Source organism: Channa argus, chromosome 15, assembly GCF_033026475.1.
Source record: "Channa argus isolate prfri chromosome 15, Channa argus male v1.0, whole genome shotgun sequence".
Classification (NCBI taxonomy): domain Eukaryota; kingdom Metazoa; phylum Chordata; class Actinopteri; order Anabantiformes; family Channidae; genus Channa; species Channa argus.
Window position 1 is genome coordinate 3,467,670 of NC_090211.1, and position 72,089 is coordinate 3,539,758.

General features: G+C 39.2%; 1 protein-coding gene across 1 annotated transcript; it reads right to left on the reverse strand.

Annotated features, from left to right (window-relative positions):
* Positions 1 to 4,432: 4,432 nt before the first annotated feature.
* stx1b (syntaxin 1B) lies at positions 4,433 to 56,732 on the reverse strand. The gene is made up of 10 exons (XM_067476125.1): positions 56,229 to 56,732; positions 27,873 to 27,947; positions 23,714 to 23,813; positions 17,226 to 17,300; positions 12,691 to 12,764; positions 11,167 to 11,275; positions 9,769 to 9,842; positions 7,982 to 8,119; positions 7,772 to 7,882; positions 4,433 to 6,912 (listed from the first exon to the last, which is right to left on the reverse strand). The coding sequence occupies exons 1-10, from the start codon at positions 56,256 to 56,258 to the stop codon at positions 6,832 to 6,834; spliced, it is 867 nt and encodes a 288-aa protein (XP_067332226.1). The 5' UTR covers positions 56,259 to 56,732; the 3' UTR covers positions 4,433 to 6,831.
* Between the last annotated feature and the right edge of the window lie 15,357 nt (positions 56,733 to 72,089).

Below are 72,089 nucleotides of genomic sequence, written 5' to 3' on the forward strand. Positions count from 1 at the left end.
CCGACCCCTCCCGCTCCTCCCACTAGGGAAAAAAACACTGATACAAACCAAATACTGTCTCGTATGATGAGATAGTAAAAAGACATACGGGAGCATCAAATAAATCATCATCAGAAACAACAATGAATTAGTCGCAGCTGCTACTGCTGACAAGAGCAGAACAAAGCCACAAAAAAGAAATGTTTTCATTTTATCATCATCCAGAGCAGGACACTGAACAGGTTTTGGTTTTTGAAAATTGTTTCAGGAAGACAAAAATCATCGTAGAGAAGAGTTTAACTGTTCGACAAGGGAGGAACAAAACAAAAAAAAAACCACGACTAACCTGAATCCTTACAAACCCTCGATGTCTGTTGAGTTCAAACTTGGAAGACAGACACCTGTCGGCAGACATTGTGCTGCTGTAAATTTCATTTGCAGAAATAACTTCAATATGCCTTGTGCCCACACACACTTTGTGTGTTAAAAACTACAATAGAATTTTCAATATGTGTGTGAAACAACACGCCAAGTTAACTCCCACACACAGGGTAATTGCTATCAATAAGTCAATCTTTGGACTCTTGGTGTCGCACCCAAACTCTCTCCAGATGATTTTTTCCTGCTTTCTATACCCCGCTCTGACAAAAATTGTACACAGCCAACAGAAGCAGTAATGGCCACAGAGCCACATACAGTTATAGAAATGCAGTATGTTGGTGTAAGATTTATATATATATATGTGTGTATATATGTGTGTGTGTGTGTGTGTCTGTATATATACACACACACACACACACACACACATATATACATATACATATATATATATATATATATATATATATATATATATATATATATATATACATATTTTGCTTATATATATGACTTCAGTTGAGAAGGCCGCAGTCCTTTCTCACACACAGGAAAATGTTCACTGTAGGTCTGTGAGAGCTAGCTAGCTATCTAACGGGGTGATATCACTCCTCAATTTCTTCATTTGTAGTAACAATATCCATTATCTCTGCTACATGCACATATACGTATACATTCACAACCATAATTTGGAAGCCATTTTATGTATCTGTATATAGGTGGTACAAATTACGTAGGGTAGTCCAATTTGGAGACTTAGTAAAATAATTGAAAATATATGTTTGTGCATGCAGTAGAGGTAATGAGTCAAGAAGCATTCAAAAACGAGCAGTGACATTGTGGTAATAATAATCAGGATTAACATCAAAGTAAAAAATCTATATGGGGCTGTGGAGAAGAGTTACAAAAATGAGGCTATGGTTGGTTGGCCGTGTGCCATCAGCCATGAAACAAGATACAAGATTACCAAGATTTATAAGTGTCTAGCTAGCAAACCTTCAAACCTGCAGAGAATCATCGATGCTGTGGTGTGAACACGGAGACTGTTAAACAAGAAATAAGAATAACAGCAAATAATAAATAGGATAAAAAAAAAAAACACCACCATTGTCTCCATATTATGCCTCAAGTGGAGGAGAAAAGTACATATGGTAATTTTTTTACAGATGATTATGTGTCATATTTCTTTTTTTTTTTTACTAATCAGACCACAAACTAACATCTACGGTCGGAAGGACAAGAAAAGTGGGGGTGGAGGCAGACGTGTGGGATGTTCATTTGATTGGTGAACAGACCAACATGCAGTGAGGGCTGGTGGTGGGCAGGGGGGGGGGGCTGGGCTTGTAATTTTATAGTTATGGTAGCGTTGGCTAATTTTTTAAACGTATACTCTTATTTGCGACAGATATCTTTGTGTAAACTTGACTTGTGTTGTGCTATTTGATATTTGCTGCAAACATTTCGAGAACACAAGGGCTTGAGCAAAAAACGCTTTGGTTTGAATTTCAATAAATATAAAAACAATAACAGTGATTATGGTGTCTATAAATATGTCGGACACATTAATCTCAGCCCATATTCAGAAAACAAAGTAACAAAGAATTCACCGAACGGCTGCAACCCGTGGTCCTGCGATTGGATGCACATCAAAACAAACTTGTGCTGCTCTTACACAAACACACTCACATACACACACACACACTTGAGCATTTATGCACTAATCTTGTTTCACCGAAGAGGAAGGGCGGCATGCTGCACACACACAAGGCCGGGTGGAGGAGGCAAGCCCAGAGGTCAATGTTTTCAGATTTTAACAATAATTTAAGTCACTGTGGACATTTCTGCCACAACAACACAACAGAAATACCACCGTGGAAGCAACACCCAGAGATCAGTGGAAACCAGTGGTTTATGACCGAGCGGGAGGTTTGAAGGTCCACATCAGGGGTTGGGGAAGCAGGATGGCTCAAGTGGATGGCAGCATATTTAAAAAGTTTTGCCTTTCACAGGTTCACATTAAAAGATCAACCTTGGCCCAAAATGTCTTAAAAAACCCAGTTACTGTTCCAACAAAATGTTACCAACAAGGCAAATATTGACAAGTAATGCCAACATGTGTTTAACATTTAACTAATTCAAAAAACAATGCAGATTATGTAGGAATGCTAAGAGTAGTTAGCTAACATGCTAACCAGGTCCAGTGAGCGGTAAAGTGCATGACAAGGAGGGCAGGTTGGGATTGGGATACAAAAAACACCATCATGCAACTCCACAACACTTTTGCATGCCTTTTTAAAAATGTACTATCATTATTACACGCAACCGGATGGACGGCTAGAGAAGGGAAGGGGCACAACCCCGATTTCCAATGTCATCATTTTGTAAAAATCAAACAACGCAAAAAGAGAAAGGAAAAGGCAAAGAGATGGGACAGAATGCTCAGGCAAACTTCCAAACCTTTGCAGAGTTGTTCAATTAACCAAAACCTTAATTCCCTTATGGTTTTGTGATGTTTGTCGGTGTTTTCTTTCCCAGGAGGAAGGTGGCGAGGCCTGATGGATGGCTGCCAGACAAGAACAGGAATGTTACAGAAACACACACACACACACACACACGCACACACACAAATGCCAAAGTAATGTCAGTGTCAACAAGATGGCTGGTGCTAAAACTGCATCCTCACATCACTGATATGACTTATATTCACCATAATCACCACCCACCGCCTAACCATTACAAGACTACCGTAGCGACCACGACGTCACTTTGACAACAATTCAACAACCGAGAACATGTAACTGAATTCAATATGCCTGACTTTATGAAGCAACTGGCAGGTAATGGAAAAAGCACTGTGATTGGTGGAGGTATAGAGTTTAAAAATAGCTAGCTTTTAAATTTCATAAATACATGTCTGAAAATTTCTAAAATGAAGCAGAGCGCTAGACTTTCAAATTAAAAGTGTAACTCAATGGTGGAAAGATCCAGGGTTACAGTCTCCAAACAGAAACCAATTACTCTTAAACTACTAATAATAACAGACTGAAGCCATAATAACACAACAACAGCAGAAAAAGTGCAAAACTACTGATCTAAATCTACACATCTAAATAATTCATCGGAACAAACATCTATTGGATTTTTGCTGCTTGGAGGAGTTGGGGACATTTAGTTAACTTTGGTGAATACATTAGTTAAGTTTTGGTTCTGGGAAGTTGAGGAATAAAATAAAAGTGACCAACCCCCTTTAAACATGGAGCTAAAAATGCCCCGTTATTTCATCTAGTGACTACGTAAGCGTGACAGACACCTACAGCTAACACTGCTAACTAGTACAGTTTCCAAGAAAACAACATAGAACGAAGCAATGACTACTTCATCATGCCTACACATTGCTCTTACCAGAAGCAGCTAGTATGATCTTAAAGATTGTTAGCCACGGCATGGCTAATGATAACGCTCAAACACAACATCACATTGGCTTCTTGTCTTCCAAATAAAATAGAATTGAAAAGTGGAAAAAAAAACAAAACATTAACACCAGTAGTAAGAAGAGTTTTGTATCCACTGAAGCCACGGAGGCCTCCAACTAGGAGAATGTAACAGAAATGTACTGTATAGATGCGTATGAAACAAGTCTGCCCACTTGGCAAGTCTACAGCTCTTGAACTGGAGGCAGAATCGCGACACGGCCAGCTAACACAGTTTCTTTCAAATGAAACTGCAGTGTAACCCACTAACTTTATTGCTCTGAGTGTAGTGATTGCGATGTGATGGGACAGGATCGTCCAGCGAAGGCTTTAGCAGAAGTATAGGAACCCCTGTGTCAGACGGCCTTGGCCCAGATTATTTTAAAACACTCCTGAAAGGCTGAATAACAATACTGTTGTGTTTTCCACTAAAATGGCTCCAGTTTGGGGCAACACACACACACACACACACACACGTTTATGTTACTTGGCAACACAGACCACATCAACAGCCATCAAATAAAAACATGCTTTTAAACAATAGCATCTGGTAACAAATGTTGTCCCATTCTGGAGCAAAGCTGATGAAAGCACAATTTTCCATTTTGCTGTGGTAACAAATTTCTTTTACTAATGAGTTTATTTGACATTAGCGTTTTTAATTCTGTATAGTTTTATCTGTGTAGAACGAAGTAGCTAACTGCTAATGCTAACGCAATCTGTACACAGTAAAAACATTTGCTGTTTTTTATTTTATTTTTTTTTACTTCCTGTGGCCTATATTGCAGTGTCCAGTGGAAAAGCAAAATGCTTTGGTGCTGTTAAAATCTAACCAGTTTGACAAAAATCACCTACCTACCCACTTACTAGCCTCTCCTTACATTTTCAGCCATCATAAGAGCTTTTCAATTGCAAAATAAGCCAAACAGTTAGCGTTAAACCCCAGGAAAAAGCTAGTAAGATTATTTTGTCAAACAATTACAATCTAAACATACAAGCTAACACTACAGCATGCTAAGCGCCAAAGTCTAACACTAACACTGGCATGATGTAACACAGGGTAGTTAACAATGAATGTGCTAACGGAATAATCCAGTCTCTGTTTTAATGTGGATATGACTTTTTCATGCATGTGCTATGTCGTGAATGTAAGTGATTGTGTGTCACATGTTTTACAGGCTTCAATGGAGGAAATCCACCAATAGGAAAAGCCTCTTCTGTTCAATAGCACCTGTGCAACTCAGTTGTTCAAATTGTGTGAGAGTAATGTAAATTCTCGATACCCACAATCCCTCACCCCCACACATTCCCCCCCCCCCCCCCCCCCCCCCGCGCACACATATTATCACTCAGGCAGGAGATGGAGGGATGGAGGGAGGTAACGGACAAATGCGTCAAATCATACAGGCTAAATGATCTCAGGCCGTTACATCACAGGACACATCACGCACGCACTAAAACAGCAGCATCACGGAACAAGCAAGCGTTCCCCATAAAAAAAAAAGAAAAAAGAAATGGCAAAATTGTTACAGCAACACTCAGGTTAACAGGGCGCGCCAACATCTTCAGGTTTTTCTGCATTTTCTATCCATCTCATTTGTTGTCTAGCTTGTTTGTTAGTTTTACTTTCTTTTTCTTCTTGACTTTTTAATGTGTTCTCTTCATTTTTTTAGAATCTTTAGGAAGAACAGCCGTGACAGCCTGGAGATGACACCCAGCCTTGACTACAATGTTTCTACAGCGAGGTGGGACAAGTCGACTTCCTCTTAACTAAACTGCATAGATTGACCGTCTGTCTCCTCCCACCCTCCTTTAAACTCTTCCCACCCCCTCATTCTAACCTACCTATTACCTGTCAGTCAAATTTCAAATTTTCTGCAGCCGGCCAAATCGTATTCAGCTGGAAAACCAGGCTCCTTTCCCGCCTGCTCTTTGGTTGGGTAGGTGTGACAAAAAGGGGAGGCTGTTGTCGTGGAAACCTGCCACGTTGCTATGGCACACATACACAAACCCACATGGTGTTTTCCCAATCAGTTGGCTGGCTGTGAAAACATCCCAGTGGGCGGTATGTCACGCTCGCTCCTTGCTGGTTTTCAAGTGACATGTGGCAGGTTGACTTTTGCCAGTCTAAGTTAATTTAATAGACCGAGGTAAATGACAGGAGAGTGCAACCAGTAAGAGGTGGTCTAAAGATGTTGCTGAGTCAACGGCGAGGTCAGTCCCTCCCCCCCAGAAACAAGGGGACAATGTTGGTTCTACCAAAGCCAAAGGGTGCTCGTCCTGCAGGACAGCTCTGGATCCTTCAGTTCCAGAGCGCAACACAGAGTTCTAGAGCTCCAGAGAGTTCTTTCTCTGAGGTGAACGTCCTGTAGCAGGACAACATGTAATTGGAAAGCCGAGCACATTTTCTTAAGAACGTGTTCTGTGACGTTCTACAAAGCACTCAATCCCAGAGACTCTACTAGGAAATAAATGTATTAAACTAATGTACAAATAAAGTTTGGTTCTGGAATGCTCCTCCTGCAGAACTCCCACCCAGTAGCGGTCACCATCACTGTCCTTGGAGACTCCCGAAAAATGAAAGAAACTTGTAAAAATTAAGAAAAAAGGCAAAACAAACAAACAAACAAGTTAATGTCTTATTATAGGTCATATTTTTACAGGTAGCTAACCCATGTGTTGCTTCATTTGCATGTACATCTGTAATAAATAGTAGGCTTATTTGTACCCTCTTTTTGTATATGTTGTGTATTTAAGTCAGCTATAATGTGATGGCATTTTTATTGTGTTTTTTTGTCTTTGTTTTTTTTTAACCCCACCCAACCCCGTGGTGTTTCCTCTTATCTGTGATTGGATCGTTATCTCTTCCTAGCTGATTGGTTATCTGTCTTGCATTTGTGTTTCAAGTTTTTGTTGTTGTTGTCATTGTTGGTGTTTCTTTTCTCTGCTGGCTGTCGGACGGTCGTCCTGTGTTGGTTGTCACAGCGGCAGTTGGTGGAGCATCTTAGAAGCCCAGCGTGCCGCCGATGGTCGACGCCAGGACCACGCCAAGGATGACACAGCAGATGATGATCATGATCTTCTTCTGCAGGGGGGGATGGGAGAGACACACACGTTGGATTAATCAGGAAGGAACGCAAGAGTGAGGGTGCTCTCGTCAATTTGAAGGTTGTACTTTATACAGTCCACTGTCTTGAGTTTGTACTCTGCAGCTGAGTGGGTTGCTGTGTACACAGATGTGCTTTCAGCTGCAGCTAAAAAAGAAGAAGCTAAGTACAAGCTGTGGTCAGCAGAAATATTTATTCTGTGCATCAGAGCGTATTGGTTCTGATGCACAGTTGCTCTTGGAAGGCTGCATACTCTTTAGAATTTTCTGAATCTCTACATAAATATGACCTAATACTAATTTTTATATTGGTCTTAAAACTAGATTAAGAAAGCCTAACTAAACAAACGATCCATGAAATTGTGTGGCAGAAGAATGTGAATCCCAAAGGTTTTTCGATTTATTCGCTGCGGACCATAGACCATGTTTCATTCACTGGGGTGACAATCGGGTGTGAGCCTCAGAGGCCTTGCGTTGATTAAAGAAGAGAAATCTTTCTCTTTACAATCAGAGTTTGATCTCAGTGGAAAGTGTGTCATCTGTCAAACAAATGAGATTTGTGAAGATCTTAGAGGAGCAATTGTTCATGCAACGTAGAAGCCACTACTCTCCAAAATGAGCACTGCTAACCATCCACAGTTTGCTCACATAAGGCTGCTGGAGAAATATTTAATGAGGCCAAAGTAGAGTTTTTTTCCCAAAGGAGAAGCATTATGTTTGGTGAACTCTGTATTCCATCGTTCGATCCAATTTGTGAAACGTGGTGGCAGCACAAATTGACCTTATTTTGCCATACAAAAATATTTGAGATTGAATCCTTTTCCACAGATAAAATTACCTTGCGAGCCTGGCTCTGATATTTGACGGCCTTCTTGGTGTCGGATACGGCTCGTTCCACATAGTCGACGGAGTGTTCCACGTTGTATTCGATTCTGTCAATCATCTCTCCCTAAAATTACACATAAACCACAAAGTTTAACAGGCAGTTGGCTAAAATGATCAATTTACCTTTAGTCCCACTTTAATTTGCTTATGACATGGCTCGTACCTGGCTTTCAACAAGCATGGCCATGTCGACGAACATGTCGTGCAACTCGCGGATACTGTTTTCGAGCTTGATGATCTCGGTGTGTCGGGTCTCGATCTCGTTTAGGGCCTGCTTGGTCATCTGAGAGTCCATTTTGATCTGCGGGAGAATTGAATTGTGTGTGTTAAATAATTTAATTATTTAATTGTGAAGAAAATCCAACCAAACCAAAACCAACGAACCAACGTAGATCCTTTTCATCCTATCATTACTTTATTTATTATATTTCCAATTGCTTCTACACTGTGCTCTTTGTTTTAATAATGAAACCCTTTCTACAAACCTTTCAAAATAAAAGCCTTGTAGAAACGGAAAGGATTACGCGCTTTGAGCCTTTGAGCTGAGGAATTTAATGTGAAAAAACTGTACATTAAGAGTTTAATTGATAATACCTTAACAACCCAAGAAAAATATGGAAGTGCTGAAAAACTATTTGTAAATTAGAACATCTGTGTGTACGTCTTCTCTCACATGTCTGCCAATGACCAGTCTTGAAAAAGATTTTGGAAATAAATAAATATTAATTTCCAAAGCTTATGAGATGGTAGGTGGAATTAGTTATGTTAAGGATATTACTGGGATCATTTCAAAAACTATGACAAAACATTTTTTTGAGAAAAGTCTTAAAACTGTAACCTTTCATCAGTGAAACAATTTTAGCCTCAGTCCAAAAATACTATATCTCTGCTTTAAAAGCTGATTTAGCTGCTACACCTCCGTTAATAACAAGCAACTTACATTCAGTCACATTTGTATCTTTGTCACCTGATGCTACCATTTAACATAGGTAATGCAGTTTAATAAAGAAATCTGTTGGTAATCATGTTTTCTCACACTGAACCCAGTGAGCCACATTTAAGACAGATATAGGTGAACCAGTTTTTGAATCGCAATTTAGAGAAATGAACCACGTGAACAAATACTTGTGATATACAAGAATGTCATCCGTAACCGTGGTAACTGTACGTAACATACCGACAGCTGTTGCTGTAAAAAGCACAGGATCAAAATGGCTTTAAACAGATCACAGATGAAAACTAGACTAAATTTGTTTTAGTTTTGTTGGCCAAAACTAGTGTAAAAAAAAATCTAATTACTAAAATTTGATTAAAACTATTACACATTTTCATCAGAAGACTAAAAACTCAATCAGAATTAGTTGCCAAACTTAAATTAATTTTAATACATAAACGTAACTGGAGTCAGACTTACTTACCTGCTTTCAGAGTAAAAAAACAACAACTGTGAACCTTATTTTTATTGGCCTCCACTATTTGAAGTGACAGAGTACTGTCAATACACTGGGACATCATAGGTGGGTGTGGTTCAACCACAAGAGCTCAGTGAAATGTTTTGATCTTTAGCTGGGTGTTCAGTTGCAGCATCCATCTGCAGTACTGACCACTGACCACCACATCAGGTCACATGACACTCCAGTCACCAGACCTTAGTTTAGGCCAGTGGCAGTCCTCTTCTCAAATAAGTGAGCTTTTAATTTGGAGGGGCAAATGATCCTGTGCAGTTACACCTTCAAAATAAAAGCTCGGTGGTGCTGTAACTGGCCGCTCACCCATGATCCCATCATTCCCCCCCTGCAATCATGTGACAAAGGCCGTATTCACTTGATGTCTCAGCGCACCTCATGGCCATTTTGCGTTCCCTATAGCCAATGATAATCATTAAGGGATGCAGAATGGCTCACGTCAAAGTGACCCATAGCTATAGCTGGGCTCAGGTGCGGTGCTTACATCATCAGTGAAGATGGCCAGCTTGCCACTCTCCAACATGTCCTCTAGTTCCTCGTTGGTGGTGGTTCTCCCAGCTGCAGACAGAACACACACAGTGAGACAGAGTTTAGAGCTGAGAACACCTGAATATTCACCTAAGTCACATGGTACGTACTATAACTATAAACTAATAATAAATATGGAATAAAATAGTCATATAACACTGACAGGATCCTTTTTCTTATGAAACTCTTGCGTACATTTTGCTGATAATACTAGTATTTAGAGACTTTGTAGTGTGGTATTGCTACTTTAGGATAAGTAAATGATAAACATACTTCTACCACAGCTACTTGTATGTGCTGATGTAGATATTTCTTGTTGTGCTGGACTCTTTTAGATTCTAAGACTACTGTGGAAATAAGTCTTAGACTTTGCTGTGTCAGAAGTATTAGAGATGTGTTTACGTATTCATGTGTGTGTGTGTGTGTCGGTGGGTGTTTGAAGGTCAGGACCAGACTGCAGACAATAAAATATCTGCAGTCTGTGTGCGGGTCAGTTTGTCTGCATCATCTTCATGTACTACTGTTTATATGTGTGTGTGTGTTTGTACATGCAGTGCTTTCATATCCACTCTTTCCTCGTGTGTGTGTGTTTGTACATGCAGTGCTTTCATATCCACTCTTTCCTTGTGTGTGTGTGTGTGTGTGTGTGTGTGTGTGTATGTGTGTGTTTGTGCATGCAGTGGTTTCATATCCACTCTTTCCTCGTGTGTGTGTGTGTGTGTTTGTACATGCAGTGGTTTCATATCCACTCTTTCCTCGTGTGTCTGTGTTTGTGTGTATGTGTGTATGTTTTCCTCCGTGTGTGTGATGTGTGTATTGTCCTATAATGTTATCTGCACACTGAGTCCAGCTCCTTTATTATTCATGAGTGTTGACGAGTTTAAACTGGAATCACTGTTTTGACTTCAGTGTTTTTTTTTCTACCTGACCACCAGTAAATAACAAGGAAAAATACAATGATTTGTTACTTTGTTTGTAGTTCCAGACCTAAATGAGATTCAGTGGGATGTTCTTCAGACAACAACTGTAAAATTCTGTTGGAGACATTAAAAAAGAAAGCAACTTCGACTGTCAGTAGGAGAGGGGACGTAAACAGAGGCCTCTTCTATCAAAGTCAAACAGTTTGTGCATTAAATTAAATCAATAAAAACAAGGCAAATGTCACTAAAACATAATTTTATATTCCTCCTCCAGGTTGTGAAGACTTTCTTTAACCCCATATGCAGTTTTAATACAGTTAATATTGTTTGTTGTTTGGTGTTGTTTTCATGTTGGATGCTGTTGGTTGTTAGAATTGTGCTCGGGATTGATAGGATTGATCTGCTGTATGGTTTTAGTATGTTTCGGTACTCACTAATCTCCAGCTGTCTCTGGATGCGGTCCTTGCAGCGGTCACGGTACTTGGACTGTGTGGTGTTGTACTCAGTCATCACCTCCACAAACTTGCGTGACAGCGTTGAGTGCTGCACAACGACAACAGAGAAGGAAAAGAGAAATAATCACGAATTCTTTTGTGCGGGTTAATTAATACTAATGACACATGTTTTAACAGCGGATCATTGTCCAGATGTTGATTTGGCACAGTTTTTACGCTGGATGCTTCAATTTCTACCGGGCTTGGACCGGCACTGCACAGCTGGGGAGGGGAATGGGCTGTTAGGGGTTCAGTGTCTTTCCCAGAGACACTTCGACATATAGCTGGGGCTGGGGATCAAACCACTGACCCTGTGTTCCGTGGACAGCTGCCTTTACCAACTGAGCAACAGCCACCCCGGCCAAGAAGCATTTTAATGTTGTCAAAGTGGAGCTAATTTTAAATTAAACAACTGCACATAACCAGGGTGTGTGTGATTATTATTCTGTGACCTTACTATTACGATGTTATTCATATGTCAATGTGTGATGAGTTGAGGAGGAGATATGCAGTGGCACTGCATAGGTATAAAGATATTTACCAATGTATTTGGATATATAAAAGCTAAAAATATAAAAGCTTCCTGATAAAACTTTTTATCAGGAAAAAGGCTCTCCATGAATTCAGTGTTTGTGATTCTGTGGAGGTGTGTGTAGTTGTGTAACGTGGCGTTGATGCTGCAGTTGTCTGAGCAACTGCAGCTCTGTTCTCCACCAGCAGGAGGCGGCAAGGAGCAGTGTGAAGGGAGGAAGGGGGTTGTGTTGAGGGGCAACGAGGTGGGATGGAGGTTGGGGGCAGCAGCCAATGACAGAGCAGAATACTGCAGGGTCAAATCAGACAAATCAAAATGCAGAGCCAAGAGAAGAACACAAACTGCTGCACGTCTGTGTGTTTGTGATGACAGATCACTAAATCAGCTGTTTTTTCATTTCATATATATATATATATATATATATATATATATATATATATATATATATATATATATATATATATATATATATATATATGTAAAAACAATTAAAGGTAAAAGAAAAGTACGTACCATTGGACATGACTCAAAATGGGCCTAACTGTATTAAACCTTAGATTTTCTTTTTCTAAATTTTATATATATATTTTTTCTATATATAAAAATATATCTTTGTAAATAACTCAGGAACACAAGGGAAAATATGGGGAGAAAGAAAGGGGGTATATCATTTATCGGATGCCAGATGGTACAGAACTGGTGTGCAGATGGTTCCCTGTTTACATAGATGAGATTTTGCTTGAAATGTCTAAAAGTATAATTTAACCTTCGATGGTTTGTCATTGTTGAGACACTGACTGACAACCAGATGGCAGCCCCCCCCCCAAAAAAAGAGCCCCAAGATTCACAGACCCAAGTGCAGCCACTATTAATGTAGCTTCCATCTTCTGTCACTGTCTCCTTCATATGTAAAAGCATGAGCCTCGACTCACCTGTGTCTTGCGGATCCTGAGGTCAGCTGATGATCTGTTGAGACCCTCCTCCTGCTCGATGCTCTGCTCGATTGCTACAGAAAGACACAAATTCACACAGACAAATACATTGTGGTCAAACAGTAGAAAACACTCTCAATTTCAGCATCTTTTTAGCTAGTGCTCTTATTTTGAAGGCTTTGGCCACCACAATACAACAACTTCCTTTACCATCAGCATGTACATTTGTATACTTAAGTATATGTAGACTTAACTATTGCAATTTCAAAACACTTTACTTCACTACAGTTCTGATTGTCTGATTCTGATTGACTCACACACAAGGCTGTTAGGGTATAGTCGTTTTTGAAACCTGAATGACGTACACCCTGTTCTGTCCCTGAACAACTCATAAACTGAGGTTAAAACTTATGACTGACCTACATGTACGTATAATATACTTACTTTTCATTTAACATTTTTAGCCCAGTTTTGTGGAGCGTATACTGTTACTTAAAGTAAATGAGTACTGCTTCCAACTCTTGCAGTGTATTAAGTAGAAGTCTACTATATTTTCTTGATTTTTCGTGATTTTTCTTCTTAAAAATGTTTGTTTATTCATATTATGCAGATGAAACTGTTTCACAACATGTAAACATTAGCCAAATCGTCTAGTAGCAGAGGACTGACCTGTTGAAAGCAGGACACGTGCGTGTTGTGTGCGACGGAGGAAAATAAAGTACAATGCTGAGGTGTATTAGAACAGAGGTTCCTGAATTTTACCAACCCAATGATCCAAAGTGTAGGAGCTGCAGGTACAAAACCTGATTGCCCCTCATACACAGCTAAGATTACCAGAGGTACTAAATCCATAATCAATGAACAATAACACCCTTCTATTTAATAATATACAAATGTTGAAAGCTGTAAGTCTGGATACAAGCCTATATAATAAATATATACATAGTAAATTATCAGTGAATGCAGTTCTGACTTTATATTAATGGAAGTGTGATTTTTTTGGCTGTAATAAACGTCAGGAGAGGTTGAGTTTAGGTGAATCTCTACAAGGTCAGACAGACTCTGATCTGTGTTACAGACAGACTGGGAAAAAAAAAATCACAGCTGATAATTAACTCATCAGCTGGAACAGTGTGTGCGTGTGTGTGTGTGTGTGTGTGAGATGGTAACTGTCCTAGTGTCATGTGACTCTATGATGTTGGTTTGTCTCCAGTGAATGATGACATGAACTGAAAAGCTTATATAATGTTTTCCACTGTGTGTGTGTGTGTGTGTGTGTGTGTCTATGTTTCCTGGCTCGTGGCCCAGCAGTTCTCTGTTGGATCTATGATGACTCAGCAATATCGCACAGCACCAATGTGTGATATTATGTGCATGTGAAGTATTTAGTGTATTTTTGTGTTTTTATGTGACTGTGAGATGAAAACTGGGTGAGTAAGCAACAGATTGTGTACTGGTACATGTCTACTGTGTGTGTGTGTGTGTGTGTATGTGTGTTTGAGTGATTGTTTGAGAACAATCTTTAGCCTATTTAGTTTCGGAAAACATGTTTATTTGATACTCAGTAAAAATCTGTGAAAAAAACAACATGCTGGTGACATTCTGAGCATCAGTATTGTGAAAATATATTCATGGATTCAAGCACCTGACCCTTATATCCATTCAAATTGCTATTAGATATTTTAATTTACAGTATAACAATGGATGTACAGATAATTATGAATGGAATAATCTGATACTGAAGAAAACCGGATCATTCTAAGACAAATTGTTGAAGTGGATTTATGGACATTCCCGGTCCATAAATCAAAATGTCTTCAGCAGCTGAACCCTGTTAATCACAATGTATTAAATTTCATTACAAATGCTCAGTGACTTACTCATCATTTTTACTCTTTATTATGAAGTTTCTGGAATTCTCTGAAGACAAGAAGAACTAATAATTATTACATCCCTCAAACTACCTCATATCTCGTCGTATACTTAAATCTTCTTATCACAACACACAATCCAAAAATGACTAAACCTTAACCTTTCCATGTGTAGATGCTGACTTTTCCTGAATTCCACTGGGCAATTTTATTAGTTTGTTTTTTGATGACACTTGCAGATTCATGTCTTTATAACAAGGCTATTAACATAGACTGCAGGAAGCTTAGTTGTCACTTAAGTGGGTGCTGGAGAAACTTTAAAAACCTGTTGATTCTCAGGCAAGTTCTGAAATTACATGTTCAAAATTGTCCTGTATTTTTTTGTTTTTGTTTTTTTTTCATAATTTTAGTAGTTTTTATTTTGCCTTCAGAAAATATACTTATGGTTGGCCTGACATGATGAAGGCTGTTAGTCCCACAGTGACTTAAACATGTATACTTGCTTGGACTTAACTTGCCTGACCCAGCTTGACCTGACCTGACTTGACTCTGACTACCTGGAGATGCTGATGCGATCAGTGTTTATTGGTATTAATTACAGATTAGCATTTTGATTTTATATCTTGTATAATCTCAATTTTTAAAGATTCTGCTACAGTAAAAATAATGAACATGTAGGAAAGTGATTGAGTCATAACTTATAATCTTTATGTCGCCTTGAAGCATGTTGTTCTACATCTACTTGATTGGAACGCTGTAGTATGGTACGGTAACTCGGCACAATGGCTTTTTAAGAACTGTAGCTGCTGTTGACACTGTGGGTGAAGTCTGTTCCTACATATGATTCCCTTTGCTTGCACAACCCTAAGGACGACACATATACAGTATGCTGCAGAGTGTGTATTTGTGTGTGTGTGTGTATGTGTGTGTATATGACAGTAAAATAACACTCAGGCCTCGTGGGGTTTCCAATTATAGCTTTATCTTCACCATCACAGCTATTCTCAGACTGAATATTTACACTCTGCTTGTCTGTGTGTGTGTGGTTTCACAAACTTATCACCATAATATGTGTGAGTATTTTTGTGTACATTTGTCCACAGGTCTCTGTGTGCATGCCGTCCAACCTCTGGCTTTTCACATTAAAGCAGTAATGTCCTTGAATGCTCAGTATGAACTAACACTGCTGCACCAAGTGGTTATGCATGTGTGTTTTCCAGAAGCTTTAAGCTTATTGGCCTGTGTGCTTCTGTGTGTGTGTGTGTGTGTGTGAAGCTGTCCCAGTGATTACAGCTTGATAAATCACCACCACTGTTTCTGAATATTTTCTTGGTCTTCTGCAGCTGAAGGTCAACGTGCTCTCTCTTCCTGTGAGTGTAAAACCATAAATCCTCTAATAAAAGAGCCTATTCAAATAATGTCAGTGTTGAAGGCTGGACCTTTGCAAAGGCTTGTTAAAGATGCCCACTTCATCAGAGTAATGTCATACTCAAAACTCTTTTACTGATGTCTGATTTAAAGACCACTCCTCGTCCACTATTTGCTGTTAGGCAACTGGCAATAACCCCTTTTACACTGCCCACATAAGATGCTGCTACTGCACCAAAATGCTACTTTACACAGCATTGGGGTGGGGGGGGGTGGGGGAGGTCGGTGTTAACTCTAATTTAAGTTGACGTGGAAGGTAGTGACAAAGTGTTGTCTGTGCAATCGTGTGTGAAGTTATGATGATGTTTTCTTATGAAACCAGCCACTGGGGTTAGTGGGAGACACTCCCACATTATGATGAGGAAAACAGCATTTACAGCATGACTTGGACTCAAGCAAAGCTTTCATGCACTATTTGCAACAGGTTAGACAAGAACTAATTGCAAAGTACTTCAATGGTAGATTAAAGTTAAATCTGTCAGGAGGGACGTCAGAGTCGTCTGACACTGTGGATCTGCCCTTGGATTAAACACATTGCACATACGTTTATATATTTATTACACTGTTGTAGCGTGGGCAAGAGAATATGGTTTTATAATCTCTTATCTGCACTGTTGTCAACAAGTTACTCACATCTAATGTAGAAGTGGAAATGATGAAATAATTCTATATCAGATTGGGACCACTTGGATATGTGATCCTAGATTTGTTGTAAATCTCTGGCAAAGCCACCACAACCGAAAATTGCCCGATTTCGGATGCATATATTATGAAATGAGGAAACTGGTCAGCAGCTTCTCATCTTTCTCTACGAAGGTGTTTCATGTCTTCAGGGAGGCAAATGTGGATTTAGACATTCGGGTGAAGCTTTCGTGGCCTCTTCGTGACAGTTTGGTGTCCACGGTCTAATCATTTATCTCACTGCTTAAATTCTAACGACTCCTCGGTCATCAGTCGTAGCTTGGCTTTGTTTGCAGACACAAAGTCGATACAAATGCCTTTGGAAATGACAGATGATATCAGAGTGCGGACACTTTGGCAAACCCCTGAGTTTAGAAAAATGATGAGTCTTGCAGTGACCCCTCACCTCAGACTAATCTATCACAGAGAAAAAAACTGAAACAGGTGATGGGATCTGCGTTTCTAGAGGGTTTTAATATGGCAATATTAGCACAAATTTTAAGGATTACGTTAAATAAAATGTCACTTCCATAAAAACTGCTTGTTAGCGTTTACCTTTTAATTTTGAGCGAACTTTATTGGCTGTCTTCTTGATATCAGCTGTGAGGTCCTCCAACTCCTGCTTGGTCTCTGCAAAGAACAAAAAGACAAAGTTTAGGATAATGTGTGAACAGGAATATGGATAAACTTTGCACAGTGATCACAGTGTGATGCTGTTAAAGGGACCTTAGAGGTGATATCCACCACCAACTAAAGCCACAACACTGGCGTCGCAAACAGCCCATCGCTATCGGCTTTTGGGTAAACGACTTCTGTCTGTAGCACCTACTGCTTCTACAAGGAGGCATTCCTGAATGTTTTTTGCATTTCAGCACAAACGCAGTAAGTCTTGCGCTTTTAATGGTGACAGAATATTTTAGCATGTTCTAAAAGTTTCTGCATAATAACATAATGTAAATAAAGGAACAGGGATTTATGGGTGTGTCCTGAAATTGTGTCCTATTAATTAATTTTTTAATTTTAATTAGTGATCTTGAATGGTGCTATTAGTGACCTCTGTACACAACAAGGTTCCCTGTTTCCCTTTGTATCCAGTTTTTAAGCTAAGCTAAGATAAGCATGTCCTGACATCTCACTCTCTTCAAAAGAGAATAAGAGGAGTTCTTTTATAATTAAGGAGTGTTACAAAACACAAAGTGCAGTTTAACCAGCAACTAAAATAAAACATTTGGAAAAGTGTTTTTATTATTATTATTATTATTATTATTACTACAAAACAAATATGCTGTCTGAAATACAGCACCAGGCAAAGCAGAGCAAACCCGAAACAAGATAATCATGTGAAGATCAGGTGAAAGGACATTAAATAGAAGACAACGCGGTTTCGGGGAGGAAGAAGACAAAAAGGAATCTAAGGTCAGTTTCTGAAGTGCTATGTGCAGAGAGACAGTAACATCACATCATATCAGGAGGAGGTAACAGTGAGTGTGTGTGTGTGTGTGTGTGTGAGCTGCAGTAGTGCAGGCAGATTTACGAGTGCTGCAGTGCCATTCAGCCACTGCGATCACACTCAGCCTTTTCTACCTCTGACTCACCCTGTCCTCTCCATCTGACCACTTCTCTTCATCCTCCTCCCTGCTGAGTAGCTCTTATTAGGAAGTGATGCTAATACTAAATAATGATACAACTAACTAATATTAGTTATTATGGTAGTTTATTGATAGGTTACATTTCATGTAGAGTAAAATATATTAGCTGTTACAGAGGCTTTTGTGGGAAGAGATTTAAGATCAAAATAATGAGCTAAATTGACCAAACAAGATGGAAAACTGAGATTTTCTATTTCCACGGCCCCCCACTGTTTAAAGCTCCTTTAAGACTGGGTTTGTGTCAGCAGGAGAGTAGGGAAAAACACATTAAAATATTGAATTTTAAGGTAACAAAATGAATTGTGGGACAGTGCAAAATTTTATGAGTGGTTGCATTTTTGCAAAATAAGTGGAAATGTAGTAAGGAACGCAGAAGGTAATGCTACGGATGGCTACAATGATATGAAGGAGAGGCAAACACAAACATTATTGCCAGGTAATGCAGAATGTTTAATGCAGGGGTCACCAACATGGTGCCCGTGGGCCTGTTCTAAGAATAGCTCACCATAGTGCCAATTACCAATGAGCTGCATCTAATTTTTTTTTTAAATCACATTTGATAGTTATTGTGAGAAATCATTAACATGATCCGTGTCTTCACACAGATGAATATCATGAATTTAATTAATTATTAATAATAACATATAATTAACGCTAAATTGAGCAAAGCTGTTATTTCAAAAGTGCGTATTAATCGGGTAGCCCTTCGCATTAATCGGCACCCAAGAAGTAGCTCTCAGTTTCAAAAAGGTTTGGTGACCCCTGGTTTAATGCAAGGAACCCCAGGATTTGTGTGAGGGAATGTAAAATAGAAGATGAGGTGAAGCATTGTTTTGTGAAGGGCTGCACAATTTATTGAGAGAAAAGACAGATGACAATCCTTAAGGGTCAAACCCTCACTTTTTTGAAAGCATGTGCACTGCCCATGACGTTCAGTGTGCTTGAACTCATACTAGCCACACTCCTTTCACATTGCTACTCTGTGACAGGGTAGTGGGTGCTTTGCATCAGTGTACAGCAGTGCATGCGACGGCTGCTGTAGTAGAAAAGGAAGAATGCTAGTGAAGCCAAACCTCATGGTTGTACCTGTATGTACAGTAAATGTTATACAGCAGTGTTGGGTTGTACTTCCTTTTGTGTTTATGTTATGTAACAATGAGCCAGACACAAACAGGAGCGATAAATGGAGGTCAGAATGCCTGTAATTGTAAAGGTTTACATTTTAAGAGGCAAGGAGGCAAATACAGTAATGTGGTGGTTGCCTCTTGTTTCTTGTTGATGCAAACTCATCTATTTTCATTTTCCAGTGTCTTCATGGATGATTCAGTATAATTTTTTATCCATGAGGCTTTTAATTTGAAACACTTGGTTAAAACTGACTCGACCTGGTCGTCTTTCTGACCTCTGGATTGTAAAGATGTGTGTTGTTGGACCACAATCTGTTTAAGCTGCTAATCAATCTGATAACACAGCAGTCAGGGTTTATCGTTTGATATCTTGACATCTTCATTTATCAATCACAGTCAATAAGGATTTGTGTAAATCTTTCTATCCCCAACTTGATTTAAACAGAGACACAATTAGCTGGTAGACTGTTTATACTTCCAGGAAAATATAAGTCCAGGCCTTTTCCTTTTTTAAATTCCTCTGACTGTCTGCAGGGCTTCTCCTTTGATTGACATCCTGGATGGCAATGAAGAAGAGAGCTGTTATAAGATATATTAAGATGATGAAGAAAGGATTTAAGTAAGAGAGTAAGTCTATCAGCGGCTGTGTGTTTAAAGGAAGAACTACAAGTCTACTTCTCCAGTCTCACTACTACTCCCATCATGCATTATTCAGGCAGAAACTAAGATGCATTTTGTATGACAGTCTGTTGGCAGCTGAGAGCAGGCTGACCTAAAATTGAGGAGGAGAAGAAGAAAGAAAGTGACATGTTTTTACCAGGAGGAAATAAGACGAATCTAAATGTTGAACATGAAGTGAAGTATATACACACACAGGATTTTATTCTAGCAGCTGACCACATTGTGTTTTCATTTAATTTCATTTGTATTTTAATAAGACTACATCTCATCTTCAAAATATCTGATTTATCTAAGCTGATCTTCTCTATTTAGTTTTTTAATTCATATTTGTCTAAAATTATTTCTCACCCCACTTCCCGAAAGGTCATTTTAACCTCATTACATTTCATCAGTTAATTCAACTTTATCTGAACCAGTTTAATCATGTCTCATTTAATCAAATTCATGGCATAAATAGATCATAAATCACCAACTAATGCCACTTTTTCAGAGATGAGAAATGTTAAATGTTAAAAATGTAGTGATTTCAGTAAAGAAACTGCTAATGAAGCACAATCCAAAGGCACATACATTTATTTAATTGTATATAAGGCATTTATACATGTACTTATACGCAATACTATGGGTGAATTGACTGAGCAAATTTAGATTCGATTTAATGTACATTAGTAGGCCTGGTGGCTCAATGGGGTAGAGTTGGGATGCAGAAGGCTACGGGATCAAATTTGGCCCCGCTCAGTTATCAAGGGCCACCTTGGTGCCAGTCTTGGTAAAAAAGAAGGGTTGCGGCAGGAAGGGCATCCGGTGAAAAAACTCACACCAATAGAGGAGTGCATCATCCCTCCTTTACCCCCTTGTAGATTAATTCCTGCATAATATTATTTGTATTGTTTCATTTGATCCTTTTTCATTTTAATTCATCTCACTGTCACAGAAGCGTATTGTGCTCACTAAAATGCCTAATTATTAATTTTTGTTTTGTTTTTGTAATAATGAAGTTCAGATCTCCTTAGTTGTTTTGGTGAATATACTGAGTTCTTTGAATTTGTCAAGTGTTATAGCTGCTTTTCTGTATTTATGCATAAAAAAACACAAAGAAGAGACAGACGTCACTCACATGACCTCAGTGGTTAAGCTCTTCGTCTCATGCTGTTTAAATACTGCTTCTTCAATCAGAAGAAGAGGAGACACTTCACAGGCGGCATGCAACAGAAATCGTAGATGGAGAGAAAGGGAAGGGGTAAAAAACAGGGAGAGAAGGACTGGATAAATGAAAGAATAAAGGCTGAATAATCCGAGGGAAAGGGTAAAGACAGAACAAAAAGAAGAATGAGGAAAGAAGAAAGGAAAAAACAAAACAGGAAAGAAAAAAATAATCATCATATGACATGCAACTACAGAACAGAAAACATCAACATGCAGAAACTCAGAATCAAAGCCTGACAAGATGCGTGTGTGGAGACAGGTAAAATAAAATGCCAACATGCAACAAACAGGTTGCTCTGCTGTGTAACGTGTTCTTCGGCTGAACTGAGTTTAACTTTCAGTGAGAAGTTCAGTTTCATGAAAGTCGTCATCTGCTGAGTGTGAATGTGCAAGCTATGCAATATTTAGCCTCCCTCAGCTGGGATCGGCTTCACTGACCCCAAACAGGATAAGCAGTATAGATAATGGATGGAGTCACAGATGATGCCTGGGAATCTATTTCAATGGGTTTTACAGTAGCTTTGACTTTGAGTGGGATTTTTGACGCACACGGCAACTATCACATTCAAAAGGTTAAAAATAGTGGAGGAGCAACTGTTGCCTTGAGCTGACTTGAACCCCTGGGATTGATCTGGCTCCTCCTGACTCGGATGAAAAACCAGTTTCAAAGCAAAACATTTTACAGTGTAGTGTTTCTGACAGCCCAGACTTTGGCTTTAGGCTTCAGCGGTGACATTGAGTCATTATTGCTGAGTCACAGTTTGTTGGGGTCAGGGTGAACACAGTGCGGCTCCCCGAGCCTCGCGCTCTCAAACAGGAGAGGCTTTTTTTTTTTTTTTTCATGTGTCAGGAGGAGGAGGAGGGCTGAAGTGACTGATGGCAGCGATCTGTGGACGTTTGCCAGCAGACTCATCGGAGGCTCAAAGAGTGAGCTGTAGTTCTCATTAGTGAGCAGTTAACAGGATTAGATTTCACTCTGAGGCTCTTTACTGAAGTTTACTGACACACTTTATATCTGTATTTATAGTGTGACAGTGCCCAGCACAGCAATGATGGCTTACTACAACTACAACCTCAAATTGCTCACCTTCACCCTGATGATGTGTTGAGAATGTGCAACTAGTGTGTCCATGTGTCTTCGATTAGACCTGGGTTTATTCAAATATAGTTCTGCTAATATATGTAACAACTGTGCGTCAAACACATTGCATTTTCTATAATGCGCTTTCAAGATGGCGAGTAAACCCATTGGTGGACAACAGTCTTCTATTTGACACGAACAGCCATAAATCAAATGGAAAGCTACATCACATGCACGTCATCACCTCTCAGTTCCCTCTGGATATGGAATAATGTTGCCCCAGATGCATGCAATTGGGGCAATATGTATCCAAGCATAAAAAAATGTGATGTTTTGTTTTGGAAACATCACACAGCGCAGCAGTGTGTCCGACTGGTGTGTTGGAAATTGTTTTTGGACACCAATACAGGTCTAGAGCTCAGATTTCGTGAATCAAGGTTGCAGAGTGATGGTCGTTACCCATAAGTAGAGACAATGCATTGTTGGTTTTGGTGTCTAAATGGGGACTCAACTAAAATAGTTGTACTGCAACAAATTTATAAGCTGTTTTTAATATAATCTGGGACAATTCACATCTCAACCGAATCCAACTAAAAAGACTTCAAACTGAATGGCTCTTGTTGGTCTAACTATAGGAAATATTTGTGGTTAGGCATTTGTCCACAGACCACATGGTCAGTGGTTCAATCCCCGGTCTCAGCTATATGCCAAAGTGTTCTCTGGGCAAGACACTGATCCCCCAACAGCCCTTTTCCATCCCCAGCTGTCCAGTTTCAGTCCAAGCCTGGTAGAAATTGGGGAGGGTTGCGTCAGGAAGTGCATCTGCTGTAAAAACTGTGCCAAATCAACATGCGGACAATGATCCGCTGTGGCGACCCTGAACTCACGGGATAAGCAGAAAGGACAAAAAAAAAAAAAAAAGGGAACCTAAACTGCAAGCCAGTGATACTCAGTCAGAGAAATGTGAACGGTCTTATAGGCTTTTTCGTGTCCATGTAACTATACCCAACTGTAGCACATGCGTGTGTAGAGGGCACATAGAAAGTATAAACTGGCCTTTAATGAGTTTGGTGTAGAGTTTACTTTCATTTATTTTGCGACCACTTTAAACCTTATAGGAGCTGTCCTCTATTGATGAAACTGATGAAAATGTGAGGCACCTTTGATTGCTTTTATTGTGGAGAATTCACAGAAATGTAATTCTCCTCACTATGTTTGTGGAGGGTTTAGGTGCATTTTAGGATAGATAGTCAATTTCTTATTTTGCAGGGAGAAATAGTACGAGAGACAGATTCTTACTTTCATCAGGATTGGGTGCGGCCAGGATGGCGCTGTGCTGCTTCTTGACGTGCTCCACATCCTCTGACAGCTTTTCTATACAGCCTCTGATCTCCTCAACCTAAACACACACAACATAGTACAGTTATGCTCATGTTTTTTAAACTAAAATAAATACATGTAAAATTAAAGCAAAAGCAAACTACAACTGCACAACACAAGCTTTCACAATTTGACCGAAAATGGTTATATACAAATACCAGAGATAGAGGTAAAATAACCCCCACTATCAGTGGTGAAAATGACCAAAGATACACACATAATCGTCACAATTTGTTAAAAACATAATCAAAACTAAATGACAAATGACCATAAAATTAAGGAAAATAGGTACAAAATTACTACAAACATGGTGGCCTCATTTCTTATTTGTGTCTTTTTCAGTCTGGTGTCCCGTGTAGAATTGGTGCGGTGTGGTGTCAGGATCTTGTTGCACTTCCTGTTCCTGGACTTTTATTTTGTGGCCCTTCTCCTTACTTCCTGTCCCTGGTTCTGTTTACCTAGCGTTACCCTCTTTGTCCCTCATTGTTTGCACCTGTTCCCCCCTCTATTTAAGTTCAGTCTTCCCTTCACTCCCCTGCCAGATCCTCGTCATTGTTAATGTGGTCTCTGCCATTGTGGTCACTGTCTTCGTCGTGGTTCCTGCTGTCATTGTCATCATTATTACCCTCACCAACCCCTCAGGCTCTGGACTCAAGGTAAAAGCTGTTAGTGTATTTCATGGACTCTTGCATTCGGGACTCTTGTTTCTCCTGGACTCTTGTTTTTGGGACCCTGTGCAGTTTTCCCCTTTGGTCTGAGTTTTGGTGATGTGCGTGCTTGCTGTTTTGTTTTTCCGTGTCTTGTTAATTTAGTTTATCTGTCTGTTAGTTTCCTTAGACTTCCTCGTTTGTTTTCCTGTGTAGTGATTTTTGTTTGTCTGTGCCTTATTTATCTGGTTTCCCTCTGTTTATCAGTTTTCCTTAGTCCCCCTCCGTGTATTACCTGTTATTAGTTTTTATGTTTATCCGAGTCTTATTGTTTCCTGAGCCTGTTGTCCTAAGTTACCATCTTACTATCTATTAAGTTAATCCCCCTCATGTTCTGGTCCCTTTGGTTAGTCTGAGTTTTCTTTGTTCTGTAGCCGGTTCCTAGTATCCTCCTGTTAGGAGCGACTTCTGTAAACTATTTACATCTGTCAATAAAGCCCCTCGTTATTTGCGATCCCTCTCACAGTCTCTTCACTTGGGTCCTCCCTTAACCGAAACGTGACATGTGGGGCCCTCTGTATCTCATAACCTGGACATGGTTATACTGGTTTCTTCTTTAAATAGAAAAATATGATTTACTGAAATTGAAAATGACTGATGCAGTCTGCAGAATAAGGAGAGCAGCTGTCAGAATCGGTACCATTATGGATCTTTATATTAATCTGGCCTCCTCTGTATTTTAGTTTAGATGTTATTTCCTTCCTTGTGTCCAGTTATTGTCTTTTTGCTACCAGGTTGCTTTTCCACATATAAACTACAAGAAACTAGAAGTCCATAAATACAGAAATGCAGCCTGAAACGGTATTTTTAACAAGTCAACAAACAAACCTGTAAACCGTCAGTGCAAAATTGTACAGTCTCTGCCATCTGTGCACAGCATAAATCTATCATAAATTATTCTTTTTTTTTTCCCAGCCTAAACACACTGATTTATCCTAAAGATCATAATTTCTAATAAGCTCATTAAGATTGATAGGCTCTCATGGAAACTAACAGTTTTGACAATCAATTGGTCTGCCTGTACATTTTAAACCACAAGATGAGTGCAGTTATTAGTTTCAGATGTTGTTAAATTAAAGTTCCCAAACCACCTTAACCATTAAAGGTGGTGATACTCATTAGTGAACCGCTGTTGTTGGTGGTTGTTAACATGAAACTCTGGTGGGGAAAGGTTAGAGAACACGAGGACACTCAGTTTGACTTTTTCTGTGTTTCCGCAGACAATCAGATCTTGAGATTTCTGTCAGATTGTGATGGATCAGTTCACAGAAACACTGTCACGCTGCAGATCTACCACAGATTATAGCCAGGTAATCCAGGTAGCTCTTAGTGAAGCGCTTTCACAAAGCACCTCCTGAGACCCATCCTATTCATGTATGTCCTGTGTGGTGGACATTGGTTTTGATCTATATCTTTTGACTCATTTGAGCTACTCGACTAAGTCCTGATATGCTGAATAGAGGACATCCTGGCCTTTCCAATAATTTCTCGTGTTTGGGTGGGATGAGGGGAAGTTTGTTTTCATGCTGAGACAAAATGGAGACTGCAGCAAAACACTGTTTTTTTTTTATTTTATTTTTTTTGTGCTGTGTCCCAGGAGGCATCAACATCAACTGAACAGCACCATGAAGGAAGTTCTGTATCTGTTTACAGGACTATAAACCATTTGTTTATTAGGCCTCTTTGTCCTTGTGTCAGCACCAACATGCATGAACTCACTGAGTTCATGGACTCTCCTCCTCTGTGAAACCATGATCTTTAGCCCGTGTACATCTAAGGTTCATGGGAAACTGTTTTTTTTTTTAAAGGCTGCTGCAAATCTAAATACTGTATGAACAATATTAGATTATTTGCAATGCAATTTTCATTACTAGCAATGTTAGAGATGTCAGTGGTGTTTTAGGTCAGGTTATCTTATGGAACACAACCTAGAGGTTCTAGCTTTACTTATGTTCTCTGAAGAGAATGTGAGGTTGATGTCACAACATTAATAATAGACGCTGTCTTTTTGTTTATGCACCATATTGTGAGAATCACACACCATACCAAAGTAATATGTTATGTATTATATATTACTTTTCATTGTAGAGCTGCAATGTATCGTTTAACCTCTTTACATTTACATTTAGTCATTTACAGTAGCAGACGCATTTATCCAAAGCGACTTACACATGAGGTGCAAGGCAGCAAAACTCTAAGATAAGGAGAAAGCATTAAAGCAAAGTCCTATTAGAAAAGTGTTTACATTTCATGAGATGCAAGTGCAAGAAACAACAGGAAGTTTTTTTTAAATATAAATTTAAGTGCATAGTAAGATGCGGAACAGTTCTGTTTTCAGCAGTTTTTTGAATATTGGTAGTGAGTTTGCTGAGCGTGCAGAGTTTGGTAGCTCGTTCCACCATCATTATGGGATCATTGGGCTGAAGAGTTTAGTAATAATAATAATAAACACTGTTCATGAACCGAATAAACTTTGTGCAGCTGGGAGGTGAAGAGCAGTGTAGGATGGAGATGGATCCCTGTCGTCAATAAGAACCGTGTAATTAAAGGATCTTAGGCGACTTGTAGTGAAGTATGTGCAGGCAATATCAACAGCTGAAGCTTGAAGAGGTGAGATTTGATCTGCTGGCTGCTTTGTGTATAAATGAAGCTGGTCTATTTTGCACCGAGCTGCGGCAAAACTGTTGAACATTTAAACTCTTACAGAGTATATGCAACAGTCACTCAGTCCAAAACCAAGACAAGTGACAGTGTCTGGATACGTGAGTCAAGGCTTTTTCAGCAGTCTATTCCAGTCTTCAGCTGCCAAGTTATATGGGTCTGACTGATTTATTGTTATTATTACCCAAAAACTGTGGACTTTACTCATGTATTGTCCCTTTACTTCTTTCTTCCCTTCCTGGTCAATTTTAAAGAATATTTGAATTTTATTTATTTTAGTGAAGCAAAAGAAAAGGTTTTGAGGTAACCACCATAGTGGTCATGGGTCAATAGATCACATACAGTAGTAACATAACCTCACATTCCCATAAAATGTTTGCACTTAAATATTTTTGCAGTGCAAGTTTGTGCTTTAATTCTCTTAGTCTTACAGCTGGTTTCCGGCACTAAAACATTTTAGGTTTGTGGTGAATCTGAAAGAAGAGCAACTCTAGAGGGTTGTAACGTACTGAGGACACCAGTTCAATAGCCGAAGCTCTCTAAGAAAGATTTGACTTAATTTAAAAAGCTATTCTGAACATTAAAATCATTTTCACACAAATTTATGTAAACAATAACTTATCACTTATTTCCAAAACAGATGTATTAACACTGACTGATCACAATATTAGACACTGGAGACATGACCTCAGTGTATAGTTGTATCTTACCTGTTCGAAGAACTCATCCATGAAGTGGTCCCTGTCAACCTGCACCACCTCCTCATCATCATCGCTGTCCTTAGCCTGCAGACACACAGAGTAAAGGTTATGTAACCTAACGCTCACTTATTTCAGCTTAATGTTTTATGAATGAATTGTGAGAGTTCACAGACAGACATCATAACTCAGGGCTTTATTTCTGCACAAGATCATATGTTTTACCTCTCCCTTTTCTAGTTCCACTAAAACAGCTCTAATGGGTGTCCTATGAAAGTTTTGGACAAGCTAAATATGCTCCGTCTGAAATAAGTAATGTTTTATTTTACTTATTTCCTTGGAAAACATAATTTTCCAAGGAGCTTGAACATCAAAATCTAGATATTCCAAAATTGCCTTAAAGGTCTTAACAGTCTCTATAACATTTATGTCTCACTAACTGGTTCCAACATTTCTACCAAGAAATAAAAGAAAAGACTATTGGTGGATTTCAAAGGTAAAACACAGATTTAAAAAATGTCAACTGTAACAGGTAACACGAGTCAGCAGTGTTGCAAATGTTATGTCTGAAAGGAGCATATTACAGAAAGAGGAAGAGATTTGGTGAAGTGAGGTGGGGTTAGCAGGGGAGGCAGACTAAAGCGATCGCTCAATGTGAGTAAACACTTTCCAGTTACACTGATTGGATTTCTATTAATGTTAATAAAGACAAGCCTGTGCAGTGTGTGTTTGCTTTGCTCAGTGTGTGTAACTGATCTCCTGATTGCAGATAATGAAAAGGTCCTCAGTATCGACAGTCCTTAATGTTCAGAAAAGAGGGAGAACGAAATCTACTGGTTTCAATAGGCTGAATACTAGGCGGCGACAGACAGGCGGACACAGAGAGAGAACGCAAGACAAGTTGCTGGACAGACAAAAGGTTCATACAGATATGGACAGAAGGACAGATGCAAAGAAAGGCAGAGAGACAGGTGTATGAATGCAAGGAAACATGAGACAGTAAAGAGAGAAAGGCACATTACTCATAGGGGAGGAAAAAGTAGACTAATGTTAGCACATTAGATCTCAGGCAGCATGGTGGGGGAGTCTTTCGGTGTCGGGTTTGCATGTTCTCCCCATGTCCAAAACTCCATATGCAAGCACAAAATAACTATGACATGACTGAACTGTCTGTTTTTGTAGAGATCGCGATTGCAAGCAGATTCCTAATAACATAACGAGGACATGTTGACAACTAATATACATGTCAAGAAAACACGTTGGTACTGTGCAACATCAAGCTTGTCACTCCAAGAACTTGGTTAAGGGTAGAGAAAGGTTGTGATCTGGCTTAACAGGGAACAAATTTAACAATCAGTTCACACAAAATGTTTTTGCTAAGTTTTAATATAGACCTCTGTTTTTTTCTAAACTCAACCAAAGTGTTCCCACGTCTGACTCCAGAGTCAGACTTCGGTCTGTGACTTTGAACGCTTTACCATTCAGATTCACTTTACATTAAAAAATTAGCTTTTATGTTTTACAAGTGCAGAAGTGTCATTTAGAGAAGACACGGATGGAAAAGAATGGGGCTTAGTGAGTGTGCCACAAGTTATTGATAAAGTCTCATTTTAGCTAAAGAAAGGTGCAGGGTAGTTGGTTCAACATTTGGTTGAACAACATTTGTCCTAGAGTGCAGCCCAGCAAGCAAAATATACATTTAAACATTTTAAAAGCAAAACAATGTGTACTGTGGTATTGAAAAAGCCTTGTTAGGCATGTGAGTCTTGGGAACACTTGTTTTCCTACATCTCTAAAAACTGTTCAAACTTTTCAAAAATGTTCTGTTCTGTTTGACCTAATTGGTTGGTGTGTGTGTGTGTGTGTGTGTGTGTGACTGGGCTGAACGGGTTCATCAAAGGAATTTTTGAACAATGATCATTGATGTAATTTAAAGACTCGTTATGTAGGTAAATGATTAACACTGAAATGTTTCACTGGCACTGAAAGACACAACCAACAATTATATGTTAAAACTTGTTTCTTGAATATTTTTGCAATATCTCAATCTGCAACTTAACTGGAAGCTTCTGGCTGAATGCAGTACAGTAGAAAGTACAATAGTTGGAAATCTAAATTAGTCTAATGTAATAAGTAAAGTACAAGTGCCTCAAAATTGTACTTATGTGCAATACTATTGTGAATATTTCTAATATGTAGCTTGCTGGTTAGAATGGAGCTCCAGCTTGTGTTTCTGCATCTCTCTGTGGTTTAGTCTGCAGTTATTGGGCCCTTGCTCCCTTCTGTCCCCCAGCCCTGCATCACACTGACTCTGCAGAGGAGAGGCTGAAACAGAAAGAGAGAATCGAGGAACGACAAACTAACACACTAAACACTGATCTAATGCGCACATGTCAAGGTAGAGGTTTGAGTAAATCATCATAGACAAATATGTGGAGAAATGAACTTTCCTTCACACTAAATTTGCAACATGTACTACAATTATATACAGTACGTCCACTTTGAACCCCCCCCCCTTCTTATTATTTACATGCAAACAATTACCATCAAGATATTTGAACTTGTTTGACATGCTGACATTTCTAGCAAGAACCCTTTTTTGACTCTGTTTGAATAATCTTTCCTACCAGCGGCAACTAACTATTGGTTCCTCAGTCAATCATTTGGTTTATAAAACATGAGAAAACAGTGATCTGGTTTGTATATGGTGTTTTGAAGCATTAACTATGAAAAGGAATTTGACCAGAAACCTCATCCACATACTGTATCGTTCTTCATTTCAATCTGGCCTCATGTCCCTCATGTCCTTTTTATTTAGAAATAGAAAGCTGCAAAGAGCGACACATCTGCATATCCTGATGTGATGTGAGAGCAGCAGCGTTCTCTCAGCAGGTCAGATTAAAGCTAAACAAACAGAATAAGCCAGGTTAGTGATGGCCTCAACTGCAGATATAAATAGCGGTGTTGAATCAGCCAGTAAAGCTGTTATGCTGCAGGCAAAGGTCCAGACCTATCTGCACTGCTGCTGCAGCCAAGCAGCCAGCACCAATGGTATTATAAGAACTGTAGCTTAGATGGTGTAGTTACACCCAAAGCCTTGGCGGATGCCCTAGAAGGTGTATGCTGTGATACTGTGGTACACACACTGTGTATGCTGTAGTCCAGGTTTGTGGGATCTTATTGCTTCAGAAGACAATGTGGAAAAAAATTATCAATATAATAAAAATGCTCATGTTAAAAAAAATTATTTTCCAAAAGAACAAATCAATTCACATTTTTTTTAAACCCCTATAGATTTTACAGCTCAAAACAAGTATTATCCATTAATGTTAATAATTAGGATTAAGCATGATTATGTGTAAATGAAAATACATAGAACTTTTCCAAAGTCTCCTGTCTACTAAAGCCTGGTAAAGTTGTTTATTTTTACAAGAAAACTGAGCTTTTAAAAACTCCTAATCCAGAATTTGTGTTTAATTGTGAACAACAGAGCTTAAAAAGGAGAAGAAAACTGTTTCTGTAGTTACGATTTGATAAATAACCACTACTACTATTACTGGGAATCAAAATGCAGAATGGACATGGACACCGCTCACACAGAAATGTCCGGGGTGGTTGGATGAGTTGCAATCTTCAGATTCTTAAAGCTATAATGTATCTGATGATCTACTTTATTGTCAAGCCGCACACTGCTTTTGCAGTGTGGATGCAGAAATCGAATAAGACAAGGGTGAAAGTATAATCATAATCAGTTTTTGGAATAGTGAGTTACATCAGATGACAATTTGGACCAATATGTGAGACAGGATGCCAGTAGCCATTCAGGGCCAATTGTTATACACAAAATTAGCACAAGGAATAAAACATAACCAAGGTAAAAAAAAAAAAATGAAGAAGAACAGACCTTTATTTACAGGACACTCATGGAACTCAACTTGTAAATGTTATAAATCATATAAACTCAAATTAAATTTTGTCTAGTTTCTCTGATAGAAATCTGATGATGCTGTATTCATAGGAAAACTTGAGTTTGTTCTTTACTTGATACTGGTTGCAACTTTTAATGAGCATAATAAATGCAAATACATTTATGGCTTTCTATGTGTAATACATACAGGGACACTGCTGAACATTTTAAACACAACAGTAAAGAGAGTCCTTTTCTGATCACTAAAATAAAATATATCAGTAATGACCTCCAGGTTTCATCTAAAGAATCTGTGTCTCTCAGTCTCTGTCCTCTGCATACTGCTCAAGTGTCTCTACCTGGATAAGATGTTTCTCAGTGACTGTCCATCCTGCAAAACAATCCTCAATGTGTGTGTGTGAGACCCTAATGATGTCCACGGACTTGATTCTAATCTAGAAAAAATGCCAAAGACCAGAGAGCAGAAAATCCCACCATCCATATGCACAATCACATAGACAGCCTGGCAGATTGTGCACGTGTGATGCAAAACATCCGGTTTAACTGTTATTCTGAACAGGTTAAAACTAAAATGGAGGACATAATATTTGTCCATGTTTTGTTTTATCTGCAGATATGGTCAGAATGTGGTTAGCTTAGCTTAGCATAAAGACTGAAAGCAGTGGGAAACGGTAGCCTGGCTCTGAGTTTAACCTGTAAACAAACAGAAATGTTGTCCACCAATCCCGCAGTTGTTGGTTTGATCCCTTCCAGACAAATGTGGACGTGTCCTTGAGCAAGACATTGAACCCCAACTTAGTTGTTCCCGGTGAGTGTTGGCCAGCTGCATAGCAGCTCCACCATCAGTGTGTGATTGAGTGCAAATGGTAAATGTTCTGCACTTATATAGCACTTTTCTACCTATTGGCACTCAAACCACTTTACACAGCTTTCATTTGATTTGAACACACAATGAGCAAATTTCACCCATTCACACTCACACACACCCACACACCAATGGGGGAGCGGTTATGCAGCTGGCCAACACTCACCCGAAGCAACTAAGTTGGGTTTCAGTGTCTTGCTCAAGGACACTTCAACATGTGACCGGAGGAGCTAGGAATCAAACCAACAACTGCGGGATTGCCCAAGGAGACTTCGTCTTGTAGTCAGGAGCAGGGATCGAACCACTGACCCTGTGGTCTGTGGATGACTGCCTTACCAACTGAGCTACAGCCGCCACACAGACCACAAAAATGATGTCTAACAGCATTTACCTGTATCCAGGGATGGTCTAAGATGAAAGATAAACTGGATATAACTGGATCTAACAGTCATCTACCACTCCTCATGTTGTGCACTCTCCACTGCAGTTCCTCCTGTTTGCCTCCACCTCAGTACCCTGTCAGAGTAACACAGGGCTGTATTTCAATTGCATTTCTATACGTCTGCTGCTGAGAATGATGGGAAACACAAACACCAACACAATGACACGGAACACTTCTGTTGTCACCAGATAAGACCTGTAACAAAGAAACACGTCTGTCCAACAATCAGTGGCTGTCATCAACCCACCTAACGCTGAACACTATTCTCAGGAAGACATCTCTACTTTGTGTATCGTCTGTGTTAGAGTGTTTTATAAGGGTTTAATTTTGAATGTAAAAGACTCCCTATGTTTGACCCAAAAGACCCTTTTCAGTGTATTTTTTTGAAAATTGTCTCAAACCTATAACTGTAGCTGTAGAAGAGAGATTTGTTTATTTGAAATACTGTGGACTAGAAGCATGGAGTAACAGTAAAGAGCAAAGTAAAGTACTGTAGTCAAATACCTCAACATTGTATCTTAGCATGTCCACCACTCTCTGTTTCTCAGAGCTTTTGCAGCTTTAAGTCTCAGTAATACTGAGGTTTATTTATTCCTGATCCCTTCTGAAAAACAAAACACAACACACATCCGAAACTAGGCTGCTCTAATTCTTCTCTTTACAGCAATAAATAAAGAAATGCAACAACAAAAACATTAGTAGAACATCAGGATCTGCTGGCAGTTGTGATTTCATTCATCAGTCGCTATTTTGTTAATGAAAAACTTCACGACCAAAAGCTAAAAACTGCAGTCACCTGTGAGCAAACATTGTTTAACAGCTGAGACATGAGATGTTATTTAAAAGAATAAAAATGGGATTTTGTTTATTGCAGTGTAGTGAAACTAAAACTGAAACATTTCCCTTTCCTCTCTTTTTGTCTGCTCCATCGTGATTTATTACTCCACACATGCTGCTGTGACCTCTGATCTCTTGCTTGGTCATGAATGGCTCCTCATATTGAGGATCATTGATTATGTGTAGCTGTAAAGCTTTCTATAGTTAAGAACGAAGAGAGAACAAAATGCGGTGTATCATACTCTATCGGCCTGTTCCAGTTTAAATGGAACAAAATGTTCTAATATATCCAAGTATTAGGTCCAGATCACTGGCAAAAACGAAAGAAACTATGTAGAGACAATAAAGTCTACATTTTTCAAACATAGGTAAATAATGTTAATAATGCAAAACATAATTTTCCCAATCTAACCAGGTTTTTATTTTTATTTTCTGACTTTAGTTAAAAAAACGCAACTAAATACAGTGACAGCAATATAATAGAACATTAAATCTGTTAATTAAGTTCAATGGCTTTCAGCTTGTCCTTTCAGGGGTCGCCACAGTGGAAAGTGTTTCACACATTGATTTGGCATAAGTTTTTAAGCTGCATGCCCTTCCTGCCACAACCCTCCAATTTTTATTCGGCCTGAGGACAGGCACCAAGGTTGCTCTTGGTAGCTGGCCAGGGCCACACCTGGTTGGCTCGAATTTAAACCCTCGGCGTTCTGCATCCCAACCCGATGCTCTACCACTGAACCACCAGGCCTCCTTAAGCAAGTAAATTAAATCAAAGGAAGAAAAATAAAAGTCAAGTGTGTAATAAATTGTATCTCTACTAAATACTGTACATTATTAGTAAAGACTGTTGTAATCATTGGTTCAGGTAAAAAAATGTTAACACCTGAAAACGAATTCTCTCTCCGACAACATCTACAGCATATACAGTCCTCTCTGCCTCTAAACCAACCACACATGATCACGCAGCAGTATCTCTGTCCTTGATCCCTTCCCAGCCGGTCATTTGTCTAATATTCCATTTTGGAAATATGGTAAACTGTCACTTTATTTTTGCAGTCAATGTTTGTGTCATCACACACACACACACACACACACACACACAGAGCTCTGCAAAGTGGGAGGTCAAAGGTCAAAAGCTAATGGAAGTGTGATTAATAATTTATCAGTGCTGAAGCAGTCTACTTCACAGAGCCATAAAAATCTGCTTCCGATGAAAAGCTACAAAATGGCTGCAGGATATGAGGGTTGGTGGGAAAAAAACCCTCAGCCTTAGAACTGTTCTCTATCTGTAGGTGAAACCTGATCCAGGTCTGTTGGCAAACAGATTTGATACAAAAAAGAACTTGCTCTGGGTTTCTGATTGGCTGAGGCTGTTTGCTAATGTAGGTCTGTGTAAAGACCGTGACCTCAACTGCAGTAAACAACAAGGAAATCAAGAATTTTGTGGTCCCTCAATTGCAAGTTTCTACAGCCAGATCCTGAATCCCCCACATGAACTTCCCCAGCGGTCTGACGGAGGCAGCGTGCTGGAAAAATGTATTAATTGTACCACTTGCTTTCCCAGACTGAGGGTCAGCACTGCTTCCAGGAAATAGCCATAATTTATATACCCTGACTTTATACAGCCTGCTCTGATATGTGACTAAACTAATGGAACCATCACTTAATGTCACAAAAACTATGACAAAATGATTAAGGGACAAAGTGTCGTCACTTTACGGAGAATGCCAGGTGACTAAGGCTGAAATAATGGTTCTTTGAAGAAGCATAACAGTCGCTGTAGTTTGATGCAGACAAGGTTCTTATGGGTAAGGTAGTTCACAGAAGAGTTGATTTGTACAGTATGATTCTCTAAACTCAGTGACAGATAGTCTGGCTGACTTCAAAAAGCCATATGTGAGCACAGTTTACAGAAATCATGTTGGCTTACAAATCCTGCAGGTTCCATCACTGCTTCCATTATAGAATTTGCTGCTTTACAACCTTCCTGTATACAATTAGTATATTGTATTCTAGGTAGACAAAATACATCTTTCTGTGACACAATAAAAACATTGTTAAGGAAACAATGGGCCAGTATGATCAATGGTTTGAACAACATTGACCAAGGCTCAGGTCACGTCATTGTCCAGTCAGATGGTTAGTTTGTTGCGTCCAGGTTTAAGTAAATCTGTCTCTCTCTGAGTTTTCTGCCCCGACCACAACTCTATGGAGCAGAGTAAACTTTAGTTTGAGCTGCTCACAGCTTTGAAAATGAAATTTAAGAAAAATAATCACTGTCACATGTTCTCATTTAGTTTGGATAATCCACTCCACTGTAAAAACTGTCCCTGCAGATACTGTAAGTTAGAAATATGTTTTGTGACATCTGGGGGAACTGACCCTTTAATAAGATGAAGAGCTGAGCTGATGACTGAAATGAAGAGCTCTGCATTTGTCTTTGTGGTTTCTGTAGAAGAGTTTTAATATAATGAGGAGGATGGGCCTGAATAATATCTGAACCCTGTTACATAACAACTCTGTGGTTCTCTTCATACAACCATCTGAGGAGGAGGAGGTGGAGGAGGTGGCAGTGGAGATAGAAAAGAAAGCAGTGAAGAAGAGAAAATGCACATCCTAAAAATAAAAATCCACACAAAGCAGATTTCAGTTAATTGGCAAATAAGTCTTAGAACCTGCATTCAACTCTAACCTGGATCAGTTCAGAAACATTTTGTGACATTATTTCATATTTTGCTAATAATTTTATTAGCATTGTACACTAATAATAAGTGAATGTTGTTCAATAAATGCTGAGAAGTTGGTTGTATCTACTGTTAACATATCAGTAATATATCAAGCTGAGTGTGTGTCCACCATTTCTGTCAGTGTTACATGTGTGAACACACTTACAAAGATATTGGATATCTTCTCCTTACAGAGTTGTATGGCTCTAAATATAATGTGATGGCCTTCATCTCAGCCTCCAGACATCTCCAAATGTTATAAGTAAGTTTGGATCATTTTTGGCCACTGGTACAAGAGGACATTTTACTACTGTAGTATTTGGAGGTAGTGTCCATTGTTTGGCCTGTGTCTTATAAAAAAGCATCTTCACATCTTAATTTGGAAATTAACAATTAACTACAGCTGTCATATAAAAAACTACAGCACTTGAATCATACAGTGCTGTATACTGTACATTCCACCACTATACAGAGTTTGTTGGTATTTATCTGATAAATGTATCCGACTGAACGCTGACACCCTGCAGCCATGCAAACCCAGAGAGACGACAGTGGGATGTATTAGGTAATAAATAGAGTGAAAGGATGGAAGAAATGGAAGTAGGGCGATGAAAATGAGCGACAGAGAGTGAGACTGCGAGGAGAGAGGGAGGTGGTGCCCGATGGGGGGAGGGGAGGGAGAGGAGGAAAGGATGAAGGAGAGGGTGGGGGATAATAGAAAGAGCAGTACTTACATGATGGGGGAGGGTAGAGACAGGACAGTGTTCTGGTGCTGTGCCACTGTAAAAATAACGACTGCTAAAACTATTTAAACAATTACTTTCTTATTGTTTCCTTCCTACTTTTCCTTTACTTTCATTTCCTTTTTCACCCCTTTTTCTTCTTCCCTTCTTTTCCATACTCTTTCATTTTCATTTTGTTTTTGTCAATTTATTCCTTTCCCTGATATCAGTTTTACTATTTGTATTGTTCTTTTGTCTTTATTTTTTATTTCTGTCTTTTCATTAGCTATTTTTTTTCTTTTCTTCCTTTATGTTATTTGAATCCTCCTTTCCTCCCTCCTTCTTCCCTTCTTCCTTTCGCTCATGTCATGTAGGCTTAAATCAGGACATTGACCTCAGGTGTCAGAGTGTGTTATGATGCCAGCGCTCTGTGTGTATGTGTGTGTGTTTGCATGCATGGATACACATACTGTGTGTCTATGCATGTCTGTGCGTGCTATGCCAGCAGCGAGCTGTGCTACCCACAATCCACTGGGATCTCTGGCTGTACCCAGAGTCCATCTGTGCTCTCGGTGACCGGTCGCTGCAGCTTATGTCTTCTCATAGACACAAAATCACCTTCATCAATCACTTTTGCTGAAGCTTTAATCACACGAAAGCATCTTTGGTTTTAAATTTCAATTTCCATGTGTGTTTTTTTTCTTTTCTTTACAATAAAGCTAAAAATAAAATGTCAAATTTCCCCCAAAGGTTTTTACAGGTGTAAGATGACAAATAATTAGACATAAACATAAAAGTCCATTGTCTACACTAACATGTCTGGGTGGGAAACCTTATCACACCATTGAATAGTGACTTATCAGTTGTTATCAAGGACGCTTAATATATTAAAATTATTATTATAAAGTTTAAGATGTGTGCTGTAGTAAATATGAACGGCCTAAGAGTGGTACTTGGTGATGGGTGGATAACAGCATAGGAAAAAGAAAAAAATGTCCAACCTGTGTACAGTCATTAACTGTGTGCTGTGTAAAGATTCTACCCTGTAGTCTTAAAACCCAGTCATTCCCAGTTGCACTTCGCAGGAATTTATTAATTTGAGACTCTAAATTGCCCAAATGTGGGAATTTTCCAAAGGTTTCAACTTGAATAGGTCCCAGCCCCCTGCAATGGTTGTAGCTAAGAATGTAGCAGATGGATGGATGTGTAATTATCTCAAAATTAACAAAGAAATGGGTGAATTTATAATTTATTAGTTGTTAATGTCTAAGACCAATTCAGATTGAATACTTCTACACAAAGTAATGTCATTTAAATTTTATATAAGGACATAAGGGTTTTAGTGTCTAATTTTTCACTTGCTATTTATTACAGCATCTCTTGCTGTTTATCATTGAATCATAGAGCTACGAATTCTGTTGCTAAAACTAACATTTTGTGGGATATTGATGAATTTAGGATGAATTCCTATATGGAGACACGCTTTGGCAAAAGAGGCTCCTGGGTACTGTGGTTTTTAGAGGCATTTTAACCAAAACACCACAGAAAGGTGAGAGGCGGGGTTGACATGGATAGAGGAATCAGAATAAAAGACAAGTGACATCAGAATATTTTGACACACACACGCATGCTTGCACACATGCACACACAAACACACACGGTCTGTCTTCTTTCTTTATTTCTATATGTCTATAAATAAACAGACGGCCGTTGACTTGTTGTTCTCGGCTGAGGAGACGCCAGAGGGATGAACTGAGGAAATAAAGAAAAGATGAAGAGAAGAAAACAAAGGCAAAGGAGAAAAGGGAAGGGGCTTTTATAGATTCTGGTAATGGACAGAGACAGGGAAAGAGGGGTTGATGGAGGAACAGCTGGAGAGGCTGCGAAAAGAAAGTAATGAAGGGGAGGGAAGAAGAGGATAAAAGGGGAAAGAAGGGAGGCAGGAGAAGTTCAAGAACTGGCGCTGAGGTTTAGGAAGGAGGTGGAAAGGAAGAAATGGAGACGACATGAGACCCCATGACTTTCCAAATGTTATTGGATGATAATATGAGCGACTCCAGGGGTTTCTGATGCTCAGAAATGCGTTTACAGACCCTTCTATATGACTATGTATTGCATATTGTTTGACTGGTGTGTGAGGTGAACACTCAATCAGGAAATGCACAGGAATAGCAATTTGGAAGTGCTTAAATGTTTGACCCAGTGAGCATGACTGAAAAAGAAGATTTCAAGTTTAGACCCTGTTGTGAATTTAGCTTTAGAAAGAAGTTGACAGACCGTAAAGTGACGAGGATGCAGAAACTAGAGAGGCTTGAATCCAAAACGCCAACAAAGGATCGTGAGGGAGGAGATGGTGCTATAATGGCTGAGATTGAGAGCGGGAGCCTGATGCATGGAGAAAGGACCAAGTGGGAGATGAGGTGATACTGGACATAGTCTGCCAGGGATCTGGTGAGCATGATGCAGGACCCATGTAGTGCTGATCTTGTGAATTGGTGGAGAACGGGGTGGGGAAGGGTTCCACCGGTCCAGGGTTAATAGAGAGAGACATCTGCAGTCAGCTTATTGAGCCACAAGAGGAGGTGGAACAAAGAGTGAGAGGGAGAACAAAGAGGGAACATTCAGAGTTTTCTTTAGCTGTGGTCATCAGCCTCATTTTTAACTGATACAATAGATTCACTTATCATTTGACTTCATACTACTAGAAGAAAAATCTATAATTGGTGTGACCACCCTTCATGTACTTCCTTTTTTTGGTAATGGGACTGGGTAAAATCAGAGTAATGTCAGGGCCAACAGACTCGGGCGTTTGCATTCACGCACACAACCCCCTCCAGATGAAGTCCGGATTATGTCTCAATTCCAGTGCACGTCTGAAAGGGGCTTGAATTTCTTCTCTCTGACCACTGCATGCAGTACCATCAGGCATGTTCCCGATTGGTCTCCACATCATTTATGCAGCGTGAAAACAATCTCAAACATACAACCGGAGTCGTAAAGAATAATCTCCAGTGGCAAGAAGACCTGTGCAACAGATGGTCTGGCTTCCTCAGAGCTCTGTGAGTCCAAATCAAGCAGCCTTGGATTACACGAAGAGACAGAAGACACCTGTAGCCACTGACATATTATCACCTTACTTCATGATATTATATGGCTAAACTGTAATTAGAGTTTTTCTGTTTATACAACATTCAATAAAACTGACAGCAATCAGGTAAGAGGTTGCTGGTCAAAGGACATACATATAAACACACACAGGCACACACACGCACGAACACACACACACACACACACACACACACACACACACTCAGGCTGCCTGTCAGCCGCCACCCGACTAAAAGAAGACGATTATCTATTGATTCCATGACTCATTGCATCCTGGGAAAACAGTTAGAATACCCAGAGTGCCTCTGTGGTCCTGGCTCCTTCTTCTCACTGCTGCTGCACTGATGGGGGTGACCTCTTACAGATAATATTGCATCAATTCTTTTTTCATATTTTTGAATGATTTATTTTCTTTTCCCTTTAATAATCTATATGACGGGGTTAAATTAATTTGTGGTGTTTACAATCTTAAAGAACAATCATGGTCTGGTATAGTGCATACATTTAAAACGACTTGAGTGTTTCTTTACATTAAATCAACCTCAACAAACCTTTACCTAACCACATATTATATGTAAATTAAATTTGAATAATTATTCCAATTAGATTTATTAAAGTAAACATCTAAGTACTGGAGATCAAATATTTAAGACAAGTAAAAGGTTATTTAAGAAATGTTAAAGTTTTTTAAAGCATTTTTAAGTTTAATCTGCTTAGATTAATGATAAATAGGAAAATGTAATTGGGAATATGGGACTTCTATAACTGACATGAAAGTATCCTCTAGAGTGAGGATGTTTCACACCTTTGTTTTTTTTCTGGAGCTACATTCAATCTAATAAGTGGTTGTACAGCATAGTTGCAATGTGGAGCATCTTCCCTCATAGACAATCTTTGAAATTCACTGGCTGTTAAAAATTACAGAGACACTTCAATGGTCTTTTATAGAATGCAATGGTTATTAGTATAGGTATGTAATTTCCACCAGTAAATGCAGCTTCCACATCACTAAACCTTTACCTCAGTCACAATAAAGTGAACCATTTAGACCAGACCAGGCTAAATTTGGTCCTGTCTTATATCTGTCCATCTCCTGTAGCCAGATCGGTGCCCCTTTGATGTCACACCTGGATGGACAAGATACTGTAGCTCAGATGATGAAGATAAATGATTCACTTCATGTCTAGCTGCTCTCACTCCGTCTCTCTCAGTGTTTAAACCTGTATTTGTAGTGCAGTATTAATGTAGGTGTGCTTGATTTATTCAGGTGAGCCTCTAAACAGGCCTCGCCTCACTAACCGGGTCACCTGATTTCCACTCTCCACACATTTCCTCATTCACTCCCTGCTCATCTTTACACTCTCTCCCTTTAGAGAAATACATGAGCACAGCATCACATGGTTTTCAATATACAGAAGGTTAAAGCTGGTGAATTTAAAGGGAAATTTGAGGAAAAAATTCTAAATGAAGATGAAAATGTTTACAGGGCCATCTGCAGCCGTCAGTAGTTAATGCAGGTACTCACTGTTTGTGACATGCATCACATTATTTGATGCAGCTCATCTTAATTGCCATCTGTGGACACCAAAGCTCTCACAGTGTCTCAAAAACTAAAGATCAAACATTTTACCACATTCGTCATATTGTCTGCAGTCAGAGCCCAAAAATCGCAGTGTATACGAGGGATGGTGAAGCAATGATGTGTCAGTGATTTTGAACTGTAAAGATGTGCACAATCAAATAGTTTTCCTCTCCTGTTACTTATCACATGTGCATCATGTTTAATCTACCAGCTGCAATTAACCATTACATGGAAACCGGATTCCCAAAACATTTTTAGAATTTTACAATATTCAAATAAAGCAAATTTAATTCCACATCAGTACAATTTGCTCCACCCTGTCCATGCTCTGCTACACTCTGCTAAACCCCACACTCCTCTCAGCATTCAGGTAGCGCTCATTGTTATCAAATTAGAATAAATGAGAATTGTCCAAAAATTACTTATCAAGCAGAAATAATTGGTTAGAAGGACGTGACCCGCTCAAAAACTGCAAGTGAATATCTCTACTGTTAAGTGAGTATCTGTACATTACAAAATAATCTGCAGAACATACAAAATCTCGGGATTTTTAAACATCAAATGATAGGTCTCAACTCTCATTTCACATATTTTCTTTAAATTATGAACATTTTTTCTGATATTTATGGCCACTACATTTCAGCAGAAACAAGTAGTGAACACAACACTGACCCCAGACGAACATAAATCTAATCTCTCTTTTTGGTCTCTACCGACTCCTGAGGGAAATATCTGCTAAATGGTCCACTGTGGTCCTGATTCCACATTCCTCTATCCCTGTTTCCTTGAGCTTAGTAACATGCTACTGTGTGTGTGTGTGTGTGTGTGTGTATGTGTGTGTGTGATAATTGTGACCCAAATCTGATTTTTGTCTCATATGTGGCACAGATCGGATCTTTCTTTACAACTGTGGGAACAGGAAGAAATCCCATTTAAATGATTATATGAGCCATTTTCATCATATCTGCTCTCACTATCATCGTCTCTGTGGTGCAGTGTGACCTCACTGTGAATATTTGGGAATTCATGCAGCAACTTGCCCTAATTTTTAGCCAATAGAAGAGAAGAAGGAAGAGTTGTTGGTCCAGTATATTTGAATATCTTATTATAACAAAAACCTCTCTCATGTTGGAGTCTCTATTGTCATTTAGAAGATTTTACCTTTTTTTCCTTTTCAAGTGTTTGTACCTGTGGTTGCACTACGTGACTCATTACTTATGATCCTCAGAGGTGGGTGTTGCTATGGACAAGAATCCATTCAGAGCTCTGAAATTAATTGCATCTCGAGCTATGTACAGTATAAGCAAGTTTGAAAATGTCCGCAATTTGAAATGAAAAAAGTCAAAGTTAGGTTTTGAAAGTTCTAGACTTTCAAAAAAAAAGTTTTAGGTAATTTCAAGGACCTTTTAAGTCCTTAATAACTGTGAACTAAGTCCAAGTCATTTCAAAATACAGACTTTTTCATTCTGCAATTTAATAAGTTGCATGTTTAGAGTCATTTCAAAACAGTTCGAAGAAAAAATCTTTACTCGCTCAAGGCAAATCCCAGTGAAGAGCCAAGATCCAGATTAAGCCTGGAGTCATTAGAAGTAGAATTTAGAAGTTATTAGAAGTTTTGAGTGACATGTTACTTCCAACCTTTTTCTAAAAAAGCAAACTCTTGGAACAATTGAAATCTCTTGGAGAAAAAAATCAAGTCATGTCGAGTCTCTAATGTGTCAATGAAAACAAGAACAAGTCCTGCAGTATTAGAAACACTTTAGCCAAATTAGTACTTTTGCCTATTATTTAAATACAAAAAAAAAAAAATCAAATGAAGCAGTTGTAAGACTAGTTAAGTATTTAAGTATGAAGTATTTAGTATTTGTGGTAGTATTTGTACACTCACTTGAGTATTAAATCAGAAATAAAAAGCCTAGAGTGGTGTTTTATTTCCTTCACAGTGATGTTCTTCTTCCTAAACTTTGAGTATGAGGTAATGGTAGCACACAGCTCAGCTTCCTGTCAGGCATTAGCAGCAGGAATCTATTTAAAGGATGGGCACACTCTGGCTGAGGGAGGTGAGGCACGGTTAGTGCTACTCAGTTCAGCAATCTACCAACCTTTTAATGCCTTAATTCAATTCAATAACTGCCTGTAATGACTTTGGCCCAGGACTATTTTTACGCATTTCCTCCACTGGATCGAATATAGACACGCTACACATATACAGTGCTACAGCGGCAGGAGCGTGTTCCAACCTTGAAAAAGATGGATTTAAACAAGAACTGAAACACAAAACACAAATATCCGGTGGTTTTCCTGACTACTATTTACACCAGCCACACCAAAGGACCCAAAAACCATTACTTTCATGGGGAATAACATTTCTCAGAGGCTACTGCTTTAAAGGTACAAACTTTGCTTGAGCAATAGGTATTTCTATAAATTTTGTTATGGATATTTATGACCCTCTTGCTCACTCTGGCTCCATCCAGTGAGGTTTAAGTCATCCAGTAGATTTACAGAGCGGAAGGGGTTATTTGTATTAACAGTTCCATTTATTTTCTCCAGCAATGTGAGTTGACTTGCAGTCATCCCTCTTTAAGTATCAGATGGACTTAAGTCTGTGTTAGATCATCATAAACATTTGGTTCCATGATAAAATTGAAAGTACACAACCCTATGTTCAGAAGAACTAGATATTATTGTATTTGTCTTTAGAAAGATCTTAGTACCTTATAGTAAAATGGTGGTAAATCCTGTCTTTTTAAGTGAATAGGAACTTTAAACTAAAAATGTTGTTTTTCCCTGATTGGACAAGAGAAGTTATGTACAACTCCCAAAGTGCAGTTCATTTCAAATGATTTGAAAATTTCAGTAAACATACTGATGTATGTGTGAATTTCAGAACTGCTCTGACTCACACCTGTCATATGGCTTCTTCTCCATGTCAACGGCAGCTGAGGCCCATGGGTATTGTAGTGTTTAGTGTTTCTGCCAAACTGACCTGAATTTTCAGAAGCAATATTTTAATATTTGATACTGCTGGTCAGAACGTAAGCCTGTAGGAGTTTTGTCTTCAGTAACATTTTAAATAAAAATTAAAACAATTATATTGTACAAAAATTAAAATACGTACATAACAATGGCTACTAACATTTAGCAACTCTCTAAAAGAATTTCATTGCTTGTCTGAACCTTCTGTTAATTAATAATTCTTTTGACTTCAAAAATCAGTTTACATCAATGTCCAAAAGGTGATATTGACAAATGTGTATTTTCTGAAAGGTTCTTGGCAGCAAACAAAACATCAGCCAAGGACAATGAAAAGTAATGTAATGCAGTTTAATCTTCAGCAGAGTAAAATGAAATGAAATTTGAGTCAGAGGTTGATGACATCTTATTTCAGCTGTTCTTATTAGACCTGTGACATCATCATGTTTCACTTTCCCATCAGTCTGAAGCCGCATGGCATCAGAAATCAGAATCAATGCAGGTTGTATTTAATGCACTGAAAACCATCCTGCTAATAACAGCACTAATTAATGAAAACAAGCTGCTGTGTGATTGGCTGGACTAATGAATTAAGATTTAGATGTTGTATGAATAAAATAAATCAGCCTCAGAGGAGGGGAGGAGGATGTTTTCTGCGGCTCACTGAGCTGTGGATGGGGGATGGGAACATCTACAATGCACGAGGACACGCACGCAGATAAAACACAAGCACAGGGAACCACATAAAAAACACACATGAGAAAGTGGCTGCGAACGATTTCAGGGCCATTAAATGGAGATGCTTCCATAAATCACATGACCAGCCTCCTACTGACCAATTTGCCCACACATTCTTTAGTCAGCATATACTGAATGTTCAATATTATGTAGGAGGACAATGTGTGTGTGTGCTTATCTTTCTGAGGACCAGCTTTTAGACCTGAAAAGTAAGGACATTTAAAAAGACTTGAATATTGAACATTTTTTTAAAAAAAAACCTCTTTGGAAAGGATTTATTGGGTTTATTAAGTTTTTGAAAAGAAACTTTTTAAAGGTGTTTTTGTGGCCTTGGTTAGACAGGTGCAAGTGAAGTGTAAACATGAGGCATGAAGGAAGAGTTCGAGTATGACACTGGATACGGCAGTTAGCCATTCAGCTTTCCACATACACACTGAACAAAGGCATGTAATGCAGTACAATGAAATACAAAGAAATTAAAAAAATGTGAGTTATGGTAAAAGTGAGTATTTCTGGTACTTCATTGTTTTGTTATTAATAAGGAAAAGTTTGTATAACACAGAACAATAATGTTCAAAAGCAGCAAAATCCTTTAAATAGCAAATGGCCACTCATAAAGCATTTTTATTGTTTTAATGTTGATTATTCACACACACACTCACACCGATAGCGGTGGCTGTCATGCAAGATGCTCCCCTGAACCACCGCGCGCAACCTGGGGTTCAGTGTCTTACCCAAGGACAATTTGACACGTAGTCGAGATCGAACCACTGACCCTGTGGTCCGTGGACGACTGCCTTACTAATGGAGCTACAGCCGCTCCGGCCACTTTAATTGAAAAGTGGACATTCTAGAAAAAAACTGATTTTTTTCCCCCCGATTTCAAAAGAGCGAGTTTTCATTTGTAACTCATACCATTTGGAGAAATATGAGAACATCATTTGGAAAGTAGAGATTTTTTAAATGTTTTGGTTTTCTAAAATTTTCATGAAATGTTTTTAAATGTTTCTGAATTTGAAGATTTGTTTTCAAAATTAACAATGAAGGAAAATAATTTTTCAGGTATTTCCAGACAAAGGAAATGTATCTTTGCCCTCATTGTATTAAAGGTTTGTTTAAGGATTAAACTGATGTTTTAAGATAAACGTTACAATAAACTCAAAGTTAAGGTTAAGCGATGTGTCGAATCAATAAGAGACCTTGCAAATATAGAAGTTCGCATGCTTGTTTGTGTGTGGACTAATAGGAGGATGTGGATAATCTAATCTGACCACAGTCAAATCTTAATCAACTCTATCGCACCTCTGGCTGAGTGGGAAACATGTGAGCTAAAAAAACATCAACCACAAACATGTTAATCAAGGGTTTAAACAACTGCCACAATTGCACCACATAGTAATTAATAGTCAAATATAAAACAGATCATCTTGAAGCCTCAGCAGCCAGAAAACAGTGTACAACAGTATCAGATCATACGAGCAGAAACTATCGTCAGCATGTGAAAGTGACCTCCTGTGTGCCAGCAGTAATGGCTGGTTTGCCCTTGACTTGGATGAAGGATGGCCATGGGCACAAACACTGACACACACACACACACACACACACACACACACACACACACACACACACACACACACACACACACACACACACACACACTGCAGACACACTGCAGACCTTCAGACTGATGAGATCGCTATCATTAGCATCAAGCAGGCTGCCAGGAACATATTTTCAACACCAACAGCTTCTTCGAAAACGTGCTACATCATATTCTGTCATGTGCTGTTGATGCCTGACATTATTGCACGCAGAGGGATTTCATCTTATACCACATGATACTGTTCGTTTAGAGGTGAGAGTACGCAGGTTTGGATTCCACCTCAGCAGGTGATTTTGGAGATAACCAGAAGAAATGCTCATCACTTGGTGGCATCTTTGAAAAGAAATCCTGCAGACTGTCTCAAATTTTTGAAAATATATTGTACATACAGAATAACGGCTGGTGTACAACAAATCTAAATACATAACTGATGTAAATGTAATGGTACCATTAGAAATTGACTGTATCAGAATACTCCACCGAGTTAAAACATCAGCAGCAAACTTTCTAAAACCTCTGGTAAACAACCAGGAACATGCTAAAATACTGGAATGATGCGTTTGTGTATGAAAAACAACTGTAACAAGTAACAGCAAATGATCAAATGGAGCTCAGTGGAACCTAATCTGAATCTGAAGGTGTCAGACAGCAGGAAGTGTCATACGCCCGTCAAGGTGTCCTTGAGCAAGTCACTATGAGACAGGAGATGAGACAGCAGCAGCCTGCCATCTGTGTGTGTGTGTGTCTGTGTCTGTGTGCTCTAGGTATAGAAATTAAAACAAATACACACCCACCCACCTGGTGCCTCCAGGATGACAAAACAAATCAGATTCACCATCAGGGATTCAACACACTGTTTTCTGCTATTCTATTCATTAAGGGTGGTGTCCGCATTTATATTTGTTGCAGAATAAGATTTCTTACCACTGCCTGATTGTCATTTAATGTCAATTGCCTTGTTTTCCATATTTACCCATTTTAAGCCTATGAAAATTGTAAAAAATATTCGGTAGAAAAATAAGTATTTATTATTGATTGGTTTATGTTTCTCAGGCAAATGGCCACTGCACCAAACCGCTAGACCTCCGAGGGGCCCCAACAGCTCCAGGCTCTGTGTGTGTCAACATGGTGCGTGCTCTAGTTTGGCATGAAACACGCCAACATCAAATGACATGATCATTTACGTTGGACCCTGTTTTCTTCCCTGATCTGAATCCTAATTCTTGAAGATGCTCTCTGTGTAAAATACTGCTTTAAAGACAATTAAAGTTTTCATCTTTTACTAATTATTATTTACTTATTTTTCATACATTCTCAAAATAATTTGGTTAAATCAAACTAACGCACAGCAACATCTAATAATCAGGTGATAGTAGAAAAATGGAATATAAAAAATAGGGAAGTAAGAGAGACCCAAGTGTTCAGTTTTGCACCAGTTTATGTGGATTCAAATCTGATTGGACAATTTCATTTTATGGTTCTGAACAAACTGTGTGTGTGTGTGTGTGTGCGCGCAGCTGCAGTAACACATGGCTTTCTTTTCATCCATACAACACAACTGAGGTGAATTATGTCGCTGCTTATCACCCCCCACCTCCACCCCTCCTTCTGTCAAAATCAATGAGATTGAAATGGGATATGGTGCGGAAACACACACACTCGCACACACACTTCTGAATAGTTTATTACACAGCATGTATGTCCTTTTCTCTATTTGCATAAAAAAAAGAACCTTATTTGTATTAAGTAATTAAGTGTGGACAAAATGATTCTGTGTAGTTGTCTTGTCTGAACTAATGTGGTAAACTGTGTGCACACTTCACATTTAATACCCAGAATCCACATCATGGAATTAAAGGCAAATTCAAATTCAGGTTTTTAATTGACAAAGAAGGGAGAGGTGTGTAAGACAAAGAAAGCACATGAAGAAAAATGTAAGGATAATATTAAGAGAACATTTCCTAAACAGGAAAAAAGAGGAATGATGGTTGAACAGAAATATACTGTGATTAGATACAAAAAAGAAGCCCGGTATTCAGCACGATTCCAATAAACCAGTGCTTCAATTTGATACGTACACATCAGTGTTTTAGAATTTATTCCAACTGAATTTTGATACATATTAGTCAGTATCATCATTTTCTGAGTGTAGGAACACAAGATGTAGTTATTGTGTTATAAACTGTCACATGACCAAACACAGACTCTGTAGACATGTGAGGTTTGAGGTAGTCTAGTTGTGCTAGATATCTGGCCAAACCTCTGAACTCGTCCAAAAGTGTAATGGGAGAAAACTGTACATGATTGATTTTTTTATGCACAAATGACTTTAGCATTTCACATTAAGGTTCTAAATACTGCTGTTAAATCATTAATAACAGTGAAATCTAAATGATGTCCTTACTTTCTACTTCCAGGTTTCCTGCTTCACCTAGTGGTCTTTTGTACAACTGATCACTTTTTATCAAGTGTCATAAAAGTGGCGATAGCAAGACAAGATTTTTTTGTCACAGAGGCCTGTAAGTGTTTGCTAAACTGCCTTCTTCATGATGCCGTGTTGATTTGGTTTAACATGCAAGAACTGCTTTTTTAAAGGGTCACTTCACTGACTTTCAACTTTCTTTCTTTGGTTCTAGTTTGGTAAGAACATGTACACAGATCAGCCATGACATTATGACTACTGACAGTTGAAGTCAATAAGATTGATTATCTTATGACAATGGGACCTGGAAGTAGATGGCATAGGCAGCAAATGAACAGTCAGCGCTTAAAGGTGATGGTGGCTGGATAAATAGGTCAGAGCACCACCAAAACTGCAATTCTTGTTAACTGATCTTGTTGTGCAGTGGTCAGGACCTGCATGGGCATCAGAACTGGACCACTGAGTAATAGAAGGAGGTGGCATGGTCTGATGAATTACATTTTTAGCTCATGTGGACATTTGAGTGTGTGTACAAGGTTCCTCTGAAGAGGTGATGAGACAAGGATGCACTGAGGGAGTCAGCTCCACGGAGGCCCCACCGTACGACTTAGAGGACTAAAAGAATCTGCTGCTTACATCTCGGTGTCTAATATGAGAAAACTCCTTCAGAGGTCACGTAGGGTCGATTCTCCAATGTGTCAAAACAGGATATGCAGCAAAACAGGTAGCTACTAAATATTAGGCAGGTGGTCATAATGTTATGGCTGATACAGTAGGGTTATATGAACAGCATACAGTATAACTTCTGTCTGAATCAAGATGGAAAAACCTGCTGTACTTTGCCTTGTCACAGCTGCACTCTGCTCCAAAGGAAAAGAAAAGAACCACACCCCAAAAAAATATCACACAAACAAAAGAGGGAGACCTTTGACATCCCTCAATAAGAACAAAGAAAATCTAAAATAAATACAATGAGGTTTATGCGGAGCAATGAAGGAGTGAACAGTGATGATTGAATGACATACATACCAATGATAAAAAGGTGGATGTAAAGAGAGATGACACAGTTAACGGTTATGATACATATAACCAAAAAAGTTTTCTGGCTTCCATATACTTATATTTCTCTATGTTTTTAGTTTCAAAACAGAAATTATTTTTTTCAGTTCTGACAATATCATCTTGTTTAAACTGCAGAGGTTGCATTCTTGGTCAACTCTTCCAAAACTCTAGCTGACATCATCTGGAGGAGTTTTTCAACTAGAAACACAGAGGTGCGTTAATGTAGAGAAGGCAAACAGGCAGTTGAAATGATTAATATATATATTAATACTCTCCCAACTATAGGAATCAAGCTGAAAATTGGTGAAGTCGCCTTTAAAGTTGGTAAAAGCTGGTAAACTGAAGAATCATGAAACAAACAGATTCCCATGTTGCAGACCCATCCATCCATAGCAATGTCCTGCCTGCCAGATTTTAAATCACAGTCAGGTTACTTTCACAGATAGACAAGAGTGATGAATCACACAACCACTATATCACTGTCAGTTAAATGCAAAAAAAAAACTGATGTGCTGATGGTGAAATATTATTTTCAGCGCTGAATTTTGGACCTGATGACTTCCCACCTACACTACCAACTTACACACATTAGTAGATCAGTAGATGTCTCAACTTCATAAATACTCCATTTCACTGCAAAATGTCACTATGTTGCTCCATGATAATCTGGTGCGGAGAGTTACCATGGCCTAACATGACAAAGCAGTTTGCTGCAGCAAGTAGCGATGACGCAGCACTTTTTTTTTGTCCTCATTAGCAGTTATGACACATCAGAATCAGCCATTTTTAATCACACAAAGAATAGCTTCATAACTACTTTCAATTTTAGCTTGTTTCAGTACAAGGAATCCAAAAGTCTGTTTGTGCTAACAGTTGAAAATAGGAGACGTCTGGTTTTTCAGATCAAACTTTTCAAGAAACTGTAAATTTCCTATTTACATACAGGCCCTGAACTCCCCATACTGCATTCGCCTCCAACATAGTATTTCCGGTAAGACTCAACGTAATGAATTATGTTGTTTTTAAGAATTATATCAAAGAAATATTACAAACTGTTAAATGCAGCTATGTTGTGTCAATGTGTGGTTTACTGCTAGAGTTCACCCTCCTTCTTCATGCACAGTCACATTTACACGCTCTCAGCTTTCGCTCGTTCTCGGATGGACTCGGAGCTGCTCGGTGATGAAGCAGCAGCAAAGGAGGAGGAGGAGGAGAGCAGGCAGCAGCGTCACTGTGATGTGGACGATTACATAAAAATATAATTATTACTACTGAGCTGCTGCTTGCTGCTGCTGCATGATACAGCAGCATCTGTTACCGGAAGGATTACGTGAGTCGGAGCTGGATTTCAATCAAATGATTGACAGACATGGCCGACAGGAGTGGAGGGATTCATTAATGGAAAGAAATTTGGAAAGAGTGATGCTGACAGGAGGAATGAGGAGATTTACTCATCATGTGACAATAAGACTGCACTTTTCTTCTGTGGTGTCTGTTTCACACTGAGGATGGAGAGAGAAGACAGTATGGAAGTGTGGACAGTTAGAGGATGGTGGGGTGAGAAAGAAAAGACACGACAGATGGAGAGAACAGGGTGGACAGAGGTAAAATTAGAGATGGACAGTTAAGACATAAGGGAGAAGTAACGGTTGAGGGGTAGATGGTAGACAGATGCTGGACGGATATATGAAGCCATCATGGAGAAAGGGGTGGGGGGATTGGAGGAAAGGAGGAAAAGTGGGGACGCAAAGACTTGTAATGAGATGGACAAATGAGGGGAGGAAGGGATGGAGGATAGAGTGGTGGAAAGATGATGATACAGTGAATAAGAGAGATGCAATAAAACTAACGAGAAAATAGGGATTGAAGAGGGATGAGGGATTAATGATGAAAGGTGGAGATGAACTGATGAAAGGGTGATGAAGACATAAAGGATCAAACAAAGAAAATGTTTTACATTTTTGCATAAAAACTATAAAAAATAATATAAAAAATAAAATAAAAATTATGTGAGATACTTGCGCTTTACTTGAGTATTTCCATTTTGTATTTTATCTTGTTAAATATTTTACTTCACTACATATATTTTTCATCTCCTCCTTTTTAGATATATATTAATTTAAAAATACGCTGAGTTGCCATTTTGGGTTTTAGGGTTGTGGCTGCTTCCAAACACTCTCTGTATAATTGGGATGTTTCAGACATCTCTGATGCTCGGTCACCTAGGGCACAAAATGCCGGGGGAGGGGGGACGGACTGCTTGACATTAGGAGCATCTGTTCAACACTGTCTTTAGTTGTCCACTTTTTATAAAGCCCCACCCACCGGAGCTGAGCGTCAGCAAAATGGTGTTTGTGATGTCACACTTTTGTCTTGATAGTTCAGACACTGTCTCACTCCCACCAAACAAAATGTAACTCTGTTTCCTTTATGTATCTGTATCTTTCACACATTGACTGTGAGAGCGAGGGACCATTCTTGTGCTGGGAGAAACTCACCTATTTTCCCTCAACTTCTCAGATGGCTTTTATTGAACCAAATTATATGATCATCAAAGAGTCCAAACTCCTAATTTACACAGAATAGCAGCATTTTAGCATAATTGTCTGAAAATGGAACCCAGTTTTTGTACTTCAGAACTTAGTTTTTTTTCTTCTTTGATCTCAAATTAATCCTTTCGCAACCCATAAGATTTATCTTGTGACCCTTTAGAGGGCACTGGTCCTCCAGAAACCAAAGAAAACCAGCTAAAATAAAATAGCTCCAGCTTGAGCAGCTACAAGAGGAAAATGTTGCAGAAGCATGATGACTCAGTACTGGCAGTCGAATCTATTATGATACAGTGGTCATGAGGACCAACTTCAGTTCTTTTAGGGGAAGACGTTTTGAAATGGAAGACGTTTACATGGAACCATGAGCACGTTGGAAAATTTCTCACACTGATGTATGAAAACAAAATGATCATATTTCCATCATGTTTTTGTTTGTGATTTCCAATCGTTCAAGCTCGTTCAAAGTTGTGTGAAGGCACCAGCTGGAGAACTGGCTCCACCACAGTTTATATCTAGTCAGTTCACATTCGCATAGCAGTAGCAGAAGGAAACAAGCATTCATTCACATTTTCTTAGACCATCTTATTTGACAATTAAGCTTAAAATCTGAGCTACATTCCGATGGAAACGTCACTACTAATTGTCATTTTTTCTTTCCGTTGCTCATTTCGTTTTTAATGATAACACCAACTTTTTCAGCTCAACCACATGTTAAATAGGAAAATGTGCCAATTAGGATGAAAAGAAGGAGAAGGAGGAGATGTGGACAAGAGAGATAAAAAATGGAAAAGAAAAAGAGGAGGCAAAGAAAAAGCAAGAGAGGATAATGAAAGAAAGGGTAGAATAAAGGATGGATAAATGGCAGGAGAGATGGCAGACAGATGGTGATGGCTAAAATAAGGAAAAAGGGGTGAAATAAAAGAAGGATGAGCTTAGAGGTATAGACATGATGACAAAGGGAAGGACAGACGAAGAGAGGAATGGAGGGGAGTTGACAATGAAGTGATAGAAATGAGTAAAAGTAGGAAGTGGTGAGAGGAAGGAGAGATGGATGGAGAATACTAAAATAAGCCATGAAGCAGTGGAGATGAAAATGAGAGGGATGAAAGAAGGACGGAGAAAGGGATCGGATGGAGGATGGACAGGAGTATTAAAGAAGAAGAAACAGGTGGATAAAGGACAAAACCAAAATGGGATATTGAGATGGGCTAAAAGGAAAGTGATGGACACACAGAAAGATGGACGGATGAGTAACAGACGGATGTGTAGAAGAATGAATTGATGGAAAAGGACAGAGCGATGGATGGACAGCAGTGCAGTAAACTCCAGGCAGTGCTGAGGCTGTCACTTCTTTAATGCAAATTACCTCCACGCACGCACGCACGCACACGCACACACACACACTTACTCGGCTGTTGATTTATTAATCAGGTTTGGATCAATCACAACACACACAGAAAAAACGGAAAGATGGAAGGAAATGGTGCCAAACAAAATAGAATGAAAGAAAACTGAATTCATTTAAGGTATCAATCGTATAGATAGACGGAGCTTTCAGTTCGCCTCTGTCTGACGCGAACCCAGTTGAACCCGGGGGGTGGCGAGGCGCGTGGGGCTGCTGCAGAGTTTAAGCAGCTGATGTGACCCCCCCCCCCCCCCCCCCCCCCCCCCCCCCCCTTCTCTTTCTCCAACCCCCCCCCCCCCCCCCCCCCCAACAAAAAAAATACCATCACTATCCGCCCAAACCGCATCACTCCGCATACCGCACGCGTTAAAAACCTCCAGTCTCACCCGGTGTGGTGTAGAACCACACAGGCACAAAATGGGTGAGGCTTCTCTACAATGAAGGAACCCCCCCCCCCCTCCTCTTTCCTCTATCCACTATCACCCGTACACGAACGGGGGCAGCTGCAGGAAGCACGCGAAAAGCAGCAGAGCTGCATCCTCCGCGCCGCTCCACCTGCATCCTGATTCATCCATCCAGCCGCGTATCGATCCTCTCCCCGCCTGATCGGGACTGATGCTACCACATTCACGAGGCTCTCTATCAGGGAGGAGGCGCGCGCGCCGGCTGCATGATGCGGCCTCGGGAAAAAAAAAAAATCACTGCATTTGGTTCCGCGGCTCATTTTAGTCAGCTCTCCTCCTCCTAATCCATCCTCCTCCTCCATCAGATCATCCAGGCACACATGCATGGCCATGCACGATCCAATTAGCATGGATGGGATCGTTTAGAGTTTTATATTTATTATAATTTATTTATTTATCTACAGCCTAGTTTTCCCATCATGCATGCAGCGCTGCATGAGGAGAAAACCTGAGCAGGGCCTCTGCGTCTAAACCTGGCGAGACGCGCTTGAATTGTGCCTATTAAAGGTGGAAAATACATCAAAGACAGGTGTCCGGGCTGTGTCACCTCGCCACAAACCAAACATCAACTTACACCTAAAGGAAAATTATTCGGAAGCCTCCATTTCAGGCTCCATCCCCGCACAACTCTGCAGCTACTTTCCCACCACTCTGTATTCACAGCATGAAAAGCTTAGAGTCGCAACGCAACCTGCCACTAAAAAGCTCCTCAACCAGAGACAGAGACGGTGGATTTAGCAGGTTTTTCTTTGCCCTCCCCACCTCTCTGCTCCGCTTGCATCCGGATGCAGCGGGGAAGAGGAGGCAAGGCCATGAAGCTGCGGCGGTCACGGGAGGAAAAAAGAGAAGAGAAGCAGGAAGAGGAGGAGGATGAGGCGGAGAGGTGGTGGGAACATGGAGGGCAACAGGGATGGAAAGAGGAAATTTTGAGCTTACACTTCGCAGTTCCGCCGTACGGTCCTTCATGGTGTTGCCGCGCCGAGCTGGCTAGAAAACGGAGAATCGGCCCTGGTCCGGGAGGGGAGGGGGGGAGGTTTCCCACACCGCGTCGTTCGTCGTTTTGCGCTCCGAGATTCCCCAACAAGATTTTCCCCTGTTTGTCCTCCTTTACGCTTTTACTTCTTCTTGAAAAGCGGACACAGAGAGATGGAGGGAGGAACAGCGCTGCGTGACGCGTCTCAGCCTTTTGCTGCTTCTTCTGCTTCTGAGTTTTTTTTTTTTATCCGTGCGGTGACGGCGCGTTCAAAACCCTGCTACTCTGATTCGTCTTCTTTTTTTAAATCGTGCCTCTCTGCCGCTCTGGCTCAGCCTTGCCCCCCTTTCGCTCCGCGGCTTTCTCCTTTTCCTCCTCGGTGCGGTCGCAGTGTGGCCCCGCAGCGCGCAAAGCAGCAGCAGCCCGGCAGGAAAACCGACCGAGAGAGAGGGAGAGAGAGAAAGAGAGAAGTGGGGGAGGGAGGGGGGGGGAGGTAGTGTGGTACTGATGCTGCAGAAAAAGAGAGAGAAGGGAGGGAGGAAGGGGGGGGGTTGCGATGCGGAGGGGATGAAGAAGTAGTGCGCAGGCGCCAGCCTCCCCCTCCCTCCATCCTCCATCTCTACCTGCTGCTGTTGCTGCCTCCCCCCTCCCCCTCGTCTCCTCCGCTCTGTTCCCTCCCTACTACCTTCTCGCTTCCCTCCCCCTTTTCTCTTTTTTTGTACTGACTCTCAGTGCCTCTCACCCTCTCTCTCCCTGCAGCAGCAGGAAGGTGTGTTTGTGTTTCAGGTGAATGAGGATTAGGATCAGGGAGAGGGGGGAGAGGGGGGAGGATGGACAATCTGTTCAGTCTGTGTGTCCTTATATGGTTGGTGTGGGAGAGGGGGGTGCCGCGGGTAAAAACCTGATTTATCAGATATATGTAAATCACAGCAGTATAAATGTCAGCCACATACAGTGTATATACCTATAGTAAACATATAATATTATACATATATGTGTGTGTGTGTGTGTGTGTGGTTACGTGTATAGGAACTATATTTAACTAGTACTATACTATGATAATTTTTTACAAGTACAAACAGCTTCATCCACTTTTTTTGGAATAAGCAGGGCTATTTGGAAATGAAGAAATAGTTGATGATTTGTTATGAAATAAATCCTTAGTTATACCATTTAATACACTATATTTTAAAAGTTCATTTTAAATTCAAATGTTCAGTCTCTGCTGCGTTCATAAATGCATCAGAAATAGTAAAAACAAAACATAACTTTGTTATTTACTCAGTGGACTGGTTAGCCCTGCCCCCTCACAGCTAGAAGGTTGTGGGCTCATGACCCCACCTGACTGTGACCTTTCTGGGTGGAGTTTGCATGTTCTCCCCATGTTTCCATCTGTAGGTGTGAATGCTTGTCTGTCTGTGTATGTCTACCTGTGTTGGCCCTGAGATAGACTGGATACCTGTCCAGTGTGTACTCCGCCTCGTGCCCCTTGACAACCCTACACAGAATAAATGGTTACAGGTAAGGGATGGGTGGACAGATGAATTCGAAGGGGTCAGGGGTCAGCACCTACAATGCAATTATTTACAAAAGCATCAAAAATAAATCATGACATTTAACAAAATCTTACAGCTTATTTTTATCCTTATAGGGCAGAATTTAAGTCAAATAATTAAAAATTTGTACTATATTCAAGGACAAAGTAACTAAGCGGTAAAATGTTTCTGCATTGTACAGCGTATTTCTGTCATGCTTGGTGCTGTATCCACTCTGGGCATAACATCATTACACGTGGACAACAGCAGATGGCGCCTCTAAAGGCGAGCAACTACCCTCAGTTCACAGCTGTTTTTGTCTGATAACGTTAACCAACGTCTGCTACGTCTGTGATTGCTTGTGCTTTATTATCGCAATTTAGTAACCTTTATTGTGAAAGGGCATGGGCTCACTCTTGCACAGTGCAGATTAAGACATTGGATAAAATTAATTCTAATTATGATTATATGCTGTAAATTGGCTGTTATGTTTACTTTTTTTAAACTCGATTAGAGGTTGAATTCTCATTTTTCAACATTTACAGAAATAAACTGGTCTATGACAGTGGTCTATAAAGTCTGCATATCTGCGAGGGTACAACTGCCTTGTAACTGACTAGTGTCCCTGAAACTATTCATCATGGATCAGCATTAGGTAGCCACTGTAGCAGCCCAGCTCAGGACTGTATACTACATGGCAGTCAAACCTTTGCTTTGTCAATGAAGAATTTCTTGTCCTTTACCTCCCTTTTTTTTTTTTTCTGTCCTTTCGGCTTATCCCATGAGTTCAGGGTCGGCACAGCGGATCATTGTCCGCATGTTGTTTTTGCACAGTTTTTGTGCTGGATGCCCTTCCTGACGCAACCCTCCCCAATTTCTACTGGACAGCTGGGGATGGGAATAGGCTCTAGGGATTCAGTGTCTTGCCCAGAGACACTTCGACATATAGCCAGGGCCGGGGATTGAACCACTGACCCTGTGGTCCGTGGACGACTGCTTTTACCAACCGCCCCCAATCCTTTACCTTCCTTATGGCTGCATTATTGACCCATCCACATTGAAAATACATAAAGGCCTCACTTTCTGAATTTCAGTAGTATATGAATATGTTGGGCAATAGCATATAAAGCAAGCCTTGATCAGATTATTCCAATTTCTGGGTTTTTGGGCAACCTGGCCTCAGTGTCTTCCATCTATGAGTGTGAAAATGGTGTGAAACTGGCTTCCTGGTCCAGATGTGCTGTTGTGTAGGCCTGTTGTACCAGAATAAAAGCACAGGCTGGATTTACATTTAGAAAATAAATGTGTATTAACCGCAGGGAAATGAGACATCACATCACATCAGACCTGAAGTTATCGGAATATACATCATATTAAAAAAATGGTGGAAGCAAGGGTGGAACCTCAGTCTCATATCCATAAACTGTCTATTTTTTTACGTCATCCTAACAAATTCCACTGTAATGCTGTCATACTTACTCCTACACTGCTTGATAATGCTTTCACCAAATAGTATATGTATATAATATACATTAATAGTAATAATTATAGGTTTCGGGATTGTTATTGACTATTGACTATTGTCTATTTACCACATTATTATGACTGATTACTGATTACTAATTTTGTTTTGTGCTACTAAGGCATGTGTTTGATTACTACTGTCTTTTTTGCTTTAGGGGTTTAGTATTGATGTTTCCTATACCATGGAGATTATCATAGGAACAAGCTAGAAATGTACATTTTCTTACAGAAATTAGACATTAAAAAAACCTCAGAGAGCAAAATAAGGTTCTTTAGTCTCCAAAGTGGAGGGTAAAGGTGGCAAAAATAAGAGAAACAAATAAAAAGTTTCAATGTGCACTAGCCCTGAGTAAAAAGAAATTCCCTGCATGGCAGCTTTGAAATAAGTTTGTCAAGGTTTGTTTTGTGTTGTTTCTCTCTGGCCTCAGCCTCTAGGAGTTTGCCAATATATTACTATGTTCTAACCTTCAAGCTAGCAACACCCCCCACAGGGGGTTTCTGAAAATTTAGACGAGGCATTTGAAAGAAGTAAAAAGTAAATAAAGCAGTGAAGTGCAGAAATATAAAGCAAAGCAATGGCATGATGATCACCATTGATGTTCTGCTTGCTGCTGTTTAGTCTGCCAAAGTTTGCAATGCAAGTTAAACAATTTGAAATCCAATTTGTTTTATGCAGCAAGTCACAAATTTGGCAGAAGGCGCTTTACAATCTGTATGATAGCAACACCCTCAGAAAAACATCCCAAAACCCTTTAATGGGGGTGAAGAATTATACATAATTAATTATAAAAATACAGGTGATACTTGAACTTGTTTGGTAACCACGGTAAATAGATTTAGGATTTAGGAAAAAAAAATAGTCAATATTCCTGTCCTGACACAATTATTACACGAGCTGTCCTAACTTTCACTTTTCCACTATAAAATGTTAGTTTGTTGAAGTTGTTTTATTGCTTCAACTCAGCCAACAAATGTCAATAGACAGAACTTACTGACTGATGATATTTTGCAGTTGGTTTACAAGCGACTCATTAGCAGATGGAGGCGACTCTGGGTCACGATCCTCCAATCAGCAGAGGAAGTACATCCAGCGACGTGGAGGCTGCCACAACGAGAAGCTCTCACAGTTTGGTTGTTACAGAAAAAAAAAAACATTTTCATAGTGAAGTGTCCAAAAACAAAAATATTTCAGCCTGTTATGTCACACGTTTTAATCAGATTTTAATTTGCTTTCTTGTTGCAGTTTTCAAGGGGAGTAGGTAACATAAAAAGTAATAACTGATGTTGGATGGACTGTGTCGGATCTCCTAACATAAAATAAGATCAGATGAATTAAAATAAGATAGAATACCCTTCCTCACCTAACTTAGTGTTTTTACACAAGATGCTTTGTAACGCATTCTCTGGTTTCTACCAAAGACTTAACAAAGATGGAAAAGATGGCCAAGTGTATTTGCTGTCAAGGGCTTTTATCTAATGTTACCACAGGAGGCTTGTTACCGAGCCGTGCTGGTAGAGCTAACAGTGTGGGCCAGCACACTTAGCTTTGTGTGTACTCGGTGGGATAGTTGTGGAGGAACAAGTTTGTTGGGTTTCCTTTTTTTGAATCAGTGCAGGTTTCGTATACATTATGTTTCCTAACAGGTAAAGTCTGAATCTCCTTGCTTTGTCCTTCTACGTGTCGGCTGTTCATTTGGTTATAATGCAGATGAGCAACACCTCAAAGACAGGACAGATCCATTTATTGTAAATTACTGAAGTAGCAATTTTTCATAATTTTCATATCTGTTCCACTATGCAATTATACGACTGCTCTGCTGCTACAAATACTACCACTACTAAACCTCAGAAACTGCTGCTTTTGCAAATACTTTATCCCTGTGTCCATTCATCACTATCTTGGCAACACACACATGAAAACACACACACAAGCAGTACCTGTATTAAAATAGCAGTGAGGGTAATCACCATAAACTTAAAGGCCACAGGTTCAATTCCTGCTGCAGCACTGCTGTGCTTCTAGCCGCAACTGAAACTCTGACTTCCTCTCTGAAGCCAAACAGGAGCTGGACTCAGGAAACACCTTTTAACATACGGACAGATGCTGTCCTGTTTCAGAATTAATCTGCTTTTAATCTTCATACGTGCTGCTGGAGTCGGATGCCCTCTGTGCACGGTGACAGCTCTGTGAGTGAGCTGCAGAAGTGATTTACGAGGCCAGCTGCTATTAAAATTGAGCCTTGAGATGTTAAAATGGAGCTTTAATGGTGGAGATGAACTCTTGAGGCTCTGGCAGATTGGCTGGATGCCCAGAGGGAACACTCCTGGAAATACCCCCTCCCAGCCACCCCCTCCTCATCCTCATCCCCACTGTCCTCTTTTTTTATTCAAACTGTCTCAGTCTCTTTGGATATTTTTGCCTGAGAGGGAAAAAACAGTGTCTTATGTGAAGATGAGCTGTGTGTTTAGTCTCTGCAGAACTTTGACTTTCATTGAAAAAGAGGAGGAGGATTCAGGTATTTCTCGTCCTTTAGGTCTTTGAACTGATCTTATATCACTGATTCATCACTGATTCACATCATCTGTCCTTCCAGTCTTAATAGGATGGTGGGCGGTTGACATTGTTACCGGGCTACAAACATTTTTATTTATCAGACAACATATCTGTTTTGTCTTTTTGTTAAAAAAATCAACCTGTAGCGTTGCCTTTCGTCTCCTACAAATGTTTTTGATGGACATTTCCAAACTGCCTCCATTTATACAGTCTAGAATAAAATGTAATAAATGTACATAAATGTACATAAATGGTCCTCCTCCCACAATGTCCACTATCATACCCACCTCCTCTCTTATCACATCCATGTATCACCACTCTGCTGGGCCCACCAGCAGGCTTCTGCAAGCTAACCAATACAAACACAGTGGGGACTTAAAGCCACAGGAGCCAGAGCAAACAGTTTCTGGCAGAGCTGAAGAAAAGGCACTGTTTAGACCAGAAAAGTGTATAACGTTAGCTTCTATCCCCTTCTGTGATCCTCTGACTGCAAAACCACCTGATCGATCAATACTGAAGCCCACATCAGGACAGGTACGTTAAAAAACTGTAAATGTTCTCACATCTTTGACCTCAACTCTCTGTACATTGCTCTATGATTTAGAATATTGGATAAATTGTAGGAAAAACACACCATTTTGGATTATTGGCAAATGCGTTTAAATAGTACATAATGAATCAAGTGCGGAGGCCAAAAACTGGGCTAAAACATCCTTCTCTTTGTACTTTTATTAAAACTGAATTCTTTAGGAAATCTCCAACATTCCAGATGAAACTGGGAGAAGAACATGTTTCTTTATTACTGACTGGCTGGACACAAAGATCTCATCGCTCCAACTCTGTCAGCAGGGAGGATACTGGGCAATACTGCTTTACTAATTCATAGTTTAACTGCAGTGCTGTCAAAATGTTAAGTTTAACACACAGTTGACTCTCATGTTAAGATTTTCGGAGACAAATCAGAGTCGTTTTTTTGAAGTGTTTGGTTGCATTTTATTCAAAAATGAGAGGTCAGATAGACATCTACGGCTATAAAATTGCTGCTGACATGCTGTGAGTTATTGTTAAATGTTTGTGTATACTTTAAACAGCTTCACAGAATCAGAGAACAAAAGTTATACCACACTTCATCTGGAAATTTGGAGCATTCTATTGTACAAATGAAAGATAAACAGTGTTCACAGACTGAATTTTAGTTGAAGGAAATAAACTGTAAAGCGATCAATATTGTGAATTTCTGTTCTCTCCCTTTCTTTTAGTTTGGCTTTAGTTTAGTTTAGTGGGTTTTTTCCTTGAAGTGCTCTACATCAGACATATTTAGAATCAAAACAAACACCTCAATATAACACTGACTTCTTAAAAAAATGTTCAGTCAGAAATAGTGATTTGTATTTGTCTGACCCTAGAGTAGTAAAATTAATGTAATGAGTAAGGCGGCGTGAAGTGTCAGACTGTGGAAAGTGGAATGAAATTACTTAATGGGAACTAAGGTCATAGCATCACCAGTCATAGTGTCAAGTCTGATGGTTAATAAAAAACCTTAGCTTTGGTCTCATCAGGCCATAAAACCCTCTTCTCAAACCTCAAACTGACCATGGCTTCAGAAAGTAAGGATGGTGGGCTGCTTCAGCACCCCCTGCTGGCAGCACAGCCCCTCTGTTCACAAAAGCCTTCAGACTTCTTGTATATATTTACATATATATGTAAGAAAAAAAAAGAAACGGAAGCTTGGACCGGTCTCTCAAAATTACGGTATGTATATTTTTTTTACACCAAAATCAAACGTTTCTCTCAGATATCTCACAAAACACCACACAGCCACGTAGCCATTGAGAGAGATCAACTTCTAACACCTGTCACTGCAGCGAGTGATGATATTGCGAGTGAGGGTTTTCTCCCAGAACAACTTATGAGCACAATATAAAAACACAAGACATGTACACACATACTTACTTACTTAAAATAAAATCATTTGCATATATTGTTTTATAATAATATATTTATTGCATTTACCATCTTCCAAAGGAAAGAGGTTTCGCTCAGTTTATTCAGTAAATACATTTACACTTGTGGTCGTAATGTGACAAAATGTGGAAAAGTTCTACGAGTGTGAATGCTTTTGCAAGGCACTGTATGTGTTTACAACAAAGAATCCCAGAAGGTTTCTCAATGAGCACATTGTGCAGCGAGTGATGTGTGAAAGGGTTTTTGTGGATTTTGTGGAGTTTTTCACCAAAAACAATGATAAATCCTATGTTTACAAAAATTTTACTTTAGTGATGTAGGAAATTTGTTCACTATTTAGGAAATGGTGGAATGATCGTTAATATGTTCTTAGCAATTGAGAAAAACTGTAACTACACAGAGTTCACATGTTGTGAAATGTCAAAAAAAGTAAACCAATATGAAAGTTAAAGGAATCTGAAATCATAAGTGAAGTGGCTTAAAGGTAGTGCAGTAAAATCAGATGCTCTGTATATTTTGTCCCTCACTGGCTGCCATATTGCTGCAACTGCAGTAGCTGTAGTGGTTTCTCAGCATCCTGTCTCAAACACACACACACACACACACACACACACACACACACACACAAACACTGCTGACCACACACAACAGAATGTGTCTAGACTTGTCACCAAGAGAAACTGTTACGCTTCACAACAATATCTCTGACTGTGGTTTTTCTTTTCTGTTGCAACAGAACTAGGCAAAGGAATAAATAGTTTTCTCTTTCCTCTTCTTTTTTTCCCTTTTTCTTTGTTCTTCCTGCAGAGTTTCTTCAACTTCAGTAATGTTTTACTGACAGCATATTCAAACTCAGCACTGCAAAGAAATGTTGAAAGATTCACATCATCAACAACAATAATAATCATCAACAACATCCTCATCATAATGTTTAATAAATAATATACTATTTAATATACTGTAAAATACAAAAACCTCTCAGATAACTACAAATAAACTATAAACAGTAGCCCTGAGGTACCACACCGATATGTTTTTTTGTCCATTATAAAAATAAGTGCCAGATTTCCTACCATACAGCAAAACAATCAGTTGAGCCTTTCTGTGTTATTTAAGAGTTATGTAACGTTTGGCTGTTAAAGCCCTTAATATTTGTTCATATGTTCATATATAAATATTAAAAAATGGTTTTAATGTCTGAGCAGCATGATATAAAGAAGGATTAGAGCAACATGGGAAAAAGAACTGTGTCCTCTTCCCTCACCACCTCTGTCCTTTAGTGATGATGTCATCTCATAACATTAGCCACATTAGCTTGCATACCCTCGTTCTGAGGCATTATTTTTGATTTGTGACTTGAATTTAAAATTCCAAAGCACAAAAAAGTGACTAAGTTTTTAATTTGAGGCATGGCTTCCTTATTTCATGCAGCCCTATTTCATTTTTTTAAATTTACGAAACACACAGTAAGAAATCTACAGTAATTGCAAATAATAAAAAATACCTTAACGTTACATAATAACATAAATAATAACATAATAAATTGAAAGTAAACAAATAATCTAAATGTAGTTTATAATTAAAAGGTGTTTAACAAACCTATTTGAACTATGAACATTTTAAATTGCTGAATCATGTTTTATTTTTTCAGCCACTGTTTTCATTTTCAAATGTTTTTCCTGTTCTTTAGTGTTCTCTCTTTTCATCCCTCCATCCCCTCGTGCTCTCTATTGTATCTCCCTCCCCCTGCAGGTTGCCTCTCGCATTGCAGCCGATTTTCACCTTGGACTGAGACTGAAGGGCAGCAGAAAGTATATGTCTGTGTGTGTGTGTGTGTGTGTGTGTGTGTGTGTGTGTGTGTGTGTGTGTGTGTGTGTGTGTGTGTGTGTGCGTGCATGTGTGAGTGTAAAAAACCACAGTGTTATCACAGAGGCATCATTTAATCTAATAATGTCGCCTTGGAGACAAGCAGGGCCATCACTGCCATCTATGATAACCTACAAGAGTGTGTGTGTGTGTGTGTGTGTGTGTGTGTGCGTGTGTGTGTGTGTGTGTGTGTGTGGAAAAAGAAAAAGCAAAATCCACGGAAACATGAAAAACCTGAGGTATTAAACAAACCACAAACACTCGGATACACCAAACAATTCAGAGAATAAAAACAAAATGCACAACCCGCACAATACAGTCATATACTCACACATACAGTCAGGTTCTAAAGTTAGTACCCCCAAATTTTGAAGTTGCAAAGTTACATTTACATTTTAATTAATTAAATTTAAAATTGTAATTAATTTATCAAGGAGGCACTGACTTTTGCACATGACACACACACACACACATCTGGTTATCATAGGTGGGGTGGTGGGCCTTAGGGGCCTTAGGGGTCAGTTTTAGGACCTATTTTGTTTGCACTTTATATGCTCCCCACTGGGAGACATCATCAGCAAGTTTAAAAGTTTGCAATATCCGAAAGTACAAAAAAGAAATAAAATAAAAAAAAAAAACAAAAAAAATCACATGTATGCAGATGATTTCCAGCTATACTATTTACTTTGACCTGACAACCTCACTGTGCTGTATAATTGTTTTTCAGCATTTCAAGTCTTGTTGGCCAAAAACTTCTTACAGTTAAATACAGCTAAAACGTTGTCATTGTGGCCCCTAATAGCACTGTCTATAACTGTCCTGCTGTATTGGCTCTCTAAGCCCAAATGTATGTTCCTCCATGAGAAATCTTGGTGTTGTTTATGATCAGGATATGAATCTTGATAATTGTCTTGATATGTACATGTTTCTTTCACCTAAAAAACATTTCCAAACTTAGGTCTATTGTTCCACACTCTGAACTTGAAATGACTAGTCATGCTTTTGTATCATCACATCGTGATTATTGTAACTTTAAGGTGCACTGCATGGGCTCAGAAATACCTCGGAAAACAAATGCCAGTGACCACAGTTTTTCAATGCATCCATAAATGTAAATCAAAACTCTACCAGGGAAAGAAAACTGCACGTATAAACAAATTTCAAAAAATAAAAATCTTTTCATGGACACTGTTTCCTCCATGCTTAAGGGGAGAGGGACCATCTGACTTATCAGCTCGCAGTTCAAAAGCAGCATCGGTACACACAAATCGGTTTGCTCGAATAAAGTACAGTAGAATGAAAGACAAAAGCTGCAATTATTAGATCAATTAGGTTTAACAGGTGACAAAGCTAGGGAGACAGGAAATCTCATCAATAATAACTTGCAATCTGTGAATCGAAGTAAAAGCTGACCAGAACTGTTGATGAACTTGTTTGGGGCTTAAAGCTTAAGCGATTTTTGAGTATTCTCTTAGTGTGAATAGCACTAACATCAGTGCAGAGATATTTGCTTCTAACATTTAGGGGCGGCTGTGGCTCAGTTGGTAAGGAAGTCATCCACAGACCACAGGGTCAGTGGTTCAATCCTGCTCCCAGCTACATGTTGAAGTGTCCTTGGGCAAAACACTGAACCCCAAGTTGTTCCCGGTGGATCAGGTGAGCACCTTGCATGGCAGCCACTGCCATCAGTGTGTGAGTGAATGGGAATCAGCATTGTAAAGTACTTTTGAATAAAAGGGCTATATAGGTGGCCATTTACCATTAACATTTTTAAGTGAGGCTTGTCTTTCTAAATGAGTCAGAGAATTTTAATTATATCTGGTTGACTAATACATTTCAGAGCTGAATCCTTTGTTGTCATTTGATAATAATGACTACACGACTACATGAACTTTATCTTTTCCTCATGTCATTAAAAACAAAATGGAGTCTAACTGGTTGTTTGAACAGTAAACTAATTATGTCCAAATATAACAGAACAATCTAACATTAAGCAGTTTTCTATTGTCTGAATGTTCTGAGAATGTCTGTCAGATTAATATCTTTTTAAACATGTGAGACTTTTGTTTTTGTCAAAGTCAAGAAAATCTCCTCATCTGTTTTTCTCTTCATCACTTCCTACCACTCCCAGTCTACTAGAACACAGTTTCTTACTCTAACATGTGTGGACACTTTTTTATCCTACTCAGAGCGATCATTTCATTTCTGTCAATCTAAACCACTGATCTGATCTTTCATCTGGCTTTAAAAGTGAAAACCCTGAAACCTGCAGGTGTAAAAGATCACAGTGTCTCTACATCTATGTCTCCTCCTGCTGACAGGTTTTTACCTTTCCTCTCAAATATAGAATCCATCTCAGTCTCAGTGTGTGTCGGGTACAGTGATATTCAGGTCTCTGAATTCAGGATTCACTGAGAAAAAGAAAAACCCAGGATGCTGCAGTTGGAATTCTAACAGTGTTAATGGAGACAAACAATTAAGATTTATTTTTTCTGCCAGCCCAAGATTTACACAAAGCATGTTATCAAAACTAGCGTTAAAATGTTATTATGATTGCATTAGATATATACACTCAAAAATGATAAATATATATATAGTCAGCATGGCCACTCTGAACAGTCTATAGTAAAAGTCAAGTAAAAGTACTAAGCAGATTATCTACATTTTAAGTACCAACATAAAAGTACTCCACTAGGAAAACAATGTGCAGTATTTTGAACAATATTGATTATAGTTATTATGGAAAAACTTGTACTGTAATTCATTAAATAATTAGGGTCAAAGGTCACAGGTGGAACTGGCAGTATTAATGTTGTGGCTGATCAGTGTATATTAACACAGGTTCACCGCGATGCAAATCAAAGGTTGGCATCACTGGGTGCTGTCTAAAGCTGCCTAGCAACCTGCCGGTTTTGACTTTTTCATTGGCAGTGATGTGATTACTTTTTAAAATTAATAGTCTTCAAGTCTTCTCCCTAAATTGTAAGTGCAGTTAGCATTTTCCCTGGGGCATAACATCTGGGCCATTATGCTTTTTATCTGATTAGATGTTAACTAGCATCAGCAAAGTTAATTTGTCCTGCTGAAACAATTGCTGTTTTTCATCTTCATTATAATCCAGAGTTTTAGCAGAAAAAAAAAGAAGTGAAATGTCTCGGCTTGAAAGCAGGCTATCTACAGATTTCAACAGCTTGCATAGGTTCCCTAAACCTTACTATGATAGATCCTCTTCATGGATTCCTGAATGTTGCCCTAAATTAAACTACCTATAAATTATTTAACGATGCCTTACTGGAAAAAAAGGTGACAGGTTTAAGGTTATGGCCCCAAGACACATTGGTATGTCACTGATAACAAGCAGAAGAGCAGGTAATGAGCAGCACCTGGTGTTTGCCACAGTGCATTGAGCTCTTCCCAAAAATTTCAGACCACAGAAACATTCTCCTCATGCCCACAGTGTCCTTTATGCTGCTGGGCAAACGCTAAGAGCGGACTGTTTAGTGTTTTCTCTTCGGAAGGACAAACTTTCTCTGTTAGAGTGACCACTAGGTTCCTGGTCACATCTCTGATCAAGGTCCTTCTTGTGTGGTTACTTATTGGCATCTAACTCTAGAAAGAGCCACTGTAGTTCCAGATTTCTTCCATTTACAATTATTACGGCCACTATGCTGCTGGGAGCACACAGCACTTTAGAATGTTTCAGTATAACCGGTATCGTTCAAGGATGCACTAAACCATGGTCAGAGGTCATTGCAAAGGATGTGAATACTTTTAGAAAAGAACATTTTCAGGTTTGGATCATTTTGAAAAATGTGTTATTGCATGTAGATGGACAACATCTGCATTTATTTGAAATTTTAGATTAAATTTCCAATAAAATGTGAAAAACGTTAAGGGGGTGTGACGATTTTCTTTTTTACTATATATTTAAATATACAGTTATATAAATAAGATAATACATCTTTCTGTGGAAGGAAACAGTTTGTCTGGGTTAATACAAGAATTTATTAATAATTCATAAATGCTTTGAAAACAATTTTCTGCTTTCTTTTAAGTCAAATCCTTAAAAGAATTTCCTCTCTGAGTCTGTCACTGAAAGTCCAGCTGTGACAGATGTGTTTTATCTCCTATGTTACGTAACTCTTTAAATTTCTCTTCAGAGGATATTAATATTCTGTAGGTGTGAGTGCAGGTAACACCCAGACAGGCAGTCAGTTATGGACATGCTGTCTCAGGGATTAAATGAATAAAGTTCACCTGAAACACAAACCGTCTCATTATGAGTCAGTGCAGCCTGCAGAGAGTCAACGTCAGTAATATTGTTCACCTTCAATCATTTCCTCTCTGCTCTTGACTTCCTGTCAGTATAAGTTGTTGTATTGCCCAAAATTTTGACTTTTAAAGAAGATTTTAAGTCAGATTTTTAGTTCAAAATCAATGGCGGCTTTTCAAACCTGGGTTTCCCACATCATGCTGTTTTTAGGTCTTTTCTTCTCACCAACACTTTCACACAGTCACACCTGAAAGCTGTGCTCATCTTAAAATAACTTGGCTATAAACTCAGTTTCCATCCTGAATACAAAGTGTTGTCTAGAGGCTATTTTCTGTTGTTATATTTTGCTGAACTGAAACTCATCAAATCTCTGGTGTATTACTTTTACCTTAATTTATTCAGCGAGGTCGATCATAACACATTTCTGCTGAGTGATGAGGAAACCACAAATGTGTGCAGAGGAAGTCTGAATAAAAGAAAACTGATGGTTCTGAGGTGATTGAGTCTATGTAAGAAGAAGAAATTTGATTCTTAATATAAAAATGCTAATACAACACTTTAAAATACTCCATCACACACTCCACTCCACAAGTAGAAGTTCACTTGAGTAAAATGGCAACTAAACTTGCTGGTTAGCTAGTTCAGTTACCGTACTATGGGTCAGGCCCCTCCAGAGATTCACCAGATAAATCTAAAGGGTGGTGAGACAGTATGCACTTTTCAGTCTTTGTATTTTGCTCTACTTTTTGATTTTAAAAAGCCATGATGTGAGTAATTTAGATATGTCTCATTTCTATAAGTTCACTAGGAGGAAAAGTTTGGAAACCAGTGTTGGGTAAAAATTGTACAGTACCTTAGTAAATGTTACTTTGTGTTCGTGTGTGTGTTGGAAAAGACGATTGCTGGTTAGTAAATGTAGAGCTTTGTTCATGCAAAAAAAAGTTGCATTATGACATGATACACCTTCTGTTTACATTCCCTTCATATAAATTTAATTCAACTTTATTTACATAGCGCCAATTCAAAACAAAGTCATCTCAAGGTACTTTACAGAATAAAGTCAAGACTATAAAGATGTATAGAGAGAAACCAACAATTTCCCCTTGAGCAAACCCTAGGCAACAGTGGAGAGGAAACATTCCCTTTAACGGAACAAACCTCCAGCAGAACCAGGCTCAGGGTGGACGGCCATCTGCCTTGACCGGTTGGGGTGAGTGGAAAGTAAAGAAAGAAAAGAAAAGAGCAACAAAAAGCAACAACAGACCATCGGGCAGGTTGGTAGGACCAGTAGCTGCACGCTGGAAGACACACAGTTTCAAGGCCGGGGACAGAAAGGGACAGAGAGGGGGACAGAGAAAGACAAAGAGAGGAGAGGAGAGAGGGACAAGAGGAGGAAAGGAGATAGATACTTAAAAATTGAGTTTTCTCAAATTCAGTGTGTTCTTTGAGGGTCCTACACACTCCTCACATTGCTCTTTGTAAACAAAATGCTTCCAGTGCACAAGTGAACACGTACCTAATCACGCGCCTGGTATAGACACAAACGCAAGTGTCATGCCAAATTCAATTGAGACTCTGCGTACTGACACAAAGTTGGTGTTGGTAGTGTTGTAGAAGACATGAATCAGTAGGTTAGTCTACAGGTTGCAGACATAACTGACAAGGTGTAATAAACTACTCTAAGATTCATCAATCAAGTAAGATCAATTGCAAAACCAGGGAACCATTTCTTTCTCATAAACAGTCAGTGAAGCAATAGATCTTCAGTTTCACTATGAGGAAACATTCAGCTTTTGAGAATTAGACGAACAAATGTATCCAAATTTAAAATCTCAAACGTTCAAACGTTCCTAAGGAAGGACTGGTATCCAAGGTAGGGACAATTGAAACTTGGTAGGAGCACCCTATAGGTTTTCCTGCAGCGTTCAGCAATACAAGACTTGGGCGCACATGCCTCATAAAACCGAGCAAGGCCTCTCTGCTGCAGGACGAAGGCTGACTTGTTTCATGTCAGCTAAAACCTCCAGTCTAAAAACTACAGTCCAATGTCACGTTGTCAGCTTTTCCCTAAAGTACAGTTTTCATTCTTTAACAAGGGATGAAACTT

Excerpts from the sequence above, each read along its gene's own strand:
- stx1b (XM_067476125.1), bottom strand. The coding sequence starts at position 56,258 with ATGAAGGACCGTACGGCGGAACTGCGAAGT. Across the intron at positions 9,843-11,166 it reads CCAGAGACAGCTGGAGATTA|CTGGGAGAACCACCACCAAC; the intron begins GTGAGTACCGAA and ends TTCTGTCTGCAG. Across the intron at positions 6,913-7,771 it reads ATCAGAGCCAGGCTCGCAAG|AAGAAGATCATGATCATCAT; the intron begins GTAATTTTATCT and ends CCCCCCCTGCAG.